The sequence below is a fragment of the Chenopodium album genome, chromosome 14 (genome assembly GCF_948465745.1).
Source record: "Chenopodium album chromosome 14, dcCheAlbu1.1, whole genome shotgun sequence".
Lineage (NCBI taxonomy): Eukaryota > Viridiplantae > Streptophyta > Magnoliopsida > Caryophyllales > Amaranthaceae > Chenopodium > Chenopodium album.
Window position 1 is genome coordinate 47,074,213 of NC_137847.1, and position 72,089 is coordinate 47,146,301.

Genomic DNA, 72,089 nt, shown 5'->3' on the forward strand with positions numbered 1-72,089 from the left:
TCTTTGGACTGTTTTGGTGTTAATATCTTGGTTTAATTAATCAACTAAGCAGAATTTACACGCGCTTATACGAGCATAGATCAATTGAGTGTATCCAAATGTTATTTTAACATATATTGTTGACTGTGTTGCATTGATTATTACTACCCTGCTTTATTTGTAAAGGTCATGTAACATTGGATCTATTATAATAATGTCATGCTGATAATCTTGCTTCCAATAATCTATAACAATAGGAAATAAATGTTTGATTGTTGTTATTATATGCAGAAATGTTGTGTTGTTGTGGTTGTTTCGATGAGCGTATGTGAAGATCGAGTTAAATAGAATTGATTTGGAACCTGTTACACGATGGATGATGGTCAGATCTCTCTGGGTGCTACTATTGAGATTATTGATAAGGGTAGTGGGGTTAGGAGTATTGAGCATATATATGAGATTGAAGATGGTGCAGAACCGACGAGTATTGATAATATTGGGGAAATTTTCCCCTTTGGTGATGAAAATCAGAGTCCAGTGAATTCGGAACGTGAGGGTTATTTATCCCCTATCAATAGTATTGAGACAGTTGAGACTGATGTGGGTAGTAATCAGGTTACATGTGTTGTTGAAGCACCTAAGCTTAGAATGATCTTCAAGAGTTGGCAGGACGTCGAAGCTTATTACAAAGAATATGCAAATAAACAGGACTTTGGTGTTAGTAGGGTACAGGGTGTGCTATTCAAGAAGGAGAGGAAAGAACGCATTTCTACAATTTGGAGGTGTGAGTGCTATGGGAGACCCAATATGAGGGAGCAAAGGGAAGCTAGAAAAAGGGCAAAGGAGAGGGGTATGAGTGGTTCCGGAGGTGTAGTAAGTGGTATGGTGGCAGAGGATGAATTGAGTCGTAGTAAAAGGCGTTCTAAGAAGTGTGAATGTAAAGCTAAGGTTTATGCAAGTGTCGATCGTGCTGGGAAATGGGTGATTAGGACTGTTGAGTTAGAACATTCAGGTCACACACCAAAGCCAGGGCATGCGAAGCTTGTCAAAGAGTACCGAATGCAGGGCTTCACTTGGAGTGCCAAGAGGAAATTGTTCAAATTTTTTGATGAAGGAGTTCCTGTTTCCAAAATTCATGGCTGCCTTGGCATGGAGGTTGATGGGTCTGAAGGTTTATCATTGATGGTTAAGGATTTACAACATGAGGTGTATAAGAACAAACGGTTAAAAATGGTAGGTGGTGATTCAACGGCAATGATGGCATACTTTCAACAAATACAAAAAGGTAGTGAGAATTTTTTCCAATCAAAATGTTTGGATCAAGATGGAAGGTTAAAAGATGTGTTGTGGGTGGATGGTAGAAGCCGGGCCACGTACGAAGAGTTTGGTGATGTTGTATGCTTTGATTCAACCTATCTAACAAATGAGTATGATCTCCCGTTTCTAAATTTTGTGGGTGTTAATCACCATGGCCAGTCCATTCTGCTAGGATGTGCGTTGGTAACCCTTGAGGATTGTGACACATATCGTTGGGTGTTTCAGCAGTGGCTGGAGTGTATGAATTATTTAGCTCCTAAAGTAATCCTCGCAGATCAAGCTGCTTCCATGCGGAGGCCACTCGAGAGGTCATGCCTGAAACACAACACCGATGGTGCATTTGGTACATAATGAGAAAGATTCCTGAAAAACTTGGTAGATGCGGCAGGTAAGGAGAAAGAACTTATTTTGAATTATGTTAGGGTGATTTAAACAATATTTTTAACTGATGCATTTTTGTAATAGGTACCAAGAATTCAAGAGCAAGTTGAAGGCTATTATGTATGAGAGCTTTACAATACATGAGTTTGAAACTCGTTGGCATGCCCTTGTTGCCATGTATAAGCCGGAGAAAAATGAGTGGCTTATAAGCCTATATAAGGAACGACATATGTGGATTCCAGCTTTCATGAAACAATACTTTTGGGCTGGCATGAAGACAACCCAACGCGTTGAGAGTATTAATAGCTTTTTTGATGGATTTGTCAACCAGCATACAAAATTGCATAAATTTCCCTTGAAGTATTCAAAAGCTATGGGTAAGCGGGTTCGAGATGAGTTAGAAGGTGGTGACTGGTTTCGAAGTGGAAAAACTTTTCCAGAAACTATATACCGACACCAAGTTCCAAGAAGTGCAAACAGAGTGTGCTCGTATCATGTATTGTTATCCCTGGGAAGAGAACGTAATATTAGAAAATCTAACACAGTATGTGTTGGAAGACCGGGTTTGGGTAGTGCCGGAAGGCAGAAGTGAAGAAGTTTTTACCGATGGCCGTAGGTTTTATTCTGCTACGTACGACTCGGAAACTAAGGTTGTATGTTGTGAGTTCTCCAAATTTGAAACATGTGGAATTATGTGTAGGCACACGATACAGATTCTTGACTTGAATCATGTTGTGGATATCCCTGAACGGTACATCTTAAATCGATGGCGTAAGGACATAATGAGGAAGCACACACGCGTTAAGGTGTCTTACCATGATCCGAGCAAGACGGTGGAGGTCAAAAGGCATAATCTCCTTATGAGGGAGTTTGAGCTAATATGTGAAAAGGTAGCTATGGTTGATGATCCTACAGTTGAAATGGTGTTGAACAGTCTTCAAAGCCTGAAAACTGTCGTTCGCAATTGTAAAAAGAGAAAGCTGGACCAAAATGTCCTGATTAATCATGTCGATGTTGGTGTTGAAACAATTGACTTGAGTTCGGATTATCCACATACGGAGAGTGGTGTGAATGACGAAGTTTGGAGGTGTAATTAAGGACCCACTCCGTAAGAAGAGAGGTCGTGGAAGGCCTAAGGGTTCAAGGAATAAAGGACGGGCTGAAGTTGGGTTTAAGATGCCTACATCCAAGAAGCAAGGTCTCAAGAAACAAACTCCAAACAAGCAAAAAACTTCAAAGAAGCAAACTTCAAAGAAGCAAACTTCAAAGCAAACTTCGAAAAAGCAAACTTCAAGGAAAACATCTTTTCCCTTAAATAATCAGCAGGAGGAGGCATTAACTACGAGTAGGGGTCGTGGAAGGCCAAAGGGTTCTAAGAATAAAAGAGTTCATGAAGTTGTGTACAAGTTGCGAACTGCCAACAGGGTGTTCAAGAAGGTGATGTATATCCACTTTATAATAATTGTGTACTATAAAGGTAATTGATCACCATGTTTCTTTCTATACGTCTAACTTAAAGTTATGATTTTCATCACTGTTTTGATTCTGTCCAGGGTGCCAATACAAACCGCACTTCGAGCGTTAGAGAAATTAGACATACGCGAAGCATGGATCAAACACGGAAACCCGGTGTAATTTCTTGTGTTCAAATCCAGGTTCGGACTAATGGACAGTAACATTTTTGTTGTAATGTGTGTTGTTACAGTAATGTTTATGGTTTTTGTAGGTTCGGCGTAAACATACACAAACGTGTGACACAACAAGTCTAGAATATGTCATGGCAGAAGAATCAGTGCCTGAATCACCTAAGTGTTCCATGTCATTCTAATGGGCTAATGGCAATACCCCCTTTTTAATCAAGTCTTTGTAATGTGTCAAGTTGTTATTAATCGTTCAAACGCTGATATTATGTAATAAGTTTAGGTCATCTTTCGGGTTTTTGTTAGTTGTCGCTATCGTTCTCGTATGTGTTGTATTCCTACTTTTTAAGTACGTAATTGTTGAGATGTGAGATTGAGTATGTATGTTCCGGACAACCAAGTGAAGTAGAATTTGTCTATTTGTTCATGTTAAAAGCAAATGTTTTTAACACCAAAACCTGTTTTTTGGATTTCATTACAAATTGGCATATCACAAATGGATACACAATAATTACGGACCAGCCCATTACATCACAGTTGTTGGCAAAGCTCAAGACATAGTACCTTATTGCCATGCCATTACATATTAACATATGGGCTAGCCCAACACATATTTAACTTATGGCCAAGGCTAGTACATACTATCATAGTACATACTATCTTCTTGCCAGCTCATTTCATATTAAAATATAGCCCAACCCATTACATATTTCCGGCTAGTCCATCCCATTACAAATAAACGGATGGCCCAAGCACGATACCTAAATATACTTGGGCCCAAGCACATTACATAATTGTGGACTAATCCAGAGACACATTAGTCAAACCATACAACCTAATTGATCCAACTTGCATACCACAAACCATACTAACACTAAATTCAATTGAAGTCCAACCTAAAACATAAAATTCGAATCTAAAATTTTTGTTCAATTGTATTTTTGTTTCAAAACAATGAAGAGACAACATATGGATTCAAACCTTGATCCGGTGCACCTGGCCAAACTCATCCACCACAACAGGTCGAGGGCGATGCCTAAACTTTATATAGGTGAACATTTTCCATTCGTGGCACAGTCCTACCTTCCACTTCACCCTTCAGTACCCTTTATTTAAACCATGGGTTAGGCCTCCACCAATTACCAACTCGTCTCGCCCTTTTAATGATACTCTTGATTTTGTAAAACCGTCGTTTTTCTCTTTTTGACTCAGGTGTAGAAGGGGACACGTTCAAGTCCACAACACCTCCCACACCCCCTTTTGTGGGTGACATGAAGGGCTTCAACAACCGAAGGTTGGGTTACAGATACTTCAGTCTCGTAATCATCTACTCCTTCATCCGACCTTTGTCCTAACTGCTTTAGTTGTTCTTCGAGCATTTCATCAAAATCAATTGAAGTTGGCCTTGACCCTCGGCATGGACCAAAAGCACACCTAGGCAGGAGTGGATCCATTTCCACTAAGCTTAATGGTACCATCAAACGGTCTATAGGACCATTAAAAATTTTTAGACATCACGTATTTTGTTTGATCCGCACGTACACTATTCTCTATTTCCCCTTCCATGTATTTGAAAATTGAAAGATGAAGTAATATTTAACTATGAAAGGACGGTAAGGAGAGTTTCTTTTGTAAAGTTTATTTTGGTTTAATAAAGCCCTTCACAAGGGCGCAAGGGGTTTATATACATGAGTTTGGTCATGGTTAGTTGGGAAATTTAATGTGTTGTGAATTGCACCACTTATTGTAAAAATTGGTTTAGGTCTAGAGAACTAGACGTCAATTCACTGTGTTTGCAGTACTTGCAAAACATATTGTACCGTATATAAAAGTCCATGTCCATAAGTCCTTACCCGACCCCAATACATGATTATAATATCACAATCTCCATTTCTATAACGTTGGGAATAACCTAATTCTCACCATTACCATGTGACAATTGTGGCAAAATACAAGGTCATCCACTTAATGTGAATTTAGTGCACACGTAAACACATGGTAAAAGAAATTCAATAATAACGACCTAAAGCACACACAGTAGTTAATTATTACATTAGGACCAAACACCTTCAACTACATAGAAATACGAATGGTGTAAAACCTAATGGAACATTTCTTAACACATCACATAACGTTCTACCCATACGACACACATACATTGCCTTTTTAATCTTAATCAAAATATTCAGTAAAAACCATCTTCATAACAGACCATCTACCCTAAGATACATAAACTTCTTATTTATAATTCTAGTCTTATTCCCCCAACACCAACACACAGTCCAAAACATTAGTTTTGCCTACATAAGTCACGCTCCTTACAGGTTCCTCCAGGAATTTGGTAATATGTAAAGACGTTGCTCGTTCTTAATGCCAATCCCGCGAATAGTATCTAGTTTAGTCACCACCGAGTTCTTGAACATGCCTATCATGTTATCAGGATCAATGTTCTGTATAGCACCCCAGTACGCATACACACCTTTCAGAGTAGCTGTAGGCAAGGCATTCACTTTTTCTTCAACGTGAGGGCTACCCATATCCTGAACAGTGAACCTTTTAAAGTGAGTATCGACGTTGTGGTCTGGGTCCTACAATGCGAAGTAACAACATCGATAATTTTACTAGAAATAAACTTCCATTTTGATGATCATTTATTTTTGCATAAAAACATGTTCATGTTACACACATCAGGCATGTTGTTTTGCATAATAGTACTCATAACATACTCACAACAATTAGTGTACATACTTATTTAGGAAATTATGGCTTCGTGTACTACGTTCCAAGACTTCCTAACATGAATTCAACTCATTTCAAACATTAATTACTAAATACATTACAATACTTTTAATTTAGAACTTTAAATTTTCTGCTTTATCTTAGTTTAACGAAATTCTTCTTAGTTTTCCTTTTGGTATTACAGTGCATACTTAAGGACTATATTCACGACTACAAATATAAAATGAACAATGCGTTTTTAAATGCTACATAATTTTCATTAAGCTCATTCAAGTGCATTAAGGACACATAGAAATATTTATACCTTTGGTTCAACATAAAGGATATCCCCGTTTTGGAGTCCGGAATCATACACAATCAGGAATGGGGAGACGATTATGTCGAATTTTTTGATGATAATGTCCTCCATTTTCAGATCAACACATGAAGCATAATCCTCATAGACACAGTACATGGTTTCATTATTTACCAGATTGTAAATAACTCCAAGGTCGTTCAGATTATGAGACCTTACCCGCACTGTGCACATTGGCAAGCCTCCAATGTAAGTCAGTGGGAGGCCGTACCCAATTTGTGCAGGTTGCACAGAGTAGTAGAACGAAATTCCGCCTTGGAATGGAACAACACCTTGTTGGAGTGCGTCGAGAATATGGTTAGCTACCGGCTGAGCTTGGTCTCTTTCCTAACCTTGAAGGCCCACCTCCGCTGGTGGATTGTTAAGATCAGGGCCAGCATGTTGAACAACACCAGGCCCTTAAACTGGAAGGTGGATGGGGTTGTTAGCATTGTTGTTTTCAGCTTCAACGCTTGCCGCATGAGCAAGCATAGCTAAACCACGTAAGCTGCGCCGGGGTGGTTTACCCTAACCTCTTAGAGGGTAAGCAAAACGCTTTTTTCTTCCCCTAGCAGGGGGCTTTGGAGGAAGACGGTTATTGCTAACCTCAGGATATTGGTTTCGTTTTAGAGGCATAGTCAAAATAAGAAGATGGAGAGTGAAGAATTTGTTGTTGACTTTTTTTTGGTGAAGAAATGAACAATGTGAAGTGCCTTTTTATATACACGAAACCCTAGTTGTGCTTGACTGGATAAAATTCACGTGGGTGTTACCAAATGTGACGATTTTTTTAAAACTTCCCTAATCTCTAACGACGTTTTTGACTTCGTTATAACACCGTGTATGGTGCATCATTATTCAGTAATTTTGCGATATTTTTGTATTTCAATATAATGGATTAACAAACGGAAAAGTAGCATCACTAACTTAATATTACTATGCAACACCTTTGGAGTTAATTCACTTCTATGTTACTATCATGATTTGTTAAATATGGTTAAATGGAAAGGTTTCTGAATTTACGCCTATGCATACAGTAGCGCTTATTAGATTTGTTCAAGACCAACACAAAAATATTAGCGAACGGGCATAATCATAGAAGTAGTGAATATGAGATTAGTCTACGACCAAGGATTAATTAAAATAATATTAGTTGATGTAGGACGATTTTAAGCCTGGGTGTAACAATATTAACTGCAGTAAGTAAGCAATTTAAATGTTAAACCACATATTTATGAGCAACTAGTCCGTGCTAAGTCGGTACTCCCATAAGTCCAACTACGAAGTGCTACATCGTTAATTCCCTAAGTTCAACTACGAACTTAAAAGGAGTTAATCAATAACGTGTCTGAATTTTGAATATATTATTTCCAAAAATAAAAAAAAGGAACATGAAACTGAAACATTTTTCAAAGCATCTACATAAAATGGATCAACCATGCAATAAGGCAAACCAAAGTAAGACTTAATGAAGTTAAAGGATATTGCATAGTTTGATTCAACACAAATGGGTAGATGTTTCATTACACCGTCGTTGATTTTGCTTAATTATATATATTTATTATTTCAAGTATTTACTCAACAACCAGTAACAGGTGTGTAAACTGTTTGTTTGCGACATGATGGAGGTATATTACATGGAGTGTAAGTGTTCCATGTTTAACCTAATCTTTTAAGACTACTATTAAGCTGCTCTAGTACAGGGAACTTCAAAGGATATGGGTTAGGGTGAATCCAAATCCACACGAGGGTAATATTGTAATTGAGAATGTAATAATATCCTATACCACCCTAGGCGCTTAGCTGCTGCTGCTCTTGGCACATCATAAACTGTTCATTAGCCGCCCAATTTAATTCGAGTACCATAGTCCGACTGTAACTCGTACTACACCTTAATGACGTAACCAAACCTGTAAATTTAGACCCATGTCTATTGGTAATATAAATTACAATTGGACTAAAATTAGTACATCCAAAAATTGTTAATAACAATCATGTACAATGAGTTAGTACAATAACTTACGTCAAGCTATGATCAGAAATTTGTTAATAATATTCATGTACAAACTTTGGAATCCATAAATTGGACAAAACGTGTATAACAATACCTATGTTGAATATAAAATATGCATTACATATTTAATTTGAAAGACCTACATGGTCGAAAAAGTGAATAGAGTTTGCGAATTAGGATTCCAGAATTTGGAAAAATAAAACCACGTAATTACAATTCGAATTAGTTCGGATCTGATGATTTTGGATTAGTTCGGATATGAAATAATAAGAAATTCGAACCGTATTCGATTTTAAATTTTACCACCAAGATTTATTTTTAACAATTTTCCACAATTTCACTTACTGTCTTTTACACCAAAATCAAGCCACTGTGCGGATTGACTTTGAAATGTTAAAAAAAAAACAAGGTTGGCGTGATGGATATCCACTCTAGTAAATGTAAAGTTAGGCCAGTAGTGTACTAATTTAAATTAAGGGTCCAGAAAATGTGAATTAATATGATGATATTGGTGAACCATAAAGTACAGATGTAGTAAGTAAAACTCAACCACTACTGTACCTTCCGTCCTATACCAAAAACAAAAAATACTTAACCCCTTCTAATCAATGAATTTGTGTCACGAACATTGTTATTCAAAACTCACCTCACAGATTAATTTTTTATTTTTATTTTTTATGATAATTTTAGCAACCTAATGTGATAGCCAAGTTATTGATACATCAAAGGAAGTGGTTGTAGGATTTAATAATCTATAAGATTAAGTAATAAAATGGTAGGATATGATCTTAAAATTAAAGGGTATTTGGTTAATAGGTACACACTAGGCATTGGAATAAAATTCGTACATAAGTCGATATATACTGTATATAAGTAAATAAACGTGAATGAGTGTTAATATCGATAATGAGTGATATATTATAATATAAACGGAATTAATGGTATCACTGTTATGATCAATAAATGGAGGTACTCCGTACTCCAGACGAAATAATATATTTAATACTATTCTTTAGTAGACTAAAACACACTTGTATCGATGAATAATTTTATCAGGAAGCACAAAGAAGTTTTTATTTTGGTAATCACAGACTAATACACTCCCTACAATACATGGTACTAAATCAGTGTTCCACTCAACGCGTCATTTTCTTTCGAATATGCTTAAACCTGACATACAGTTGCCTCTTATAAGGGGGTTTATTCTGATGGTACACTAAAAACTTGTCCATACTGATATAGCAATTGTCAAGGAATTAATGGAGCATATTTTCTACTCAACCGCAGTTTAAAGTAACAGATGCTTTTCCATTTCAAGGTTTTAGGGGCATTAATAGTGTTCTTTAGAACACGTGTGAAGATTGGGTTTGCCAATTTGGAAAAAACAAACTTTCAAATAGTGACAATTCAATGTGCCAATACATTTATTAGTACAACAAAAAACGGTTGGGAGTTGTGAGAATTGCGAAATAGCAATAGCCCTTATTTTCGTCTGAGGGTTAATGGTGTTACAATTGTGACTAAGATAGTGAGGTTGCTTAGAAGTAAAGATATATAATTTTAATCACCACTAGTCAGTAGAGATTAAATTCCAAGGTTGAGTAAGTGGTTTTGTTAAACAAAAAAATTAAATTTTCTTAATTGTGTTACTACTCGTATGATTACAGAGGTAAGGTCATGAATTAATTCGAGGACTTTGATCATGGAAGATGCTTGTTATTTTTTTTTTTTGGAATCAAATTACATAAAATGAGGACCCAATTACGCACAACATTCTCGAAATCGTACGATAAGTATACAAACGTTAGCACGTATGTGGAAATTGTCAAGATTGATTTTGATAAATAAAACAAATACTACACGTTGTTATGCTTAATAAAATTAACTCGTATTTTCCTTGTAAGTATTCTATTCGGATGTCCAAGGAACATGATTAACCTTGTTGTTGTAAATATGTTGTCACTTGCAACATCAATCCACAAAGCGTATGAAACAAGCTTTAGTGTACCACTGCCAGCTGTGGTGTAGTGTACCATATCCTTGTCTCAAACATAATTTACATCTCTTCCGGATGTATTACCAAATTTAAATCAATTTCAATTTCAATTTCATTTCATATTGATTATTTCCATTTTTACCCCCACCGTAGTGCAATATAAGGGTACATTGGCAGAGTGGCACTTTACATCAAACACTCTCAATTCACCACGTAGCCAAGAGTCCCAAAAAGATTAGCATCTCAAAAACCCTAATTATGCCGTCCTCGTCTAGGTCATGCGGAAGCAGTGTAATACAAGTTCAATGTGGCCATGGTATTCCAGCAAAACCCTCCATTGTACGAAGGGGGGTTAACTTTGGACGATGTTTCTTTGGTTGTCCATACTGGCAGGTTTATGGATTTAAAATAATTAATTATATTGCTAAATTAATCGTGTTTTTTAGACTACACTAACCTATTTAAATAATGGTTTTTGTTTGTTTGTGACAAACAGGATAAGAACAAGGATTGAGGATTCTTCAGGTGGAATGAGACCGACGAGGAAAATCCAATGGTGGACAAGCTTACTAGAATACAACAAAAATTGGATGAGGCAAATGCGAAGAACCATGAGCTGATGAAGGAATTGAAACAATCAAAGCGGATTTTGTTAAAATATCCCTAGTCGTTGATAAGCTATCGATGGACAACACTTGAATGAGAAGACAAATGACTTTGTTTATCATGGCGATAGTAGCATCTTGGCTTGTAACAAGGTTTTTTTAGCATTGGGAGCAACTAGTTCATGCTTTGTGTAATCACTTTGTATTTTGATTTGGGCTAATTTCATGGCAAATAATAACATGTGGTTTATATGTAATGTTGACATTTTAGCAAATCTAGTAACATTAAAACAACACCAAATTACTTTTATAATTATTTATTACATAATAACTAGTTAAGAACAGATACCGCACTAACATATAAAGTAAAACCTAACATAACAGTCGCTTAACAAGTTTAACCATCGCAATAACATAAAACAAGATACAAGACAAAATTTTGATTAACAAAGGCTTAGTAGTTTCTCAATCCTCCTGATCACGAGACGGCGTTGGTGTCGACGAACTTCAAAACAAGCTTCGCCTAGCCCTAGGATGACCCTTCACAGTCGCAAATGAAAATTAGGACCTAATTAGTTCGTATTGAGACAAATTAGAAATTAAACCACAACCATAATCAAAATTTAATCTAAATAAAATTAATCAAAGTAAACCTTAAAATACACATCCACTTTCACATCATCTGTGTATAACCGCTTATGCTCGCACTTGATCACCTCACCCAGCCATAAATATGCGACACCACCGCACAAACCAGAATCCGGGGAGGAATAGCCGAAACTATAATCACCTGGTAGATCATGCACAACCTTGTATATGTTATCATTACTGTGCCTTGTCTCCAACAAGATAACTATAGTAGGCTTATGCATGTCAAACAACCTTCTAAAATTCTCAATCAGGGAAGGCCTCCTTATGCCTCTTGCATTCCACACACAAACAAGAGAATCAGGAGGCAGGAGGGCGAATGACTTATTTGACACCTTGTTGTTTAACTCCACGTTGCATGGACTCAGATCCACCTTATGATACCCAGCAAAATCCCTAATAGAATTATGAAAACCAACCCACAAATGGAGGGTATGTGGAAATGGGGGAACTTTAAAGATTTGGAAAGTGTCTGTGTATGCACCAACACACAAACAGAGTGATACATAATCTAAATCCCGAATTGGCCCATCAATGTTAATGACGGGTTTAGGATCTAGTACATGCAACGCTGTTTTCAAATTATTATAATTGGAATTGATACCTGGTACAATACCAAACACCACTTAACAAATGCATCAAATTCTGGTATAATGGGGTATGCATCGAAGATGCTCGGCATATGCGCTGGATGTGGTACGTCTTCCGTACCAGCCACTCACATAAACAAGTTATTGAACAAATCATGATTTCGATGTGTGGGGTTAAGTACTAGTTCACAAATAGTCTCTATTTCTAAAATGCCTAATATTTCACCTTCCTCGGAGACAAACATGAACTCGTATGGTGTGAAATCCATCTCCGGAATGAGTCCAAAAGGGGGATCAAAATACAATAGAGCTGGAGTGTGACACTTTGTTATAGCTCGTCTTGGCATGATGAATTCAAGGAATGAGGAGAGGATGTGGGGAGTGAAAAAAGAGAGGGGGCTATGTAGTGGGAACGTAAGGTATTAAGAAAACTCTGCCCTATTTATAGGTGCGAAGTCCACCTAACTTCAGCTTTAATTTAAATGACCGACACGTGGCTGGAACATAATCTAGGGTTTGATAAGATCTTTGGATGTGTCGATGACTACAATGAACGATTTCTCTCAATAAACTGTTACAGTTACATCGAAAAAAACCCTTTTATAAATTAAATGTGTATACAAAAGATGTCTTCACGGTACAATAAAACATTCTAAATCAAATTATGGGGACCAATTAAACTTGAAACAAGGTCAGAGATACACAGTAACAATCAATAAGGCATCGTAATTTATTATGGGACAATCACATGGGTAAGTACGACGTAACACATTAAAAAGTTGTACAATTGCATTAACATGTAAAGAGATTTCCATAGAAATTGTAAACAATTCCAGGAAACACCAAAATTGAACTAAATAAAAACAACTCAATTAATGCTAATAGAAACAAATGAAAGTACCATGAAAACATTGAATCATATGACGTTGTGAGACATTGAATCATATGACGTTGTGAGACATTATAAATACGGAGTATCGTAGGTTTAGTGTTATTTCAAGGGCCAACATACCTAACAACGCCATTGATTACTTCAAAAAGTTATTATTTGAGCATATTCAAACAACGACATAATAGGTCAGACATAAATACAATTATAATATCTTTAACACAATTTCATAAACTATTTAGTTATGTTCACTTCACTTTCATTTGAAATCAGAACAATTCAAAATAGACCAGTTCAGTCCATTTCAAATCAATTAGTTAAAGTTTAGTTCTTAGTAACACTCTCTCATAAAATATTCAGATATGTTTATTTCACTTTCTTTTGAAATCAAAACAATTCAAAACAATTCAGTTCAATGTAGTTCAAATCTGTTAGTTGAGGTTCATTTCTTAGTAACCATCTCTCATAAAATATTCAGTACAATTCAGTTACGCTAGTTACTATTCAAGAGAGCACATTTCAAAAAAAGTTCAGTTCAGACCAGGTCAAATCAGTTAGGTGAAGTTTGGCTGTAAGTAACCCTCTATCATTAGAGATTCAACATTATTCAATTCCGTTCATTTCTGTTCAAAAGATCGATTGCATTTCAATACAATTCAGTTCAGACTAGTTCAATGCCTTTGGGTGCAGTTATGTTCTTATTAACCCTCTATCATAAAATTTGCAATACTCTTCAACTAGTATCCATTTCCTGTTCAAGAGATTGCATTTGAATACATTTTAGTTCAGTACAATTCATTTCACTTAGGGGCATTTAAAATCATTTATTAGTATCCATATCTCATATAATTTAAATTATATTTCAATTCCGTTCATTTCTGTTCAATTTATTGCATCAACAATAAGTTGTTAGCAGTTCAATTATGTTCATCACAGATAAGATCAGATACTCAGAACAGGGCCTAACTTACGTCGTCACCCCCGACCAGAGCAAACCCACGAAACTGGTTTAGATCTACTAACAAATCATAATATTTCATTCGGGCCAATCATTGTTAAAGCCGAATATTAAAATATGTTGTGTTGCCAACTGCGAGCCCCAATTATTTTATCTGGAAAGTACATCATTAAGAAATGACGGGTTTGATGGACTGTAAAACATGTCCAGCCCAAACACTGTTCCTTGGGCCTCTTACATCGATCCAGGTCCAATTTACATGGATACGAACATAGCTCATCAGTACACTATGTCAACATGGAATTGTTCCAGGACTATCAGAATACTATCTCTCTAAGTATGGGTAAAATTTAAGGACTCTAATCGAAACTCTCCCAGTATTTTACAAGAACGATCTCATTACAACGCTAAAATACAATTACTTATTGTAACATTCAAATAAATCAACATCCCAACGACAAAGGAAAACCACAAATTTATGTTGTACAACATTAAACAAACAAAATCTGATTCAAAATTACACGTATATTAGACATTGACTTCATCCTCCTTTCGACGCATACCATAACATCTCCTCTTTCCTCTTCCCTTGTCTAGATTTTGACTTGATCGACGGTCTCGCACCAGGACATGCAAGGATGATAAATCCTACAAATGATCAACGAATTATGTCACTCCTCGCAATTTGAGCCTAACAAATTGCATGAACTTGTAGATGCTGAATCGATCTGAAGTACAAATATGTCAACTGTAGTGTACAGACTATTATCAATACTCACATTCTAGAAAATATTTCCTTGTGGTGGTTCTACATCCCTGGCAACCCTACAATGTTTCTCTCTATATGCAACATCTAGCAACTGCAAAAAAGAGGGTTCATCAGTAATTACTAAACCATCATTTTAACATACTCCAATTTAAAAGAACAACTAAACCATCATTTTAACATACTCCAATTTAAAAGAACACTTTAACCAATTTCAAATAATGTCAAGGCACCACCGAAGAATTAAATTTACTTACTCCAAGGCACCCATAGTCCCCTTCTCGTGTGCGATCGCATTTCGATGCCAATGCTATTTGCTTCATGGTCTAAGCCTTCACCCTAGGGAATACGTCCCATCCCACAGGGTGCCTATCCAGCCGGTTAAGGTAGAAAATCTGTAACAATATATGAAACCATAAGGACATTAATTTATACAATTTACAAAGATACACCTACTAACCTTATGTACATGATTATAAGAATCCATTTACCACTGCAAAAATGGCACAACCATCGCTACCAACAGCGAAACCATTCGCATAAAAACACCTTGCAAAGCTTGAGACACTGTCCATTAATTTTGTCAACACCAACTCACACCAGTCATACTCTACACAGTCCACGGCACAGCTTAAAGCGGGTAACAAATCTGAGGCCAGTCGTGGGGATTGGGTTGGACAGAGTACCATATGCAATGCAACAATTAGAAACAAGGTCTTGAACTCCTCCTCTTCATCATCCCCAAAATGACCCTCCAACCTCTCCATCATTTTGGCAGTAACCGGAATCCCAACAGATATGTATACAGACCCACAACCTCTAGTAGATTTTGCCTTCCAGGAATTCCCATATTTCAATAACACATTTTGTACCTTCCCACGAATCTCCAAAGTCATCATTTTGGAAGTAGGTACCGCTTTTGAACCATTAGGAATGCCTAAAATCCACCGAACTTGGTTCTTAGAAAAGGGAAACACATGCCCATTAGGAGAAATAAAACTTCTATTAAGAGGATCAATTCTAGTCATTATCCAATACGCTAACTTCCTTGGCAAGTGCATTCCCGACACAAAATGTAGAAGTCCCCCAAAACCCATCTGAGTAACCCATCGGGTCCTTTTTTCATCAAATTTTTGACAAATTCTCCCAAACGACTGAATACAGCAACTAATATTAGGTGGCTGCATTATATTAAGATTAACAACCATTACTCTTGTTACATGCTTACAGATCATAACATCCAATCAGGATTGCAATATTTTCAGTGCTTTACGAGTCCAAATCTTACTTACCCTACAGATGAAAATTGAATGCTCATTCAACACTTGCCCAACACCACCCACGCTGAGGCTATCATCCTACCAATTCAAAAAACTATTTTCAGATTAAACTTACTACCCACCCACATACATCAACACCATCATTATAAAAATTAAATAGTCGAGATAATTAAGGGATCAATATTATTCCTTATTAATATTAAACACACAAAAATCAGGAAGGAATTACCTTAAACAACCCAGGATGTAACTCAATTAGCTGATAACAACAACGTCCGCTAGATACCTGTTTCAGTGTCTGCAAATACATCCTAATCAAGGAAGCCTAACATCACATCAACAAATTCATTGAAATCTTGAAATTCCACAACAATAGAAACATAAACAAAATTACATTCACATAAAAAATCAGAAACGAAGGTCACACCAATTGATAATTACCTCTTTAGCCTCGATTTCCATCACTCCCGGCATTCCCTTTGCCATTACACTAACACAAATTAACAAATTAATGAGCAAGGTGCATCAAACTTTAAAGAATTAAATTGGATCTACTTGAAATTCAATTTGCGGGATGATATTTGATTGATCTTGTCACAAATTACTAATCCGTATAAAATCAACCCCCTAAATCCATTCCTTAATAAACTAATTTCCCATTACAATTACCAGTACGGCCTCTTTCGAATCAAAAGCAGCAAGGTTTATATAAAACCCTCAATATCAAATCCTCAAACTATTTCATCTTCATTTGAAACCAGAATAAAGAAGCTAAATTGAAATTACCTATACCAATCATATCACTATTCATGCAATTCCCCAGTACCCATAAACCCATATTGACTGAGTATAGGACTAGTTAAGAAGACTTACATTGCACATAGATCAATTTGCTGAAACGTCGCATGAAAACTTCCTGGTTTAACCGCCCAAAGGGTCGACAAATTCTATTTCGTTTTTCTGTTACTGATGAGATGATGTGCTTTTCTGGTGGACGATCCAGAAAGATCCCAAACTAACGTCTGTTGTTCCTAACGAGCTCCATTTTGTTGAACTACAATCACGACGTTACCCCTACTTGTGACTAGGCAATGGATACGTGTGATATTGTAACACATGTATATCCTACGTGGATAGATGATATGGCGCCTTTACCTCATTCACGTTCATCATTACGATGAACTTGTATTTCAGCGTAAAAAACTAGCAAAAATGATTTCAGCTTAATTTCTTCGTAATGTTCACAGGTAAGGACGTCAATAAACTAATTCAATCGTAAACACCTCGTGATAGATCATTTCATTTTAACAATAAAGTCATTTAAAGTCAATCTTTGATTGGCTAAAGATTAAGCTCCGGTTTAAAAAGGCATAGCTTGACATGAGTTGCCACACCAAAAAATTAAATAGACTTGAGGTCAAATGCGTAGTCTTACATATGGAGTATAACAATAATTTCCTATACCTCCATGACTCTGGGAACCTCATGATCAGGAATTGAGAACATTGAATTATACTTGAAGTATTGTTTTGGGAGCAAAAATAAAAGTAAACATGACTACCAATTAAGCACGTAGTAATTAATTATGTTGCTTAATCAAATTGGGAGACATTAATGGCAAGCTAAGGAGATTCACCTCCTATGGTTGTATTTTTTTAACTTATCTTATTTTATTTGAATTAAATAACCCTTATTATATCTTATCTTATCTTATTGGAACTTACTGTAGACACCTAAAAATGTCTCCCCGAAACCAAACCCGATGATGAACAACGTTTCACCTCCATTATTGGTCGGGTTGAGTATTTAATCCCGGGAGTGCTTAAAATCTTTGTTCAATTAAACTCAGCTCACAAAATAACCAACGGATCAGTCCTAATGTTTGGTCAAAGCATAGTCCAATTTGTATTTTAGCCCAAACTCTTTTTAATTCATTTCATATAATTTATTAATTGAGCCCGATTAATGAATAATAAACCTAAATAGCCCGAAATTATGAAACGACACTTAAAAATACCGAGCTTAATTAGGTTAAAAATGAATTTGGACGCATTTCGGAAAAAACAGTATACCGTGACACGGCGCCACGTGCCGCGCCACGGTGGAAATTGCCGCGTCATGGCATCCTTTGTCGTGTCACGGTACACATACCGTGACACGGTAATTTTCTGTGTTTTCTCCGCGTACACAACTGCACGCGCTTTATCCATCTGAATATATCTAGGGCAAAATGGTGTCCCGCGTCACGGTAATACCGTGTCACGGCAACCAGTGACCGTGTCGCGGCATACATGCCGTGTCACGGTCCCCCAAAGTTAGGGTTTTATCTTAGGGTTCCGTGTGTTCCCTCTACTCATTTCCTCTATAAATACGAGCCTCATTTCTGCAGTTCGGGGTATCAAATAATTTTCTATTCTCTCTTCTATGCTTAGCCTAAACACTAGCCTACCTTATTCTCTCACAATACTTCCCCCAAGCACTCAAAGGAGTCCATACTTTACCCGAGCTTCTATCCTTAAACCAAGGCGTGAAAGGTAGAACTATTTGAGGGTTTGGCCCCAAATCAACCTTATTTAATTTAATTTTAATTATTGTTTTATTGATTTCCTTGAAGTTACTAACGCGTTTATTATTTTATAGTTGCAAGCAAACAAAATCAAAGTAAGGAATTGTGTTCCTTTTATTTCTATTATTTTTCTAACAATTTTTATTATGTTTGTCATATATTAATTGTTGGATTATTGTTAAATTTCTTCCAATATTAATGTTGATTTTACTATATTTATTGATCACTATATTGCATGTTTAAAGGGAATATGTAATTGAAAATCACGACTAATAAGATAATTTGGACAACCAGCTTAGGTTCCTTTTTAATCTTGTTGTTAATTGAAGTGATCACAATATTTTAGAATTATATGTTGCATTAATATTCAACCAATTTAGCATAATAATAGTTTGGAGTGAATTGAATACTTTGTTTGCATGCCTTTGAGATCACATGAATACTTTTCACTATAAGAATTGAGTAGAGGCCAACACGGGCGAATGTGACTCCATGACTCACTTCGTACCATCATCCCCGATCCTCCTTTCGTGGTTACGAACCATATGGGGTTAGTAATCTCATGGATTATGAATGAGGTGTAACCTTCATGGGTCAATCGTTGTTGCCTTTTGTTGTCCCTTTATCGTGGTTGCCTTTTATGATCCGTGAACGGTTTACAAGTTCCTTAAAGACTTGTTGGCGGCGCTCTACTTTCCTTGTCCCTAATCGTATACGTCAATTCCCACTTCCTATGAGTGCCAAGCATATTCCCACATGCTTAACGTAGGCGCACTTCGAACGATGCCTACACTTACCCTTATATATTTTTTAACCCTTGAAAGGTTTTGATGATGATGATTGAACAAACTTCTAAGTAATGAAAGTTATCAGTGTTTTGACGTTTGCAGGATGAGTAAACTGTAGAAGTTGAAGTGAGGCTTGAAACAACACTGCCACAAAATAGGGAATAAGTAACACACTATATACAACTGTCAAGTTGGATATGCGATCTCTAGACATATACAAATTGCCTAAGTAAGATAAGCGTTTTGTAGGTTAAAAACTTATAGATCACTCGTTTAAGTTAACCACTCTATAAAGTGTATCCAAACTTTACACTATACAATATAGATTGCCTCTTTCAGTTAACCGTTCTATAAGTATTATAAAAAAAAAGAAAAAAAAATACCCACAATCCATAATCTATCGAGCGTCCAACAACGAGTCACCATTAAGCCATAAGCGCCCAACAACGACCAATGAGATGTCGATCCGAGCATTCAATTGGTCAAGGTTTTCAATTTTAGATTTGATTAAATTTGGGTTAAAATATAATTCTAGTTTTTCTTGTTTTCGGTTTCAATTCAAAATTCTGATTATAATTTATTTGTTGTTTTTTTTATTACTTAGATCTATTCTACTTTTAGTTATTTTTTGTTTCAATTCAAATTTTTGATTATAATTTAATTGTTGTTTTTTGTGATTCAATTGCATTCAAATCAGTTTCAGCGAAGTGGTAATGCTCTGTTCGAATGCCGCCGTCGATTGAGTAGTATAAGCCGTCGTCGTTAGATCTGGGTCCGTTGAAATGAGGTGTTGCTACTATAGAACATATTATGAAGTCTAAAGATGCATAAAGGTACAGTATATGAAGGGTAATCTCATTTGTGTTCGAATTTAATGTTTAAATCCGTTTTTTTGGTTGTTTTAAAGTGATTAATATGATTTTTATGGTTTTTTTTTCGATCTGTAGTTCATGATTTAATTCTATTTCAAAATTTTGATTTTGATTTTATAATTTTGTTTTACTTCTCAATTACGAGTATTTTAGATCTGTTTTGGTTTTCATGTTATAAACTTATAACTGCTGATTTTCATCTTTTATCAATTGATTTTTATGTTTTATAATTTATGATTTTCATGATTTTATCAATTGATTTTCATGTCATAATTTCGATTTTCATCTCTTACCAATTGATTTTTATGTAATAATTTTCGAATTTTATATTTTATCCATTGATTTATATGATATAATTGGGATTAATTTCTGATTTTAAAACTTTTGAACCCGCTTCAGCAACGCAATAACATCCTTCTCTAATTCCCCCAACAAAGAAAAGGAGAAAGGAAGAAAACCATAACCAATAGCCCTGCAACACGCCTCATATTTGTCCCGATTCCGCTGAGCCGCCGCCGACACAACACGACCAGGAATGAAGTCAGACAACCCCGATTGTGTCAAAGGTGAAGACCCCGTCAAGTCAACACATACATCAAGGCCTCTATCCCAGGAATAAAGCAACACATCTGCTGGTCGAAGAGCCCTGTCGTTCCCTCCAGTTAACCCAACGTTAACCTCCTTTCGAGCAGAAATCCCAGACCGAAAACAAATATCAACCAGGGTGTCACGAACAACATTGTGCCTATGTTTGATACCCACCATCCCAGCACAAGACACTGCATGATCCCCATAAATATCCCCATAAATAATAATAATAACAATAATAATAATAATAATAATAATAATATTTTTATTTAAAAAGTGATGAATAGAGAGCGCCTATCTATGATAGGCGGTCTGGTTTTATGTAGTTATAGAGCGCCTTTCCTAAGATGACAGCTCTCTTTTCCTTGTTTATTCACTTTGTACCTTAAATGTGAAGCGCCTATCTTAGATAGGCGACCTGTATTGTGTTAGATATAGAACGCCTCTTTGAGGCGTTCTGTAGACTTTATAGGGCACCCTCTCAGAAGAACGCCTCTCTGAGGCGTTCTATATGGCTTGTTTTAGGCGTTCTATATTCATGTTTTTGTAGTAGTGCAAAGAGATTCAAGAAAAACTTACTATGGAAAGTAAAATTAGAAGAGGAGTTCCAGAAGGATGTTCCCAGAACAAAGCTGGATGAAACTAGAAGATGTTTCCTGATAGAAGCATACAAGGAGCTTCCTAACGGAAGCATGATAGCAAGCTGATAAGTGAAGCTTGGACAGTGGAGATGCCAGCAAGTTCCACATGAACTTGGTTAAACTGCGAGTTCCAGCATGATGCTCAAAATGAAAGACATCAGATAATACAACCCGAACCTGAACTGTGGTTCCTAAGAGAAATGTGATCCCTCTAGTGAATAATGTAGAGTGCTCGAAATAAGATAAGTTTGTTATTTTATAATTGAAGTAAATATATAATTGATTGTTATGCATGAGCATGGGACTTATTAGAAATCAGATAAATCTTGGCAAGCTAATTAATTACCAAAATTGTCTCATTTTAAGTCAAAAAAAGTACCCATTAATGGACGTGTTACATCATACCCCAATCAATAGTTAGTGGTGTGTCAACTACTAGTCAAAGTTCAGGGTGTTAGGTACAACCAAGATGTAGTTAAGGGTGTTAAGGCCAATTTTGCCTTTGTTTTTTCTTAAGCTATTCCATGCGCTACCTATTATGTTAGTCAAATATAATTTAGCCATTAATATATTTAATAATCAATAAATAAAAAAATATTAAAATATTTTATATGTAAATAACTTTTCTCGATATGTGGTCAATCACAAAAGATATAGGATGTGTTCGACAAAATATAGATGTGTAGGTATTTGTTAACTGGCAACAAGCTGTTAGCGGTGAATATAGATTATTTAGGCAGTGGCGGAGCCAGAAATTTCAAACCGGGGGGACAAATAGATATTGCATAATTTGACAAAAAAAAATAGTAAAAACCGATAATTGTACACATAGTTAAATTGTTAAAGGTTTACAACTTAAAAGCTTCAAAATATTAAGTAAAAAAATCCAATATCGTATACCATTTTTTCCTCCAAAAAATATTTGTTTATGAGTTTAATTTTCTTGAAGATTTTGAACATAAGATAAGATAGATAATTAAATGCACTTGTCATAATTCCAATTACAAATATAAGTTGGGGATTACTATTATTTGAATACATATAATTGTTGGTTTCAAAAAAAAAAAATACATATACTTGTTAAAAAAAAATGGAATGATATTGTCTTGTACAGTACATATAAGCAAAATTCTCTAACATGCAAGCTCTAATAATAACTAATAAAAACTAATAAATATAGCTATCAATAACTTAAAACTAATACAAACTCCAAAAGTGACACGTGTCACATCCTAATGCTGATTTTTCCCTCCAAAACTTTCCTTTCCTTTTGAATTATTTTTTTTTAATATTTGATACAATTATAATAATATCATTCCAAATCTTTTTTTTTATTTTTTTATTTTTTTTTGACACAAACCGGAATCTCAATATATTATTAAGGCATCAAGTTTGCAAAATCGTTACACAAGACCTCTTGTAATTCAAGAGGGTACTCTTCGAGCCAAACATATTACTCACTAAAATTGCAACTTAACTTAGCTAAACAATGCGCTACTTCATTACTCGATCTCCTAACAAAAGAGAAAGATACCCTTCGACAATAAGAGCTTCAAGATATCCTTGACCACCATGCCAAACTCATTTGGAGGAGTAATACCCTTCTTCATGTGAAGAGAAAGCTTTATGTTGTCAGTTTCTAAAACAAAATCTGGAAAGTCCGCTTCAATTGCAAACACAAAGCATTTCCTCATCGCCATTGCCTCGCCAACATCAACCTCGAACTCCCCCTGGGAATCCGCACGGCAGGCCAACACAACATCACCCTCACAATCACGTAGAACACCCCCATACCCAGTCTTCTGCTGGCCAAAAAAGCAGCATCAGTATTGAGCTTATACATGTCGCTGCAAGGAGCCTTCCACACAAACTTTATCAAAAGAACTGGTTGATTCACCACATCCTTCTCAAGCTCATCAGCGTACTCTCCAACAAGGCTAGCAGCTTGTGGATAACTTCAACTTCTGGCTTCCTATTACCTTCGAAAACCTATCCATTGCATCTCAACCAAACACCCCAAGCTAGGCACCAAAACATATCTCACCACCTAGCCTCGGTAATTTTTCCTCTCATAGCAACACACCAATCACTAAACCCACCTTCCCCCCTACCTTAGTATCCAACCTCAAAGCTAAATATTTCTAGATCACTTCGACGTTCGAGCACAAGAGCACCATGTGCATGACAGATTCATCCCCTTCCCCACACATTGGACATCGCTTGTCCACATTTAATTCTTTTGCCACAAGACCACATCTAGTAGGAAGGCTATCCTTTACACACCGCCACACAAAAATTTTTACCTTTGGCGGAATGTGAGCATGCCAAATATTTCTCCACTAGAAATCATTCCTCCCTACTGCAGTAGAAGCCCTTCCTAACTCCACCTTCTCAATCAACAGATTGTATGCAGTTTTTACATTGTAATTCCCATCCTTCGAGTAATGCCACGTCCATCCGTCCCCTTCATCGAACATTGGTATCGAAATACTACCGATATTCATCACTTCTTTCTAATTAAACTGCTCACTAAGCACTCCCATATTCCATTTCTTATCAATCCACATCTCATTGACAAAGTTTAGAATACTTTCTTCTTCTCCCCTCTGCGACATGATACGAAAATTAGGAAGCTTTGGTATCTATGGGTCATTCCAGATATGAATGTTGCACCCCAAACCAATACTCTTCCTCGCCCCTTTTACAATCACATCCTTCACACTCAAAATTGACCCCCACATAAAGCTCAAATTAGAGGCTACATTTGCTTTGAGAAAAGAAGAGTGAGGGAAATACTTACTCTTTAGCACACGAGATATAAGAGAAGTCTCATTTGTCAAGATTCGCCATGCTTGTTTTGCTAGCATAGCTTTGTTAAAGAGCTTCATATTCTGGAAACCCAAGCCGCCATTATTCTTCGCACGATACATCTTATTCCACGCTACCCAGCAAATCTTTCTTTCTTCCCCTTTTTGGCCTCAAAAAAAAATTCCTACACATTCTTTCCACCTCTTTGAGAATTCTAAACGGAATTGAAAAGCATTGCATTGCATAAGTAGGAATAGCCTAAGCCATAGCCTTTATTAGAATTTCCCATCCTGCTTGAGATAAGAATTTTTCCTTTCAACCTTTAAGTTTCTTCCAAACCCAATCCTAATAACTCTGGAAAACAATTTTTTTAGACCCCCCAATATAAGTTGGGAGACCAAAATATTTTTATGTCTTTCGCAGCCTTAAAAGCTAACTTTATCTGAAGCATATTTTTCTTCTCACGATCAATGTTTTGGCTAAAAGACACTTCCGATTTTTCCATATGTAGTTTCTAGCCCGACGCCACTTCATAAGTTGAAAGTATTTCAAGGACTCTATCAGTTTCATCTTCATTCGCCCGGACAAAAAGAAGGCTATCGTCTGCGAAAAACAAGTTAGAAATAAGCTCAACATGCCTCCCAACTTTTACCCCATGAATCAACTTCATTCTTTCCGCATCTCTAAGAAGAGCTGATAAACCTTCCGCACATATAATGAATAGAAAAGGGGATAGAGGATGGCCTTATTGGAGCCCTCTACTATGCTTGAAAACCCGAGACGGTTGCCCATCCACTAACACATCAACAGAAATCGATGAAACACAATTCATAATATTTTTCTCAAAAGTCTCAGGAAAATCAAATTTTGTCATCATTTTTTCCAGGAAATCCCACTCTACTCTGTCATATGCTTTGCTCATGTCCAACTTAAACCCCAAAAAACCTTTCTTCCTAGTCTTCTTTTTTCGCAGACAATGAAAGCATTCATAAGCCACCAAAATGTTGTCTGTAATTAATCTACCCAGCACAAAACCACTCTGAGATTCACTAGTAATAGTAGGTAGTACTTTTTAAAGCCTGTTTGCTAAAACTTTTGACACTATCTTATACAAGACATTACACAGACTAATAGGCCTATAATCAAAAGGAGACTCGCACTTTTTTTTTCGAAATTAAAGCAACATGAGTCTGATTAATAGGACCTATATTACCTACATTATTAAGAATATCAAAGAATTTTTATTCACATCATCGCCAACAATATTCCAAAATTTTGGTAGAAAATTGCAGACATACCATCCGGGCCCGGGGCTTTTGTGGGATGCATTTGGAAAAGCGCTTCACGCACTTCCTCACCATTGAAAGGAGTGACAAGATCAGAAAATTGTTCCTCCGCTATTTTTGTATCGACCTTCTCAATAACTACCTCCGCTTCCCCTTGACCACCTGATGAAAACAAGTCTTCAAAGTAGCTTGCAAGAACCTCCGAAATCTGCTCCTCATCACCACAAACTAGCTTTTCCTCTCAGTTGCTTTCTAATGGAAAAAAGATGTATTTTTATCCCCGTTCCTTAACCAATCCTGCCTACTTCTCTATCTCCAAAATAAATCTTCTCTTCGTTCTAATTCATTCATTCTGTCATCCAAGGCTCTTATCTAGGCTCTAATATTATCAGATTGATCCTCCTTTATGAGACATTCCATACGGGCTCTACATTCTTGCAGCTGTTTTACAAAGTCACCAAATTTGTTACGGCTCCAAGCACTCAAATTAATGAAGGTATGAGCAATTTTTGAGCAAATGTCACCACCATAATGCCACGTATTTGCCACAATATCTTTACACATTTTGTCTCTCAACCACATCTCCTCAAACTTATATTGTTTTTTTTTTTTTGTATTTTTTCTTCTTTGGTTTACCAACCCCTTCACTAATACAAAGAAGCAGAGGCAAATGGTCTGACTTGCGTTTTGAGAGATGTGAAACAAAAGAGCTAAGAAGAGAGCACGCTACTCCTTATTGGCGATAAAATGGTCGAGCCTTTCTTGAACATTCCCATCCCCACCTCTATTGTTTGTCCAAGTATAATCATGCCCCACATACCTAATATCCTCAAACTCACACACTACAACAGCACTTCTTAGAATTTCAGCTTCGGCAATGTTGAACTCCCTTCCCCCTTTTTTCTCATTAGACGTGAGCATAAGATTAAAGTCACCTCCACAAATCCACGGACCACTATGATTATTATGGAGAGTATCGAGCAAGAGACCCGTTTTGAATTTGTTTTCTTCTTCGGGGAAGCCATAGATCCCTGTGAATCTCCACCTTCGTTCCAATATTCGGCCATTTAACCCACGCATTTATATGATTCAAAGAGAAGGATTTTATCTCCACATCAAATGTATCCTTTCATAACAATGCTAACCCACCACTCCGCTTCCTACCCACTCCTTCACAACAAACAGTTAGCAAATTACTATACTTTAGCTTTGTCTTGATTTTCTCCATTTCATGCTTTTTTTAGTCTAGTTTCCGACAAAAAAAATCAATTGGGGTTTTTCCAAAAACACAACATTCTTTAGAGCACTTACCGTCGAGGTATTCCCCAAACCTCTACAATTCCATGAGAGGGTGTAATTCATTGTTCACCGAGAGCCTATGGAGTGGGGCCCGCCACACTTTGATCAATCCAGATAACCTTGCGTCGTTTATTTACTTCATCATCTAGCACCTCTTCATCCACCACCATATCGTCCTCATCTTCCTCTATCTCCCTGCTCTCCCTTTTTTTCCCTGCTAACTTTTTCACTCCCTTCTCAAGTCTTTTATCCTCTTTCAACAGTCACACCTTTTTCAAACTCCTTCCCTTTTCCTCAAGAAGCATAAACTCCTTTTTTTCCCCCACTTCTTCCACCACATCCCCACTTGCCTGATACCCCACCTCACTTTTGTTTTTTTTTTCCATCCTCTACCTCAAATTCCCTCTTCCTCCCATCAACACTCTCAGAATTATTGTCCTTATTTTTTTTATCCTCCCCGTCCTTCTTGACTCCCTCTACTTCCCCTTCTCAGTTCGCAGCACCATCCCTCCCTTCATCCCCTTTTTAACCACCTTCAAGCCTGCCTCCCTCTTTGACTCCCACCTGCTCCTTTCACACTATCTTACTTAAATGGAGAAGCAAAACTTAACTTTCGCGCCACTCCAAATGGTCCCAGCTTTATCACATCAGGATCATTATAGGTAGAGGGTTTTTTTCTAATAGTCGAGGTCCTCAAACTCTCCACCCATGCTTTCTCAAATTCTTTTTCACCCGTATCAAAACCTGAACTTTTTCTTCGGGGAAGCACGAAGCCAAGGTCCATACTGGTAAACCATCTTCTTCTCATCATCCTTAGCTTGCTCCTTCTGCTGACACTCCCTCTCCGTATGATCTAAGCGACCACAAAAGAAGCAGAAATTAGCTAACCGTTTATATTTTATATCAATCCACCGAGATTAATTGTTAACCATGGTAAGAAATAACCCTCTCCGCAGGGGCTTATTGATGTCTACCAACACCTTAATTCGCATACTTTCCCCCCATCCCAAAGGATCGAAGTCATCCATCTCCATAAAGCCTCCAAGAAACTCACCTACGTCATACATTACTGAAACAGAGCGCTTATTGAGAGGTACATCAAGCAACCTCACCCACATTGGCGTATGTTTAAAGGTTATCTCTAATGGTTGTTCATCCCCCCGAACTTCCTATAAGAGTACCAATTTCTCATCAAAGAACCAAGGCCTCTTTTCCAGCACTCGCCTTTTGTCTTCCCCGCAAAAGAATTGAAAAATGAATAAATTCGTTTCCAAAACCCTAATAGCAAACTTCTCCTTTAATTCCATACATTCGTCAAGGTACCTTTCATCGCCTCTAGATTATATGGTTTTACAGTCCACAACTTTCCGACTAGCGTAAGATTAATTGGGTTTTTGTATCTTCAATCACCGTTTTAACATGTTCTCCACCCAACACAGCATTTTCATCCTCTGTTAATTGAAGTATTTTCCATTCATCCAATAACTCGTCCTCCATTCTTGACAAATAGAACACATTCTCAACAGATTAATTGGCTTGTGTTTGCTATGAAATTGCTAGAAATTTTGAGGGAAAAAATCGCACTACGACACCCTAGACCGGGACTACTCACCCTAGCGAGGGACTTAAGTATTTAATATCATTCCAAATCTTTTATATTAACTTTACGACATAAATATTTCTTTTTATTTGGTGTATAAAACTCTTCTATACACATTTACCTAAGTTATTATTCCAACTCCTTTTTAATTATCTGATAAATGGAGTAATATTAGATTTTGATAAAAAAGTAATAGCATTTTTTTACTTTTACACCAAAAAAAACCAAGAAATTGTTTTTTACCATCAAAACTTCTCAAAGTTTTATTCTACCACCAAAAAACTTCTAAAAATTGTGTTTCACCATCTGCCGTCAAGAAAACCGTTCAATCTAACGATGTGAAAAAAATTCTTTGATTTTCGTGCACAAAACATGTTCTTTATAGGTTTTGGAAGGGCATTTTGGTCCATTGAGTCCAATATGAGGTCAAAATTGACAAAAATGATTGAAATGTCTCGTTTTACGTGTTTCATGCAAATCGAGGTATTTTCTACTAGGAAAAATGAGCCATTTGTGAACATTTTTTTTCAATCATGACCTCATTTTAGACCCAAAGGCCAAAATGCCCCACAAAACCATGTTTTTTGCACGAAAATAGAAGAATTTAAAATTTTACGTTAGGTTTACCAGATTTTTTGACACCATGTGGTAAAAAATACTTTTTTATTTTTTATTTGGTGGTAAAATAAAAATTTTAGAAGTTTTGGTTTTTTTTTTTTTTTTTTTTTTTTGGAGGGGGGTGAAAGACTGAAAGTCAAAAAATCCAAAGTAATATCCATGATAAAATTAATTCATATTATTGAAGTCAAAGAAATTACTTTAAAGCATCACTTTTTTTTTGTTAGATATAATTATTTTTTAAAAAATAAAAATAAAAATTAGACTTACCGTGCATGGCATGGAGCCTAAGCTGATGTAGTCTAATTTTATACCCTTATAGGCCTTATCTTTAAAAAAAAAATAATAATAAAATAAAAAATTAAACCCTATTGCATTAACAATTTTTTAATCTAATTTTATACACTTATCTTATAAAAGTATTTAACGCATATTTTTAAACTTCTGCACTAAGTGTATTTACTTATTTCCTCAAAAAAAAAAAATGTATATTTACTTATTAAGAACATACACGTTTTGCCAATCAATATGGTTCATAGAATCATAGTAATATTTTTGTCAGTTATAGACTTATAGCTAGTCAAGTTTATATAGTTCATAACAATGTCGAATACGTTTTTAATTACTAACATAGAGTTTAATAACGTAATTTGAGTTAGATACTGATCATGTCAACTCATAAAGATTCAAATGTGATATGTAGCATTATGTGATTAATGTACAACACCTGCCAAGGCTTCTATAAAGACAATGGCGTATCCAGGATTTTCGAATTGTGGGTTCGAAATTGTAAAAGAAAATTGAAAAATATTAATTAATGATTCAATACGAGCACATAAGTTAAAATTTTGGTTTACAAATGGATTACATATTCTTCTATTGGAGATCCCTTGGACTTAGTGAAAAAAAAGGAGAGGACTTTTGTGACTTCACGACACGTTTCCAAAAATTAAAGACTCTAAACTCATGGTAAAAACCTCACGATCTATATTTACATCATCAATATTCATTGTAGCATTCTAGTGTTTCGTATAGAGTAAATGTAAAATTGTAAATCACTAATACACAAACATCAATCAAGTTTTTATTAAAATCTCTAAATAATCTAATATTTTAATTTCTAAGTTCTATCACAAAAATGACAAAAAATGAAAAGAAAAAAAAAAACAGACATACTCTGTATCAAGTTATCCAAGCCCCCAGATCAAAATAACTTTTCGACAACAACTATTAATATACACAAACAAATACTCCCTACCTCCGTCCCTAATTTACATTCCTACTTCTCTCTATTATATTAATTTTTCTTGAAGTAAGAATGTAATTTAAGGATGGAGGGAGTAGTAACAATCTCTATTTATTAGCCAACGTGCTATAAGGTCCAAGCATGAGCGATTATGATAGGCTATAATTCTAGCAAGGATTGGAAGGGATTTTAAATCAAAAATCCCAATATATAAAAATTTGACACATGAAAAAAAAAAAAAAAAAAAAAAAAAACTGCTAATTAAATACTTCCTCCGTTACGTATTATCTGCAACAAAATGGGTTGCACATGTCCCAAGAAGAAACTTTTAAGGGAGATTAACTAAGGAAAGAACAAATAATTGAGGTCCTCAAAAAACACCAACACCAGTACACCACCACCAGAATCCACCAGACCCACAACCACCCAAAACCACCTAGACCCACAACCACCAAAATCGACCAGACCCACAGCCACCCACAAACCCGAAACCATCCAGACCTGTAACCGACCAGACTTACAACCACCCAGAACCGACCAGTGCAACCACCAAACCCAAAACCCACAACCTCGTAACCTCGGCCCTCCCCTCTCCCACCCAGTCAATCACCAACCACCCACCGTCTCCCCAATAACCAAAACCCGGCCCACAACCATCCACTCACCTTCCCCTCTGCTCGAAGTCCACAACCACCCACCTCCTTCCCCTCTCCTCGAAATCACCACCAACCACCCTAAAATATGAAGAAAAAAAGCTTAATTTGGAAAGTATTACCTCCTCATCGCTAATTTGGGGTTTATTTGGTCAAATTTGACCATGAAAACTCTAGATCTAGAGTTTTCATGGTTATATTTTACCATAAAAACCTCAACTTTAAGCTTTAATGGAAGAGGAAGTGGTGGCGACGACTTTAATAATAATGGAGGAGGAAGTGGTGGCGACGACTTTAATGGAGGAAGTGGCGGCGACCCAATCTTATGGCGGTGGTGGTGTGGTGTTTGTGAAAGAAGAGAGAGAAGATTGGTGGTGAGGGTGACTTGAAAGAGAGGAGAGAGAAAATAGGGTGGTGGTGAAGTGGTGGTTGTTAGAGAAAAGAAAATGGAGGTGAGGGTGGCTTGAGAGAGGAGAGAGAAAATATGATGGTGGGGGTGGTGGATCTGGTTGTGAGGGAGGAGAAAGATTGAGTGTTAATGCTATTATTGAGGGTTAATTAAGTTTGGTTAATAAGTTAATAACATGTAGTTAATGTGTTAATTGGATTGAAGTACGGGTTTTATTAGTAAATTTACTCAAAAAAATTTACTATATAAGGAAACTTTTTTTTTTTAGTTGCACGTAACTTGTAACATCCCAAAATGACAAATGTTGCACATAATACGTAACGGAGGAGGTATTAATTTTGACTGCTTGAGAAATTTTGAGTCTACGGTTTGGGAATTTGGGGGGAAAATGAGAAAATAAATAGGAATTTTGAAAGGAAGAGTAATAATTAGTAAAAATATGGTTGACTACTGTGTCAAAAAAATATGGTTGAGGTTAGGGATTGATCCGTTGATCTCCAATACTAATAATTAGTCAATTTAACTATTGTGATGCGCATCTACTACTTGTTATTTAGGCCCTATTCTTTAATTTTGAGTTTTTGAGCAGAGTAGAGCAAAAGTTAGCACAACAGAGCAGAGCAGAGCCGAGCCGAGCAGATTCCATTATAATTATTATTATTATTATTATTATTATTATTATTATTATCACTATTATTATTATTGCATATTATTATAATCATTAAATAATATTATTAAATATTAATTATTATTATTATAATTATTATTAAATATTAATTAATTATTATTTATTATTATTATTATTTATTATTATTAAATATTTATTATTTATTATTATTATTATTAAATATTAATTATTATTATTATTATTCAATATTAATTATTTATTTTAAGTTGAGCAGGACTCAGCAGAGCAGAGCAGAGCAGAGTAGCTCTAAAGAACGGGGCCTTACTATATAAGTAATACTTTTAACTTTTTTATAAAAAGTCAATGGGTTCAATTAACCCACTAAAACCCAACCTATATACGCCACTGTATAAAGGCGAACCATTATTTCAATATTACAATGATTATTAAAAAAATAAAAGTAACCTTAATATTTTTTTGGGGTACTTATTAAAAATCATTATATTGGTAAGTATTTGGCCAAAACAATTTGCCAGCAGCAGAGCAGCCCACACCTAACACCTAGGCATATTGCACAATCATAAGTTGCCTATTTTTTTAAACGGTGCTGTTTCTATGTGATTAGCGACACCGTGCGGTCGGAATTACCTATATGGGTTACTTATTCAGTGGTTACTTAATCAATCAAGGGTTACATATTATTGGGTTACTCAGTCGATTAACGCGTTTTCGCCAAGGTTTATTTATTCCGGGGTAACTTAGTTGATCAGAGGTTACTTAATCTAAATTTACTCAGTCGGTTAAAGCTTTTTTTGTGCGAGAGTAATTCCTAACCGACTGGATAACCCCTAAATAATTAACCCTTAACCAAAAGAGTAACCCCTGAATAAGTAATCTCAAAATAAGTAACTTCTATAAATAATCCTGGTCACATGGTGTAGTCAGAAACATAAAAAAATGTGTTTTATAAGAGGCATTACTTATTCTTGTACAATTTATTTGTGCCAAGATTATACGCATCATTTGAATTAAATTTCATTCAATTTATATGTCATGATCACGAAGAGGCAAAGCCATGCGGCCCAATCGAGTTAAGTTAGTATAATCTTGTGGGCCGTGGGCCACAAGACCTGGGATAAGCAACCCAATCATTCGATAAATAACTTGGCACCAACATTCTTTGTAATCTGGGCCCCATTTCATATGTGGAAGTATGATTCCCCTAATTAGCTCCCAACCTGCATTCATGTACTTTGGTATCATCCATTGCAATGATAAGTAGTTCTTATTTGGCTCCACTTTCAATTCCTACATTCATCCACAACAAAAACAAATATGTCAAAAGGGATGTACATTGATGATAAAGTTCGGAATCATGAACGTATTTGTTAGATTCAGATTTCATTCGTAGATGTTGTATGATTTTTTGTTGATAAGTTAATTTTCATATTAAAAACATTATGTCATGGTATATATGCATGTTAATTTACTTCATCTACTTCATGATATAGTCGCTTTCAAAATACTAGTAAGTATAGTCAATCTATTTATAATTACCTAGGATAACACCAATTTTTAAGATTATCATTATGACTGTTCTTTGAAAGATAAATACTTATTAAATACTTTCTCGTAGTCTCATATGATCATACGTAAATATGAAGAAGGAAGTAAAAAAAAAAAAAAAAAAAAAAAAATTACCTTTCCTCGGTAGAGACTATCGTAGTAGAGGCACGGGCCGAAATGTTTAAACAAAAGAGTCTTGTCATCAAGAGGAAGTCGAGGAACCATATCATTGCAATACACATACCTACAATATTTGACATTGTAGGCTTTCAAATTCTCCTTCATAAAATCTCCAAATTCCTCATCTCCTACTCTTGGTTGTCCAAATGTATAAACACCCTCCAATCTATCAAGCAATTCTTTCTCTTCATGTAATATTAAAACACTAGCGAATAAAATCGCTAATGCACCACCCAAACTATGTCCCGCTATTACAAATTTTGCGTTCTTGTTCTCTTTAATTATGTTTCTAAGGACTTGTCGAATTTTGTAATATGCAAACTGTGGTTTATCATCGCTTGCTTCGATATTCTTCGGCCATCCAACGCCGTCTTTAGTGTTTTGGAGGCCTAATGCCTTCATGAATCCGCCATGAACTTTTCCTAAGTTCGTTAGCCTAAACCAAGAGATATCAATGTCCGCGCTACAATCATCTGCGTCGAAGGGGTTTGTGCCTCTAAATGCCACTATTATTGTGTCTTTGTCCTTGCTTATGTTGCGAGCCATGAATGCATGTGTAGAGTTGTTTGCTTGAAAATCTACAACAAATGACATTTTAATTAGGGCAAATAATTATTGTTCCCTCCATTAGTTAAATTTCTTTGTATATTTTTATGTACACTCCAAATCAATAGCTTTAGACAATACATATAATATAACAATACATAATATAGAGAACACAATGAAAAATTATACAAGTACTAGTTTATAATTAATGCTTACCATTTCGGAAGTTGTAGGCTCCTAACAGCTCCATCTGTTAAAATATTGGACGAAAAAGGTTGTAAATGTAAGAATATAAAATGAAAAAAAAAAAGTAGTGTATGTAGAAATTGTAAGAACATATGATGACATGCATAACACAATTTTTGAATTGTGATACAGTTGAGACAAGAAGTATGTATTTGTTAAAATTCAAATTAACTTACTGTCTCCGTGTTCGAATAAATGTTACATTTATCAAATGTAGCCATATTAAGTGTTACACTTTTTTTTTTTTAACAAAAACTATATTTTAATATTATATCTTTCTTTTCATGATCCCCACTCAAACTCACTACTACTTTTTTTTATTATTATTTCTTTCTTCTCACATTTATTATTTTTCAATAAACTATTAATCTCATTATTTTTATTTATCTACTTTATTACTTCGTTCAAAATTTCCTCCATACCATTTAATCTTACTTTCATATAAACTTGAATAAAACCGATGCCAACATCCAGGGGCAGAGCTATAAAGGGGGCAGAGCTATAAGGGGGGCTAGCAGGGACATGGCCCCCGTAGCCCATTCTCACGGCCTAATATTTGTTAACTTGGCCCCCTACAGTTTTATTGGTATATGTATTATTAAGTCAATATTAAGAGCACTCACACTAGTGAGCAAAAAAAAATTGCTCATTCTCTCTCTAGCCACTTTCTCTCTCTTCCCAACCAAATTTGCTCATGAGCATTTTTTGTGAGCAAATTTTATCCCACTAGTGATAAAAAAAAAATGCTCATCAATCTCTCTCCTATTTTTTCACATACCCCACCAACATTTCTCTCTCTTACACATCACCATATTATTATTAATTATGTTTTGGTTAAATGAAATTTTAGTGCTACTAATTACAATTATACTATTATTTAAATTAATACAATTATTAAATATTAATTAATAATATTGAAATTTTAATCGCTAAACAATTATAAATTTAAGACAACATAATATTTTAGTGGCGTACGATTACATTTAATACATACTACAAACCAAATAAGTAACGAACTTAGATTTTTAACGTACGAATACATAAGATTATATTAAATTGTAATCATACGACAACTTAATTTTTTACTCATTAATAGAACCATATTTTTGCCAAATGTGTTCCACTAAATTTGCTTTTAATTGAACATGAGTGTCTCTATCACGTAGTGACATTCTTCTCCTGACATACGTGTCGAAATCAACGTTCGGCGGTCGGCCAACATTGAATTTAAAAGGCTCGTTGTTGTTAACTATAGCACTTGTAGTGGGTCTTGTAATTTGCGGGCGATCTTGTTCATAGTACCTTCTTAAAACTTCGGCCCGAGTATAGTTGTGTCGTTCATCTTCGACAATCATGTTGTGCATAATGATACAAGCTTTCATTTTGTCACACAATATGTCTTCGTTAAACGCAAGGGAGGGTTGTTGTAGAATGGCAAACCTAGCCTGTAAAACCCCAAAAGCTCGTTCAACGTCCTTCCGAGCCGCAGCATGTTTATCAGCAAATAATTTATCCTTGTGAAGTTGAGGAAGTGGTATACCTTGAATAAAAGTAGCCCATTTTGGGTAAATGCCGTCTGCTAAGTAATAGCCCAACTTGTATTCATGGTCGTTCACGATAAAATGAATTGGAGGTGCCCGGCCATGAAGAACATCATCAAATACCGGAGAATGGTAAAGGACATTAAGATCATTACAAGATCTAAGGATTCCAAAGAATGCATGCCAAATCCACAAATCTTGATCTGCAACGGCCTCCAAAATGAGGGTTGCATTTTTATTACGGCCTGCGTATTGCGCTTTCCAAGCCATAGGACAATTCTTCCACTCCCAATGCATGCAGTCAATGCTACCTATCATACCGAGAAAACCTCGCATTTCATTTTGATGCAAGATTCTCCTTAAATCTTCGTCGGTGGGACTTCTAAGATATTCAGCTTCAAAATGTGTAATAACCCCTTGACAAAAATGTTGCAATGCTAATCTGGAGGTAGTTTCGCCAATGCGTAGATACTCATCCACGGCATCTGGAGAGGTACCGTACGCCAACATTCTAATCGCAGCGGTGCATTTCTGCAACGGTGATAACCCAAGCCTTCCAGCTGCATTCCTACGCTGCTGGAAGAATTGATCCCCCTCGACCACCTTGTTCATAATCCTACAAAACAAAGGTCGTTGCATTCGAAATCTACGCCGAAAGTGTTTGTCGCTATAAACTTGATTACTCGCAAAGTAATCATTAAATAATTGAACATGCCCATTTTCCCTATCTATTCTATTCGTATCCCCTCTACGCTTTGGAACACATTCAACTTTGGATACGGGTTGGGGTTGTGTTTGGTTAGACAACAAAGTTGGTAGATGGGTTGTGACAAATTCGTCAACTAAATGACCAAATTCTACGTATTGATCAGAATCAGACGAGCTGGAGGTTGAGCTAATGGAAAACATTGTGTTTGCTTGATACTTATGAGTGTTTTGATATTTTTGAGGAGTTGGATTATATTGTGTTTGCGTAGATGGTATCACTAGTATTTATAAGCATGAACTCTCAATGAGAGGTCAAAAATATGAATGAAAATTCCATGAGTGATGAAATATGATTGACAATTCCATGAGTGATTAAAGATACTTTTTGACAGAAAAGAATCTTGACTATTCAAAATACAACAAGACAACTGACATGAAAGACACATGACTACTCAAAATATAGTAAGACGAGGGACATGAATGAGACATGACCACAAGTGATTATGACCAGTCTTTGCTTACAACAATTCAACTTCATTACATAAATTAGAAAAATCTAACCTCAAAATACAACTAATTAAAAATAAACTAATTAGAGACATACAATCATTTTCTACCATAGACTAGTTGAAGTAACTCTTCCTTGTAGGCCTCTTCAGTTGGAGTGAGTGGTGTTGTCCTTCCTAAAAGTGATTGTAGCATATCAAAATTCATCTTCTTCTCTGCTAAATCAACATGTTTTTGCTTCCTCTTTTCCTTTTCTCTATCAAGTTCCAACCGCTGTTGTCGTAAATTCACCTCCCTTTCTCTAACCTTAGTACATGCCTTTATCTGTTCACTAATGCTCAATATTGCACTTTCGGAAGCAACTGCTTTGCCCTTACGCTTAGCCTTTGTTTTTTTGACACCGTCTGGTCGTGGTAAACCTCCGGACATAAATCCATCAGTACGGATTTCATTCTCACTCTCCGCCCTAGACCTTTTCCCACTTCCACTGCTATCTTCCTCATCATTGGCACGACAACCCTTTCTTTCTTCCTTTGGCAGGCCCCATCTTAGTTTAGTCCTCCACTTCGGATCTTTATTAACCATTTCCACTCCATGCGGAAATGCAAAATTCTGTTGTGGATTAGAGGAGATATAAAACAACTTGGAAGCATTTTTAATTTGATCAGTTTCGTTGTAACCACTTCCGCTTTCAAGAAGTTTTCCCTCCTCCTCATAGCAACTAGTCCACTGTAGCAAATCAGCTGCCATTCTTCTCCAATGTGTCTCCAAACTCTTCATAGGTCTCGGCGGGAGAATATGCAGTTTCTCAGCTTGTAGTTTACATAAGCTGCATGAACTTTTCGCCATAGTTCGGATGCCTTTTGGCTCGTACCACGAAGCGCATCATCACTTAGTTCTAGGTAGAACCCAATTAGAGCTTCATCCTCATCAACCGACCAAATACGACTCGCTTTAGCGAGTGGTTGATTTGCCGGAATCCTTGGAGGTGGTGGAGGGTACTGTGGTGTCTCCGGAACAGCTTCTTCTTGGCTGACATCATACTTAGAGTTGCTCCCTTCGGTAACGGGAGGAGTTTGTTGCTCAATATAAGTGTTTTCATTATTAGGAATTTGTGGAGGTGTTGGTTGATGAACAGAATTTTGAGAAGACGGGTTTCCTAATCTTTCTAGGAATAATTGAAAATTGGGACTAGTGATGAAATCATCACCTAAATCAGAAAAATGTTGAGCAAGTTGATTGTAATTAGGGTTGTTTGGATCCATTAAATTGTATAATAAATTAACAACAATAATAAATACTTAAGAGGCACCGAAATTAAAATAAAAATAACGTTAATAACGTTTTAAAAAATATTTGAGTACTAAAAAATTAATTAACAATAAAAAAAAACCTTTTTGAACTTTATATTACAAAATAAAAAATTAATCTTACTAGAATTGGGAGTAAAAATAATAAAGAGTGTTTTTTTTTTATTTTTGAAAGTAAAACAAAATATTATAATTAAAATATCATTAATAATGTTTTTAAAAATATTAGAGTACTAAAAATATTAATTAACAATAATGAACCAAAAAAAAGTAGCCTATTTGAACTTTATATTAGAAAATATAAAATAAATCTCACTAGAATTGGGAGTAAGAATAATATGGAGTAAGAATAATATAGAGTGTTTTTGTGATTTTTGAAATTATACCAAAATATGTCAAAATGGATCTCTATTTGTAGAGAAAAAAAAATTATAACCGTTGATGAATTTTTTTTTTTTAATTATAAATCAGCCAAAATAGTCGTTTTAAATTAATTACCGTTTAAAAAACGGTAATATCCGCTGATTGGATGAAGAAGATGACAGGGACGCGTGTCAGCTCCCCATTCGCTAGACTGATGCGCCCCTGTTTGCAGCTGCATGTATATTTTTTTTTTTGCTTTTCTCCCGTCAAAACGCACCGTTTTGGGGAAAGCTCTTCACTCAGCTTCCCAAAACGCGCCGTTTTGAAGGTGTAAGAAGCAAAAAAAAAGGCGCCACATTGGAGAGTTGCTGGGCCCCACGAAGTTACTGTTCATCCTCAAATTTGCTCATAGGATGAGCTAAATTAGAAATGCTCATGAGCATTTTTCAATATGGTCATTGATGGGGGAACCATTTCTACCAAATTTGCTCACCATTTTTCCTCATGAGCAAAAAAATGCTCACTGATGTAAGTGCTCTAATAACAAACAAATACTCTTGCCTTAGTGGTAAAAAGTATCGCTTGATGCCACACTTGTTCGCATGGTCACAAGATCTTCTCCACTTCTTTGCCTTTTCTTTTATAATCTCACTTTTTTTTTCTTTTTTTTTTTCCACAAATATAATCTCACTTCTTCACTTCTTTGTTTTTCACTTTTATTATTTTCTTTTACAATTCCACTTCTTTATGTTTTTTATTTTTTTATTTTAGAATTTGGCTGTTATTTCTAAAATATAAATGTTCCATATTGCTAGTTTATGTTTATCCTTGTTGTTTATGTTTTTAAAATATAAATGTTGTTCTTGTTTTTGTTTTTTTTTTGGTTCCACCCGATTCACCCTTTGGACTGATTCGGATTCGGGGATTAGTTATGGGTGGTTAGGTTCCAGTCCCCTCCCAATTGTTGTTGTGGGGAATCGAACGCGAGTCTTCCCTATCAAATTGTCCCAATCACAACTACACCAACAACCAATTGATTTTCTTGTTTTTGTTGATTGTTAATGAATCAAGTTTTCTGTAAAATGATGCTATGACATACATTCAATAAACATCTTTATTTTCTAAAATTTAAATGTTGCATATTGCTAGTTTATGTTTCTCCTAATTTTTTTTTAATTGTTAATGATTTAGACTTTTAGAGTCATTTTATAACTTTTACTACGAAGTACTTCGTATTTGTCCCATGATTTGTTATAAGATTAAGGTTAAATGATGAACATTGAATTTCATGTAGAGATTTTTTTATTATCAATGTTAACACGAAAGATATTTTGTCCTTTGCATATAAGTCTCGACCCCGTTAGCTTTTAATTCCTCGCTACGCCCTTGCCAACATCTATCTCATCCCAAAATAAAACAAAATAAAAGAGCATATGCGTGGAAAGGTGTATAATAGTACAATACCTTCCAATGGTCCTCAACAATAGTTTTAATGAAGGCAGAATTTTCATAGGATAACTTAGCAGCCATCCAAGTAAACGAAGCTTCATAATTGACATGGCCCGGTCGTATTTTTGGGTCCAAGTCAACTCTTCTGTCAACAAGTGCCATTATTGATCTATATGTGTCACTTGACTCATTTGGCATTATCACATTTCCTGTCCACAATTTCATTAAATCCTCAGCTAAATTATTATACTAATTAAGTAATGATAGATGAAAATTGAAGAGCATATACACATGTGCTGGAATTTCCCCCGCCCCTCGTTGTACCCGCCCTTTTGGCTCATATGAATCAAAAAAAAAATAAATAAATAAAAAATAAAAAACATATGGAGTATGAAATATGCATGTACGGATGTATCATCATTTTTTTGACATTACATATGTACCATCATATTTTATTTCTGTTGTAAAAAAAAAAAAAAAAATCATATGGTATTTTTAAGAACTAAGTATCAATACTACTATACTAAAGTAATCACAGGTATTATCCCCTAATACACTTGTCAGTGTATCACTTTCTCAGCAAAAAAATTTTATTCGGGGATCAGTTCTGGGTGGTAAGGTTTCAGTCTCCTCCCGATTGTTTTTATTGGGGGTTGAACATGGAACCTCCATATCAAGTTCTGTCTCAATCACCACTGCACCAACAACTAATTTATATACTTCCTCCGTTCTTTTTTTATTGCACCATAAGGGATTTTACGCTTGCCAATGCATTACTTTAGCTATCAATATCTTTAATTATACTTTTGTAAAAATTATAAAAATTTGACATTTGAAAAGTAGAGTTCGATACGAATCTAACTAGACCCCACATGACTATATTTTTCCTAATGTATAAATCACAAATGATGGTCAAAGAAGATTAAATGAATAAAGTAAAAGTCCTAATGGTGCAATAAAATAAAAACGGAGGAAGTATATATCCCTACCTTATAAAAAGTGGGAAAATACTCTTATCAATAGTGTTAGGACATTTTTAACCCTGAAAATATTTAATTACCTATATACCCCCATTAATGTTGTATGAGTAGTTTATGAATAATCAATGTATTTATTTTATTGCTAATTTGTTATTATTGATCAATTTCACAACATGGGTTTTATCGTTAATTTAATTGCTCACTTGTCAGTATAATCAATTTAGGATTGCTTTAATTATTCTAACCTTCAAAAGTATTTTTTTTTTTTTAAACCTAACCTTCATAAGTATGATTATGAGAGGTTTTGATTTTACATTCTTTCCTATATGAACCACAAGGAATTATGGAAGCAAGCATTTGTCCAATATAGTGCAAAAGCAACTGTGTTGAAACTGAAATTGATATATGAGAAATCAGGCTCAAGTGTGGGTTGGTGAATCGGTTATATTTCGGACAGAAAGAGAAAACCGATGTCCATGATTGATATAAGTTTACAAGGGTATTGGTTCATTAAAAAAAGTTCATAAAAGTGAAATCCGAAAGATCATATGAGTAGTTCTTAAAAATAATAATAATAATAATAATAATAATAATAATAAAAAAAAAATTTAAAAAAAAAAAAAAAAACTAGAAGCTAAGACAAAGGTTGGTCAAATACAATAACCAGAAAGTTATTCAAGAGATTGCAGTATTAATGCCATTGAGATAGTTTAGTTAGTTTGGTGACTCTTAAGGTCCAAGCAATAATTGCCCAAGTTTTTACTCATTTGAACTGAAGACTAGCTTGGTAGAAATTTGAATTGGGAATGAACTTGATTGACAATTTCACACAGTCAATCACTCGACATCTACTGTTATTAATCCTTGGACCTTATTTCTCCACTTAACTTAGGGTATGTTCTCATTGACTGAACTGAGTTGAACTGAATTGAACGAGAGTTTTGATTAGTTCAAGATTTCAATCTTTATCCAGGGCTCTTGGAGCCTTCTGATCTTGCTACCGACTTAGGACACACCATGTTCGTTGATTCCGAAAGCATTAAGATATGTGAACTGAACTGAACTAAACTTATTAGAGCTGAACTAAACTGAACTGAAATGAATATTTTATGAGGGAAGGAAATTAGGAGCTGAACTGAATTGAACTTATTAGAGCTGAACTGTACTGAACTGAAAATAATCGTATGAGAACATACCCTTAGTTTTTGAGGTTACTTGGTCCATTTTGTCCACTGCATTTTTTACCGATTCAAGAAAATAACTTCATTATTTTTGTAACTTTAACAAAATAAATTAATGACTTATAATGTTAATTTACTCTGTAAAATAAATTATTTACAAGGCAATCATTGTTAAATGACATTTACTATAATTATTACGATCATAACTTTAACCGATTAAAACTTAAAGTGAGGTGTATTGGTATCTTATATGAATACAAGAAAAATATAGACATGTGATGTCCTGTTAATTGAACCATTTCAATCTGTACTTTAAATATAGCAAACATTTCCATGTCTAGAACTCAATACTTTATACAACTCCTTCACTAATTCTAGAGTAATTTGCTAAAGTTTTGAGCATTGCTAAGATACATGACATTCAACATATTAATCGCATATGTACAAATAGTTATAATAAAATATATGCAAACATGCATAAGGTATTAAAACTAACTGCAATAACTCAACTTGAAACACTACCTATACCGCGCGCATCGCGCGCGTAGGATCCCCTAGTATATATAAAAGGTGGGGGTGTATTTACACAACCATTGACTTCAATCAGCGACGAGCTAATTATTAATTAAGTCATTCAAATTTTATTTGTTTTTTCCCCAATTCACTCTTTGGACTAATTTAAATCTTAGTCTTAGTTCTGGTTGTTAGGTTCTAATCCCCTCTTAATTATTATTGTGGACTTGCAGGGATCGAACACATGGTCCACCAATCTTTACCAACAACCACAATTACCACTACACTAACGGCAAATTGCTATCCAAATCTTAATTAGTGGGAGATCGGAGAGAACTAATACAGATTACAACCGGGTACATGATTATTGTACTCGGCCATTATTCATCATTGATAAGCATTAGCTGAATTATAATATTCACATAAAGCATCCATAAGATATAATATACGGAGTATATATATTAATTATTTATAGTCTAATTAGTATTAATTCTTAACAGCTGGCTAATTAGACTTTATCAACAAATTATTTAATTTTTGCATGTTGCCTTGGATCACATCTGACTAGTACAAATAAATGGGTCAGATCTTTAAGAATTATAAATTATGATTAAGATCCAATTTGATTATTACTCAATTTCTTAATGGATCTAAATTGCACTTAATTGGCACAGTGTATGAACAAAGGAATTTTTCAAAGATTAGCCTACGCTTTTTACATAAATTACATTATGGCTTTGTTGGCCTTATTATGGGATAACAACTATGAGCACTAATTAATATACAAAATTTAATTATATAATTTGCAATGTTGATTGATATTGTTAGCCTTCGCTTTCAAAGATTAGCTAATGTTTACAAATTTTATTTCTAAAATTGGCAAGTAACATAACCTTTAAGGAGCGCACATGTATCAATTTCTTAGTAAGTTAACTACGTTCTTATGTTGTAAAATAGGATTATTGCAACGAGTATTTATTCAAATATTGCAAATCAAAATGAAAGTTTACTAATATTTTGTTTTTATTACAAGCCACATGAAGTTCATAACACAACCGTCATATCATTATTTTGTGATACACCCATGCAATATGCTTCATATAAACTCATGAACTAAAAAGAATTTTAATTGAAATATATATATATATATATATATATATATATATATATATATATATATATATATATATATATATATATATATATATATATATATATATATATATATATATATATATATATATATATATATATATATATATATATATATATATATATATATATATAAGCAAATTGTAAATTTAGATAATAATATAATTGCTAACCTTTGATAAAATTCAACAACAACTTGAGCACACCACCATTATTTGTGATTAGATTCATCCATGCTATGATGAAATAACCAATGTATTTCATTGGTTTCTTCATGATACGAAACAACTTCAACATAACAACAGAAGTAACAACGAGCCATCGATAATTATATTTTCTTAAATCTTGTTCGAATTCTGAAGGGCTTACAATGAAATTTTTTCTATCATTAAAGAAAAGAAGGTGAAAAAGATCATTAAAACTAGCATTTTCTGGATTCAATTCAAGATAATCCTTGCATACTAAGCTATCTGAAGAACAGTAGTAAGACATGCCTAGCTTAGAAGAAATGAGAGAATTTGAAAATGATGCAATGGATGAGCATGTGGTTTCTTTAAGTGGATGTCACAACTTCCATTTATATATTCATTTTTGTTGCTCTATACGCACGAAATAGTCTAGGATTCTAAATTTGGCGCCTTAGCGTCATGATAATATTCCCTTTTACTGTCCACACAAGAACGTAGTTATTTTTCTATCTCTATTCTCTTCGATTTTTTTTTTTTTTTTTTTTTTTTTTTTTTTTTTTTTTTTTTTTTTTTTTTAAATCAACACTTTGATCAATACGGAGCTTTAAAAAGTTGAATTGAGTGAAGTTGAATGTCGAGACACAAAAATAATTTAGTGAATGTAAGAGTAAACTTGTAGAGTCTAATTAAGTCTTATTAAGGGGCGGATTTAGGGGGTTCATTGAACCCACAGATTTGTTTTAAAAAAAAAATTACTCTTTAAGTTAATTTTTTTAGGCAAATTTGTCAAAAAAAAAAAAAAAAACCTTTTAAAAGCACCATTTTGCGAAAAAAAAAATCTTTTAAAAGCTTTTTGGTTAAAAAAAATCACTACGTTCATTTTTTTTGCAAGAGGAAATCTATTTCCTTAATTATCCTCTAATTAACTTAATTAGACTCTAATTTCCTCCCATTTCTTCTAATTAACCATTAACCCACCCAATTACTTAATAATTATATTTAATTTATACATAAAAAAAACCACCACCCCAACCACCAACCAACCACCCTTCCCCTTCTTCCTCCCTTTCCCCCCTCCCTTTGAAGCAACCCCCTCACCCACCGGACCCGCCGCCCAGATCCCCTAACCTTCGGCGACCTACCTACACCGCCGGTGGACCATCCCTTTCCCCCTTATCCCCGTTGGCGACCACCACCTCCCTTCGAATTTTTGGATCTTATATACTCAAACATGCTCAAATCAAGTCCAAATCAATTCCAATTTGTTTCCAAATCACCCTAGCATCACATACATACATAATCAAAGCCAATACAAGCATCAATTGCAAGAAAGATACACAAAATTAAAAACCCCTAAATCAATTTTCTAAGGTTTTTCAAAATCAAAGAGATGGTTGTTGGGATATGATTAGGGGGAAAGGGAAGGTCGCCTGACGGTGGAGGAGGTCGTCAGAGGTGGGGGGGGATCCGGAGAGCTGGTTCGGTGGGGGAGGGTTTGATTCCATGGGAGGAGGAAGGAGGAGTAAGGGGAGGGAGGAAGGGAGAAGGAAGGAGGGGGTGGTGGTTTTTTTTTTTTATATATATATATTAATTAAATCTAATTATTTATTAATTTGGTGGGTTAGAGGTTAATTAGAAAAATTTAGAGTTTAATTAAGTTAATTAGAGGGTAATTAGGGGAATAGGTTTCCTCTCGCAAAAAAAAATTAATGTGGTGGTTTTTTTTAACCAAAAATCTTTTAAAAGGTTTTTTTTTCGCAAAATGGTGCTTTTAAAAGGTTTTTTTTTTTACAAATTTGCCTTTTAAAAAAAATAAATAAAAGATTAAATTTGTGAAAAAAAACATTTAGATGTTGAAGAATGGCGCGATGGTAAGTTTTGGTTTAAATTGCATAATCCTACTCCTCGTTATGGGTCTTGGGTTCGATTCCTACCACTCCAAATTTCATACTTATATTGTAATATTGATTTTTTGCAATAGAACTATAGAAGTAGTAATGTAGTATAGACTTTAAAAAACCAGAATCTCACGCACAAATGAATTCCTCACAAATCTGACACTCCCACAATCTCACAATAACATAAATCACTTATTTATTTTTTAAAAAAATTATAAACTCTATAATACGCCACTGGTCTTATTGTTATTCATAATGTGAGAATAAAAAATTAAATACAAAGGGATATCCAAAAACTAGTAGGGCTGAAAAATAAGACAAAGGGTGTATTCCTCACAAAAGTTTTATTACTTGATTGAGATTACAGTGTCATCTATGAGTTGTAATTGTCCTCAAATATGAGAATTATATTGTCATCTTTGTGTTGCATATTTGAAAATGCAAGTTCTATTGTGGCTTCATTTCAATTAGGGATGTTAGTGGGCGGGTCAAGTAGGAGACTCGCCCCATCCCCGTCCCAGTGGGGTAGGGATGGGTCTCGGTTTGGCGGGTGGTAGGGCGGGGATAGGGATAAAAACCATACCCGTCATGGCTGATGGGGTTTTACCCGCCCCATCCCCGCCCCGTCCCACTTCGTATCCGCCCTATCCCCACCTCATACCCACATCTATATATCTTTAAAAGCAAAATTATATACTTTTATACTATTTTATAAAATAATTACGTGAAATCAAATATTAATTATAAATACTTTGTACTACAATTATATTATAAACAAAAATATGTGTAATATTAAGAATTTTTTTATAATTATTATAATTCGTATTAATTATGTAGGACTGTGTATTTGAGAGACGGAGAATAGGCGGGTCTTGGGTGGGGATTAGGTGGGTATGGATATCTAAGTGGAGGCAGGGCGGGGATGGTTTTGGAGTTGTATCTGCCGGGGCAGGGATGAGGATGAATATTGGACCCGCCGCGGGGACGAGGATGGGGATGGGTATGAGGATGGGGATGAAAATGTTAGGTGGGGATGGGAAGGCCAACATCCGCCCCGCCCCATTGACATCCCTAATTTGAATCAACGATGTTTTTTAAACTTTGGGCATACAATTTGCATTGTTTTCTACTAAATTAATAAAGGATGTTTCTACATAACCATCTTTAAAATGATTATCACTATACTTAATTTTTATTAGCTGATTTTTAATGTATTTTTTTTTTGTTGGTCAAATTCACTAAAAATGATTTTTTTTTAATTAAAAAAAAAAAGAAAATAAAATTCTAAAATTAATCAAAGGAAATTTTGTCAAGAACTACCTATTAATTTTTTTTTTTTAAAGAACTACCACAAAGTTGTAAAAAGTTTAACTAGCACTACCACTCTAATAATTCTAACTAGAATATTCGGTATGTAGGTTCCACTTTTTACATTTACCTCATAAAATCACCATCTAAATTGACTAATTACCCTTCATAAAGTAAAAAGTGAGACCCAAATGCCGGAGATTCTAGCCAAAATTGTTAAAGTGGTAGTGCTACTTAAACTTTATACAATTTTGTGGTAGTTCTTTTAAAAAAAAAAATTAATATGTAGTTGTTTTCAAAATACGTGCTTTAATTGGTAGTTGTTGACAAAATTTCCTTAATTAAAAAGCTTTTCGAAAATTAAGAAAATTAGTTTTATAAAAAATAATTTAAGAAAAAATTAGTTTTAATAAGTTTGAATGTCTATAAACTGGTAAAGAGAACCTAGAGTCTAGAGAGGTAAATTTATTTATAAATTTAGTTTTGAGATGTGAAAAGTGACATGAGTAATTGTGTATATATGCCTGACATTATTATCATCATATCATGCAAGCTAAGTGCGGTTTAGGCCTTGTTTAGTTCACCTTATTTTTACTTATTTTTTTTAAAAAAAAGTTCAGATCAGATCAGAAAAAATAAGTTCAGAAAAATAAGTTCAGATCAGAAAAAATAAGTTCATATCAGATCATCGTTTTATGTGCATTTTTTTATCGCTAAATATCTTTAATTTCGTAATGAAAAAAATTATGAAAATTACATATAATAAAATACACATTATTATGAATCTAAATTTGATATATTTTTTCCATATAGACTATTGTATATTTAAGGTCAAAGTTTGGTCAAATTTGATATTCAGATCAGATAAGTTCAGATAAGCACAAATAAGGTGAACCAAACAAGGTCTTAGTGTATGGTTGATTATGATACCATAATATTCTAGAGCCATATATGGGCTTAAAGGTGTCAATTTAAGCGTATGAGTCAAATTTGGTAAGGCCAACATGTCATGTTGGGTTAATTTCAAATTTAAACTATGCTAAATTATTGTGATGAGTTGAAATCTGAATCGAGTGTTGTTCGGGTCAATTTAGAATAGGATAGATTGGCTTGACTCAAGAGTCGGGTCTCTTGAGAGTGGCAATTAGTTGTTAATAACTTGCGGATTAGTATAAATGATCATCTTTCATGCTTTGTCATTAATAAAAACAATACACTAGGGTTGAGGTACAATTAGGGTATTTCTCCTTACCTTAAAATTTAAAAAATATATTTTCTCCGTTTTTTAATAGTTGCAACAATTTGACTTTTACACTATTCAGGTATTTCACTTTGACTAGATTTGACGGTTTATACTTAAGTAAAAATATAATCATGTGGGATCGTGTTAGATTCGTCTCGACTAATACAATTTTAATATCAAATGTTTATAATTTTTACATGTTGGAAATTAAAGTTATTAACGATTGAAAACATATATCATCAAGCGTGAAAAGAGAAGTGTTGCAACTATAAAAAAAAAATAGAGGGAGCATATATATATATAAAATTATATATATATATATACGCTAGGCCTAAAGTCGTGTTAGTTCTTGGTTTGCTAAATCTCTGCCCTAACATAAACTCGTATTAGCATAGCAAGCAGAGAGATAATTAGTCAAAAGCTAATTACGCTTTTACACGTTTTCTTTTTTGCTTCACGGCTTCACCAAACACTGAAAACCCCTAATTGGCTACTTGTATCTTAGTCCATTGATGTCTTGTTAATTCCTACAAGCTATGTTCAACTTTGGACTAAGATACAAGTAGCCAATTAGACAATGGACTAAGATACAAGTATAGAAAATGAAAGGTTTGTATTTTAATAACTAATTCATCAGAGGGAGTAGTACTTTCTAATCAATTTTATCGATAATTTCATGCATAAAGATTGTCAATGATTAAATTTAACCAATACGGGATAATAAATATTTTATTATTGATAAGTTATAATTATATATAAAAAAAAAATTAAAGATTGATAATTATATTGGAAATAATCGAATAAAATCGTACAAGACTATATTATCACTGTCACGAATCAATGAACCAATTCATCCGTCAACAACTTGTAACAAATCATTTCATTTTTAACAATAAATTCATTTAAAGTCGATTTTTAATTGGCTAAAGCACTAGTTTTAAAAAGCATGCTCAAGCCAAGCTTGACATGACACACCAAAAATATTAAATAGTATGTATGACAACAATGTTCCGATAGCTCCATCAACCTCATGATCGGGAATTGAGAATAATTAATTTTACTTGTAGTTTTTTATTTTTTGGGACCAAAACAAAAATTAAATATGACTTTCAATTAAGCAGTAATTGATTATGTTGCTAATCAAAATGGGAGATGTTTTGGGTAATTTTTACCCAAGCTACGTGGGCTAATCAGGTAGTGACACGTGTCAGAACCAGATTAGTCCAAATTGGACCAATCTCCATTTGACACGTGTTATTTCCAGAATTTGGAAAAAAAGGCGGCCTTCAGGGCCCAAATTTCGAGAAAGCCGTAATTCGGTGCCGCAGCCCATTAGAATTAGGCCAGAGTGACCTAATTAGGGGCACATTTACCGATGACCCTATAAATAGGGAGATTCCCCCCATTTTGGGGACATTTACAACTTATTACAGCATACTTTACATTCTCTCACATAAGAAAAAACACCTGATCTCGGAATCCGAGAAGATCTCACTTTTACCTTTCCGCACCTTTTACTCTCTCCAACGCGTTCTAACTTGATCGTCGGAGGCGGAGCTCCAACCACCCGAAGTCTCCGTTGTTTTGCAGGTCCAGGCCGCCCCAGACCAGTCTTCGAGCTGTAACTCTCCTAAGGGAGAAAAACACCCAAAATATTTGGCGCCGTTTGTGAGGAGAGTACCACTAAGATGGTTCAAGAGTCTGTGCCGCCGCCTGAACCCAACCGGCCTAGAGCCGATGGTGAGGTCTATTCAGACCATGATACAGACAAAGACTGTGAAGTCGAAACCCGAGTGGGCCTTGATGGGTCACTCCTCTTTAAACACATCCGTTCTAGGGACAAGCTGCAAAGAGTCAACAATGACGCTGGTACCAGTAAGATTGCTGGACCACCGCCTGGTAACACCTAGGCTGCAGGAGGTCAGGCTCCAGTAACCCGAGATGAACTCATGAAATTCATGACAAGTTTCAAGGGAAAAATCAAGGACTTGATCAACAAGCGGACGGCTGGCTCTAACAAGGGTCAGTCGGCTAAGAAGACTACTCAAACTGAGAGGAGAAAGTCAGTCAGAGACAAGCAGCCTACTCCACATCCAAAGGAAAAGACTACGCATGCCATTGACTGGACTAAGATCCTTCTGCCACAGACGGGCAAAAGGAAGGTCATCCGAGCTGTTCAGCCGGATGGCAGTAAGAAACCTTCTCCGATGCTCGACATATCATCGAGCACAACCGGAGTTGGCAGCTGTCTGAGTTAGCCTCTACATCGAGCTTTCCAGACAGCTTCAAAAATACATCTACAACTAATTCCCAGTCCTTGCATGAGAGCCATACAGGCGGCCAGTCCATCCATACTGGCCCTCAGATGATTGGGAATGCCCCGTATGTGCCTCAGACGCCATACGGGCAGTACACCCCTCATTTCATGCAGCCGCCCCTCATTGGAGGACAAGCGACATATAATGTCCAACCCTTGGACTGGCAGCTCCGTCTGCTCAAAATTAGTGAACAGACCTCTGCGTTCATCAAGGAGATAAATGAGGCGGCACTGCCGGCCAAGGTTAAGAATGTTTTGGTTGGTGCCTACGATGGTACCTCCAACCCTGAGGACCACCTCATGGCCTACTCCAACCTTATGCACATGCATGGGTTGGAGGAAGCTATGTGGTGCCGATGTTTCCCGTCTACCTTGAAGGACATAGCCCAGCAATGGTTCGGTAACCTGCCAGTCGGGTGCATTGATAGATTCAGGAGGCTTACCTTCTTGTTTGCCTCCAACTTCTCGATGAACATCCCTGTCAAGAAAACAAGTCTTGACTTGAGCACCATAAGGCAAGGAGAGAGGGAAGGAATTCGCTCCTATGTCATACGTTTCAATCTGGTGAGAATCTAGATTCAAGGGCTGTCTGATGAGGTAGCCTACACAGACTTTTTCAAAGGTCCGAAGGATGGGTCAACCTTTAAGTTTGACCTCGTCCGAAGGAGGGTCTTCACGCTCCAAGAGGCGTTGATAAAGGCGGAAAGCTTTATTCAAGCTACCGACCTCTGCTCGTCTAGCCATTAGTCAGACTCTAAGAAGTCTGACAAACAAAAAGAGAGTCGGGTCTCCTCAACCGGCTCAGAAAGCTTATGAGAGCAAAAAGAGGAAAGAAGTTTGGGCGGTTGACGAGCTTGATCAGCCGTCCAAAAAGCAAAAGAAAGAATTCAAACTGTACGTCATGAGGTACGAGTTTAATAAAGACTGCCACTCCATCCTCATGGAGATAAAGGACCGGCTAACCATTGAGAAGCCGAATCCAATGAAGAGTTCCATCCAGTCACAGAACAAAAATAAATATTGCATCTTTCATGAGGAAGTCGGCTATGACACCAACGACTGCTATAGTCTCAAGCGGGATTTGGACCGTCTGGCTGACAAGGGGGTGCTGAAATCCTATGTCTTGAAGTCCAAAGAGACTGTCAAGACGAATCCGGGAATGCTGTCTAAGACTGTCTAGCCTACTAGTAGTTCGGACACCGACAAGGATCCGGTATACACCATAGCAGGTGGATTCGCCAGTGGTGGCCCGACCATCCGGGGCACCAAGGATCATCTGAAGAAGATGATCCACTCACTTGATAATGGACAGGTGTCCACTAATGGTACCTTCCCAAACATCCTCATCACTGAGAAGGATCTAGGCAAAGCCGCCGACCGCATGATGACTCGGTCGTCATTGAATGTAAGGTCGCCAACCAGCTGGTTGGTCGAATCCTTATCGACACTGGTAGCTCCTCTGACCTCATTAGCTACAAGTGTCTGTCCAAGCTGAGCTATAAGCTAGAAAATCTGCGCGACGTCTCCCATCCCCTTGTTGGTTTTGGAGGAGAGGTCGTGCACCCATTCGGACAAATTGACTTACCCTTCCGGCTGGGGCAGAAGAGGAAAGGGAGACATATGATCGTCCGGTTTTTGGTGGTAGAAGAGCTGACCGCCTACAACATCATTCTGGGCCGACCCACTCTGAATTAGTGCAAGGCCGTCATCATCACTGTTATGTTGTTAAAATATGAAAAGGATGATGGCTTTGCTGACTCCCTAAACGAGGATCAGAAGACGGCAAGAGAGTGTTACCTCTCAGACGTCAAACCAACGGCTACTGCAGCCGGTCAGCAGAAGGAGCCAATAGACCTTGACGATGTCAAGGATTCTGACCCAGCCCCACCAGCAGCCGAAAAGAAAAGAAAAGCTGATCAGCTGGTGGAGGTGAAGAAAGTGAAGAAATAGCAATCACTGACCAGGGAACGGTCAGATGAACTCCGTCCCCAGCCGGCTGGTGAGAGCATTGATATTCCTCTAGACGACAGCCGTCCAGAGCGAACTGTTAAGGTGGGAATGTGGTGCTCGTAAGGAAGCCGAATGGTACCTGGCGCATGTGTGTCGATTACACTAAACTTGAATAAGGCATGTCTAAAGCACAGCTACCCGCTTCCAAAGATCGACAGCCTGGTCGACTCTACAGCAGGGCATGCCTTGATGAGTTTTATGGATGCCTACTCAGGTTTCCGTCAGATACCCATGTGGAAAAAAGATCAAGAGAAGACGACTTTTATCACTGATCAGGGGTAATTCTGTTATACCGTGATGTCGTTTGGCTCGACGGTGCAAGATACGCGTTTCTTAACTCTTTTATATGTTTAACTAACGCTAGTTTACAGGTATCGGCGTTATAAGAATGATTTAGGATCGCAGAACGTTCTGAGTCATTATCCATCCCTATCGCTACTTTGACTTTTGTTTCGAAACTTGCGTTTCTCCAAACTCAGTCAAAGTGGGGGCTTCTGTAGACACCCAAATGTGTCTCCCCAAAAACCAAACCCAGTGATGAGTACTTTTCACTTCGCTTGATTATTGAATAAGGTGAAAGTGTGAAAGGTCTTGTGATGCGGTTGTTTTAATGAATATCTTTCTTTCTGTTTTCGAAAATCTTCTCTATTTATGAAAATAGCTAGTCCAATTTAGCTTGGTTCATGACGAGGGTCCAATAATAGTGTAGTTGGGTCGAGCTCACAAAGAGCTTTCCAATGATATATTATAAACCCAATTCCGATGAATAATGAGGAAGTTATGGCTAAAGTGCTAAATTGAGTCTGAAATGGTTTTATGACCCAATGATCTAGTGGAGGGCCCATTAATTATCATTCCTAAAAATATTAGGATTGATTCTAGTTTTCTAGAGTAGTCTAGAAGGTTATTTTGAGTTCTAATAGAGTTAGGATTAATAATTATATCTTTTGAAAAATAATGAATTTGGTTTGAGATAAAACAAGTGTTTTATTTTGATAAAATCTGATTTAAAATTGATAAACACGGAGTTTAATTACTTAATTATATTAGGAAAAGGATTCCATACAAAAGCGTGTTTTATCTTTTAATTAGCGCCAAACGACAAGTCTGTCGCCAAACGACAGAGCCCGTCGCCATGAGTGACACTTGTCGTTTCGCGCTAGGCTTTGTCGCTGGCGACAGGGGTCGGTTTTATTCCGATTCAAAATTCTGATTCTTTTCTATCGTTTTCGGACTATTTTCTTTATAAATAGGGTCGTATTTCCCCGTTTTCATGAATTCAGAATCGCTGAGAATCATCATCAATCATCCCTAAGTTCTAGGGCATTAGCTCGCAAGGGGTCTCGGTGGACAAGGAACTTCTTCCGCAGAAGTTCAATGCCAATGACATCCCTAATTTCAAGCCAATTGACAACTCCTATTTCCACTTATGAGCTTTTGAAACTATAATGAACATTAAGGAGATTGATAGGAAAGTCTTTCACACTTTATTCTCACTATCTCTTGAAATTGTTTGTCAACAATGGTTCTTTTTCCTTGACAAAGAGAAGATTTCCAATTGGGATGGAATAATAAACGCTTTCATTGATAGATATAAGTGCAACATTCAAGTTGAAACAGACTATAGACAACTCGAGATGCTAAGGCAAAAATAAAACGAAGGGTTCACCTCTTTCTTCAACAAGTGGAGGGAAACTTCCGCTAATATGGTTGAAGTTCCTACTGAAAAGGAGTCTGTAAGGATGTTCATCAAGAACCTCCAAGAAAAGTATTCAAAGCACTTGAAATATCAACACAACTTGAATGCTTTTAAGGCCGTCTATGACATAGGTATTATAATCTAAGATGACCTTGCAAAACAAAAAGCTACTAACAATAATAACAACAGTGGCTGGAAAGGAAAGAAGAACGACAATCCTTCTTCTTCCGAAAACACCCACTCTAGTAACAATGTTAATACCTTTGACCTTGACGAGGTCTTAACCATGGATAATCAAGGATCTAAAAAGAAACCAAAAAGGGAATTCACACCCATTGGAATGACCTATGATGCTGCTTTCGATCGTCTCCACAATCGAGGATTAATCAAACCTATTGGCCCTACTGAAGATCCAACGCCAGAAAGGCGATCTTCAAGATGGAATCCCAACTCTTATTGTAAGTACCATTAAGGAAATGGTCATACCACGGATGAATGTTACAGATTTTAAAATCTCATTCAAGATCTCATATAAGCAAACAAGATCCCATTGCCTCTAACTAGCAAGAAGACCGGGTGATGATCAAGCAAAAGACACAAGGTGAGCTTCAATGACAAGATTTCATGACCTTTTTTTTTCTTTTCTTTAATTTATTCCTTCTTTCCCCAATAAGTCTAGCATAGGCACCTTTTATTAGATTTTGTCTTGTAGGATTTTTCTTTTTTGCTTTTAATGAAATGAGCATTTATTCCTTGCATATGATCATTGCATTGCATTTAAATAATAATAAAAAAAAATCCATGTCGAACTAAGCACAAGGTATACTAATGATTTGGGGTACCTCTTGTAGCCTATCATATCACTTTTACCCTTTCAAGTATACATCCTTTGTTGATAAACCACTTTGAGCCTCGTCTAACGATATATCTTTCTTTTTTCAACCTACATCCACCTAACCTTGGGATGAGATGGTGTGCAACTTATGCAAGTTCTAAATACAAAAGCTTGAAGATTTGAACTAGATCTCAAAAAAAAAGATTTTAAAAAAAAATCATTAAAAGTGTGCAAAAGGGCAAGTGTTCCAATGTCGTTGATATGAACATGTCTTTGATATGAGCACGTCTCAGATTGCGTCTCTTATCGAGTGCTTGGTACCGTGCCTGAGAAACATGAATGCCAAGTGAGTGATAGACCGCATGATCGGGATTGCCCACACTTATCAAAAAATGCAAAAGCAAAAAAAAAGAAAGAGAGCAAAAAAAAATAATAATAATAAACAAAAGAAAGAGAGTTCAAAAGGGAAAAACCTCAAGCATACAAATATAAAGATTCAAATGCAAAGTTGCACACCTTGGGGGCTTATCTAGGGTCTTGAGCCTTTATCCCCTTCTTCTTCAACCTTTAGCCTAACCACGTTACAACCCATCAAAAGACCTCTTTGAGTTATACACATACTTGTATGAGGTTTGGCTAAAGCTACGTTCGGCCTGATTCCTAACGGATACGTAGGCAACCTCACATTGGAGTGCAGCCATAATAAAAATGCATTCATTCACATTCATATTTACATTCATACATGATCATATCAAGGGATCTCTAACGTTCATCCCTATCCACTTAGAGCTAGACTTGGGGGCTTGATCCTTGCATCATTAACCTACCTAGCCTAAGAGTCACCATTATTTGACTCTTTTCAATATATTTCCACACCATTAGCCTTTGCGGCCTAACTTTAGCGTCACTTTCACACACATCACAGATACATGACCAAATAGACCTTTCCATAGGAACCCTTTGTCATAAGATCTTAACATAACGCTGAAGCATGCCTTGCCATATCAAAATCACTCATAAACATCATTGCATCACAAAGTATGAAGTGCTTAGCCTTCGCGCCTAGGTTACCCAAATACTTTCATCATCGAGTCAACAATTGAGATAGCCTAGGATGAACTAATCCTTGCACTATGAGATACAACATTAACGCATACATTGAGTAAGCTCATTCAACATGCACTGCAAACACTCAAACACTTGCTTTGATTCTTTTTCGCGTCTTTCTTTTTTCGGGAGAAAGTCGGTACCCTAAAAAAAATGACGGAAAATTTTACATTTTCGCTTTTTTGCATTTTCGAGTCGCACAATCACATTACAATGCACACACGAGCCATGTACATTGAGTCATGTCGTGTCAAAACACATTGAGTCAACCTCAAGTCAGTCAATCACATTGAGTCAAAGCAATCACAATGAGTTAAGTACACCAAAACTTAGGCCAACTCTAAAAACATAAGCAAAGTCCTACAGTCTAAAATATAAATGCAGGTACTTGATTGACGATCGGCCTACCGACGGCCATATTGATTGATTGGGTTCCTTGGTACGCTAGTTAGCCCCTATAAGCAAATTGACATGATTAGTAGTCGGCTCGATTACAATCGCAATCATTGATCGGCCTGACAACGATCATCTCACTTAGCTTAAGCGCCTAAACATTGGCTCATTACAAGCACTGAGGCATTGGTCACCTATGAAACATTTTTCCAAGATTAGATTATTATCTCAAACTGACAATAGTTCTAAGAGTGGACTGTCGTGCATTTTCTTCAACGGTAATTTTTTCCAAAAATTGGATTGTCATCTCAAAATGACAATATTTCCAAGAGTGGATTGTCGAGCATCATTCTTCAACGACAAAATTTCCAAGATTGGATTGTCCCCTTTGGCAATGTTTCCAAGCGTGGATTGTCGTGCTCCTTCTCTATTTGGCAAGTTTTTCCAAGTTCGGATTGTCATACATTCATCAAATCTTCGACAATTTTTCCAAGATTTGATTGTCATCTCAAAATTGGCAATGTTTCCAAGCATGGATTGTCGTGCTCCTCCTCAGTTTGGCAAATTTTTCAAAAGTTCAGATTGTCATCAAATCCTTGGCAATATTTCCGAGATTATATTGTCATGCACCAAGTTCCTTATGGAAAAATTTCCTAAAGGATTGTCGTAGGTCTCTATTCATATTAACATTTCGGCAAAGGTTACCCAACGTGGATTGTCATTCATTTCAATAAGTGACAAATTTTCCCGAAGTGGATTGTCGATCGACTCTTTTTTGCAAATGTTCCAAGACGCGAATTGTCAACTGTGGTAATATTTTCCCAAAAGGATTGTCGCATGATATTGGCAAATTTCCAAGATGGATTGCTTTCAAGAGTTATATTCCTAAGACATGGATTGTCGATCGTAGCAAGGTTCTTATGACAGATTGTTACGAATCATTGGAAACTTTTCCCAAAATTGGATTTTGGCAAAATTTCCGAGATACGGATTATCGCTTCATCGTGGCAACATTTCCTAGGATGGATTGTTACGTGGAATTAACAAATTTCCTTAAATCGGATTGTCGTACATCATTCAAGAGTTGTGTTGGCAACTATTCCTAACGAAGAGAGGATTGTCATCACCCCCAAAACATCAACATAGTAAGAATTCAAGCAAAGCATCAACGGATAGAGGATCACAAGGCAACGAGATCTTCGATGACTTTCACTATGATGAGAAGGTTGTCAATTAAATGATTGAGTCAAGGCACAGACGAGATTTTGAAGATGGCTACAAGCAGTCATCTTCGACGATATTCCCTAGGATATGGAAGATTGTCTCAGCGGATTTGAGGATGGCTACAAGCAATCATCTTCGACGATGATCCCTAGGATGTGGAGAATTGTCACAAGCAATCGAGGATAGCTACAAGCAGCGGTCTTTGACGATGGCGTTCACGAGGCACTGTGGAGGTCGTCACAACAAATGCAGAGATGTGTGCTCAACAGTGCAAGATACGCGTTTCTTAACTCTTTTATCTGTTTGAATAACGCTATTTTATAGGTATCGGCGTTATAAGAATGATTTAGGATCGCAAAACGTTTTGAATCATTCTCCGTCCCAATCATTACTTTGACTTTTGTTTACGAAACTTGCGTTTCTCCAAACTCAATCAAAGTGGGGGGCTTCTGTAGACACCTAAATATGTCTCCCCAAAAACCAAACCCAGTGATGAGTAATTTTCACATCTCTTGATTATCGAATAAGGTGAAAGTGTGAAAGGTCTTGTGATGCGGTTATTTTAATGAAATCTTTCTTTTTGTTTTCGAAAATCTTTACTATTTATGAAAATAGCTAGTCCAATTTAGCTTGGTTCATGACGAGGGTCCAATAATAGTGTAGTTGGGTCGAGCTCACAAAGAGCTTTTCAATGATATATTATAAGCCCAATTCCGATGAATAATAAGGAAGTTATGGCCAAAGTACTAAATTGGGTCTGAAATGGTTTTATGACCAAATGATCTAGTGGAGGGCCCATTAATTATCATTCCTAAAATTATTATGATTGATTCTAGTTTTCTAGAGTAGTTTAGAAGGTTATTTTGAGTTCTAATAGAGTTAGGATTAATAATTATATCTTTTGAAAAATAATGAATTTGGTTTGAGATAAAACAAGTGTCTTATTTTGATAAAATCTAATTTAAAATTGATAAACACGGAGTTTAATTTCTTAATTATATTAGGAAAAGGATTCCGTACAAAAGCATGTTTAATCTTTTAATTATCGCTAAACGACAATTCTGTCGCCAAACGAAAGAGCCTGTCGCAATGCGTGACGCTTGTCGTTTCGCGCTGGCCTCTGTGGCTAGCGACAAGGGTCAGTTTTATTCCGATTCAAAATTCTAATTCTTTTCTATCGTTTCCGGACTATTTTCTTTATAAATAAGGTCATATTTCCTTGTTTTCATGAATTCAGAATCATTCACAATCATCATCAATCATCCTTAATTCTCTCTAGCAAAAGTTTATTCTTCTCCCTCTTTCTAAACCTCCCCTTTTCAAAATACAAAATTCCTCATTCACGAGGTTTAGACACACCTAACCAGGTTCGAAATTGTCTTCACCCTAGATGTGAAAGGTTGATAATTTCTGAGAGTTTGGTCCCTGTAGGGAATATTTCAAGCATCCCACACTTGAGCCCCACTGTGATCATACACTTAAGCATGATGACGTCCAAAGGGAAGGAAGCTAGAGCAAAAGAGTCGCCAACAAATTTTAGGAACTTGTAAACCGTTCACAGGGTGAAGGTTACACCCTTTCACGGTCCATGAGATTGCTAACTCCATAGTGGTCTGGAACCATGATTGGATATTCGGGGATGAAGTTACAAATCCAACCTAAAAGAGATTGAACCTGCCCTAATAATAGGCCTCTACTTTATTTTTCTCATATTCATGTGCGCTTTCTGACTAATATACAATCAATAAGTTAACTCTAAACATGTTTAATATATGTTGGTTGAATATTAATGCACCAACAAAACTATTATTAGCGATGACTTGAATTATAATCATATTAGCCCTAATAAGATTATTAATTATCTTATTAAACGTGATTACAAATACAAATTCCCTTTCACTACTAGAAAAGGGTCATTTTCGACGGAAAATTTTTGTCGCAACCACACCAAAATCCGTCGGAAAACCCGTTTCCGACGGAATTCCGTCGTAACCGGTTGTCGGAAAAGCGTTGTAGGAAATTTGTCTTCTTCCAACAGAAATTCCGTCGGAAATACTTTTCCGACAGAATTTCCGACGGAATTTTCCGTCAAAGGAGGTTTTCCAGCACCAAAAAAATCCATCGGAAACTGTTTTTAAGAAATTAAAAAAAAGCCGCGCCACCACGGCACGGCGTATCAACCACCTCCAACCCCTAACTTACTTCTACCCCAAACATACGACCACCTCTACTACCCACCAACAGACCACCACCACCAGCCATCACCGCCAAACCACCGCCCCGCAACAAAAAATAAATCAACCCGAAAAAAAACCCCACCCACCCAAAATCTGCCCACCTCCCTTCCTTCATCCCTAATTTAAACCCCACCCACACTATTTGACCCAAATCTTCCCACCACGACACCAACCCGTAAAACAAACCCCACCCACCAAAACCCAGATCTGCATGCCCACCACGACACCACAACCCAGAAAAAATCATCAAAAATATCCAAACCCACAACATCGCCAACCCAACCCCCAAAATCGGAACTCCAACAACCACCACCACCATAAATTTTTAAAAAAAAATCCCAAAAAACAATGAACAATATAAAATCAAAATTAAGAAAAAAAAGAGATACATACCTTAATTTGACCAAACAAAACCTCGAAATTGGGTTTATAAGGCCAAATTCGACCATGAAAACTCTAGATCTAAAGTTTTCACGGTCGAATTTGACCTAAAAACCTTCGTTGTTTGTGCCATTACATTTGATGTCGATATTGTTGGTGTTGTTGCGGCGGTGGTGGTAGGTGGGGTTTGTTTTTCGAGTGGGGTTTGTTTTGCCATAAAAGAAAGATCGAAGGAGGAAATAGAAAGGGAGACAAAGGTAAAAGAAAAAGAAGGAGAAGGGGGACAGAAGGAGAAGGACGAGAAGTAAGAAAAGAGGAGAGATAGAGGAGAGAGAAAGAGGAACGTGAAGTAAGGAGAAGAGAGAAGAGGAACGAGAGGTTGAAAGAGGAGATACAAGGAGAAGGCGGAAAAGAGAAGTGGGGCATTAAGGGTTTTAAATTATTTAAGAAGTTTATTTTTAAAAAAAATATGTTCCGACGAAAAATTCCGTCAGAAATTTGCGACGAAATTAAAATCCGTCGGAAAATGTAATTTCCAACCGAAATTCCGTCGGAAAGTCCATATATTTACGACGGAATACAAATCCGTCGGAATTTACGAGTTTTCCGACGGAATTACATATCCGTCGGAACCAGTCCGTCGGAGGTAGGCCTATTTCTAGTAGTGTTTAATCCTGGAAGAGAGGGCGTGATCAAGCAATAACAATAATATATATATATATATATATATATATATATATATATATATATATATATATATATATATATATATATATATATATATATATATATATATATAAAGCAATAATAAATAATAACAATCATCATCATCATAATATTCTCAATCTCATGAAAGCATAATAATAATAGCAAGATCCTAGGCATGATACTAACAAGATTAATAACAAACCCTAGCATGTCACTAAACAATAAAGATCAAATCTTTAGCCCTAACATGATACTAACATAATAGAAGAAATAGGAAGCAATCATACATGATATTAGAAATCTTAGTTATTACCCTAAACATGATATTAGGAATCATAAAGACATCCTAACATGATACTAGGAATCAAAACAATCAAAGCATGATTTCTATATCAAAATAATAACAAAGTAAATTACTTACTTGGATGCCTCGTATCTTTTTCTAATAACAAAATACACACGTTAGTAAATTCAAGGAAAATATTAAATCAAACAATTAATTTAAATAACTGAAATAGGGATTTGGGACCAAACCCTCAGAAATTATCAACCTTTCACGTCTAGGGCGAAGGCAACTTTGAACTTGGCTAGGTGTGTCTATAACTAATGTATGCGGTATGGTGTTTGTGAAAAAGCTAGTTTAGAAAGCTAGAGAGAGAAAGAATAAGCTATTGCTTAAGAGAGAGAAGAGAGAGAGTTAGAGAATTTTGGGTGATTTGAAAACAGAGTTCTAGGGCCCTATTTATAAGAAAACAATTCGAAAACCAATAGAAAGAGTAAGAATTCGAATCGGAATAAAATTAATTCTGTCCTATGGCGACAGACTCTGTCGTCTGGCGACAGACACTGTCGTCTGGCGACAAGGCTCTCGTTTGGCGTTGGGATAGTTTTTTGCAGATTTTGTTTTTATCATATCTTTTGATCCAGAAGTCCAAATAAGTCATATAATATTTCGTTGGAAAGATCTTGAAGTCTAATTTCCAAACCAATTGGAATTAGATTAAAATATTTTGTAGATAAAAGAATATAGCCGAAATAGTGGAAGAGTGTCAGTTTTGGATAGAGTTTTGCATTTCTTTTATATCTTTTTCGTTATAGCTTGGAATTAATATTATTATATATCATTGGAAAAATAATTTCAAGATCTATCCAACAATATATGATTTGGATAAATATTATGAGGCACGAAAATAATATCTGAACGAATTCCATTTCGCACAGAACAAGGACTCTCCAAAAGAGAAGTTTTATTCAATTTCGAATTCTTTGATCTTATCTTTTTTTAAAAAGGATAATTAAGATCTTTTACAAACTTATAGAAACTTCTAATAAATCCTAGTTAGTATAGGAGTAGAATTAAACCTTTGGACCCTTCACATGATCATTGGGCCGTAGGTAAAATCCGGTTTGGGCCCAGTTTAGTATTTTGGCCATAACTTCCTCATTATTCATCAGAATTGGGCTTATAATATATCGTTAGAAAGGTCTTTTCAAATCCCATCCAACTACACCATTATTGGACCCTTATCATGGACCAAACTAAAATATATTGGACGTTTTTCATAAATAGAGTAAGAAAAGAAATGTTTTCGAAAACAGAAAGAAGTATTTTATTAAAACGACCGCATCACAAGACTTTTCACATTTTACCTTGTTCGATAATCATTGACGTGAAAAGTATTCATCACTGGGTTTGGTTTTGGGGAGATACATTTGGGTGTCTACAGAAGCCCCCACTTTGACTGAGTTTGGAGAAACGCAAGTTTCGAAAACGAAAGTCAAAGTAGCGATAGGGACGGAGAATGATTCAGAACGTTCTGCGATCCTAAATCTTTCTTGTAACGCTCATACCTGCAAACTAGCGTTAGTTAAACGGATAAAAGAGTTAAGAAACGCGTATCTTGCACCGTTGAGCACACATCTGCTTAGAACTTGGAAACTCCAGACGGCAGGCGGCTGCTTAGAACTTGGAATGTAGACAACTTGAAAAAGTACTACTTTTGAGACTTGTAAATTTTTGTAAATGAAAAGCTTATCAATGAAAAAATTGCTTTTTGTTTTCAATTCTGTTATTTCATACATGTGCAATGATTAAGATGCCGATTGTGCAATGCATAGACGGTCAGTTGTCACAATTCTAAAATTATACTAGGTTAAAAACTTAGTGGCTAAACCAAAGTGCTCTACCAACTCATGCAAGCGACAAACATTGAACGACCAAATTAGTCAACTCATAGCCGTCTGACCAAAATAATCTAAAGAACGACTAAGTTCACAAAGCCGGATGTCTAACGACATCAGTCGGTTTCCAACTGAAGTTCTAACTTAGATTGTTTTCCGAAATAATACAAGTCTACCCAATGGGGTAAAAAGACATCGAGTATAGTTGGATTGCAGATACCCCAGGCAGAGGACATCAATTCCCACCGCCTGGGCTAACGGCTGCCCGCTTGAGTATTTGGACGGCTGTGTACTTGGTTTGGTGCAATCACTACTGTGATTAATTGATTTATCTCATACTCTTTAAAGTATCAAAAGTTCCCAAGCTAATCAATCGGTAAGGTACTAAAAGTCTAAAACCAAGCACACAGTCGCCAAGGGCAAGTACAGCCAGGTTGCTATCTGCCGCATGCTCTTAAAGAGTTGGGAAAAAATTTCAAGTATATATGTGCAAAATTTAAGTGCAAAATTTGAATCAAAACCGACTCAGTCGGTACTTTCATAAATAAAACTCGGCCACAAGAGCCGAGAAGAAATGTTGAACCGGATCACCATCCGGATAGAAACAAACTTAAAATTGTTGAAAGAAACAATCAAATACTCGGCACGCAAGGCGGAAAAGCAGACGGCTTTAAGCCAAGCTAAAGACTAAGAAGCTCAATTTTGGGGCGTAGCCGGGACCTCTTCTTTCGTCTGTTTAGGCGGTGGTTGAGTAGAGTTCACTGTTGCATCGTTTTTCAGCTCTATTTCACCTCCGCCTGAGGTCTGAGCCAGCTCTTCTTCCTCCCGGTTGGCCCATTCATGGAATGTCCTAGGGTATGGTTTGCCTTCGGCCTTGGCATTAATAACCTTGTCAGCATACTGATAAGCCAAGGCCCAGAGACCATACTCCTGTCCCGGGCATAGGGTGTCCCAAGCAAGCTTCATGCGATCCGCACAGTCGGACTAGTTCTCTTCAACAAGCCACTCCTGCTCGGCCTCCAATGTGACTTTGAAGTTCGCTTGAGCATGGGCCATCTCATTCTTCATACGGTTGACGTCTGCTCGGAGATTAGTGTTCTCCTTGTCAGCCACATCAAGAGCCTTGAGGTTCGATTGAGCAGTCTTGAGGGCAGCCTCAGAGTCATTAGCCCTCTTCTTGGTCGATTCCAGCTTAGACGTCAGCTGCTTGATGCTATCCGCCTGTTTCAATTCCACGGCTTTAGATTCAAGTTCATTTATAGTACATTGATATTGAGCAATGTCGTGAGAATCCCTAGCTGATTTATTTGCTTGCTTTACCTCTTCCCTCTTTCGATTATATGGCCGCTTGAGCCCATCAACCCTCAGCAAAGCCTGCAGACACAACCGGAATGTTAAGAACCCCAAACGGGGAAATGCTTAATGATTCAATTTAAAGGGACATACCTCAGATAAGAGGCCATGATCCAATCAGTATTGAACGTCTCAATACCCGGGATGGTGATAGGTTTTAGTCGTATCACCCAATCAAAAGTAATTCCTAAATCCTCTAACTAATGCAGATAGGGAAGTAGGGTCGAATCCACAGGGAAACTGGTCTTTCTATTCCTAATTAATTAAAGCAATCCAAATTATTAAGTAACAAATTATTATTGTGGTGAAAGGAATCTAAACTACGGAGAGTAAAAGTAGGGAAGAATAAGAATAGAGAAAATCAATGAATAAAAGACCTAGGGCATAGGTTCACCAATAAATAACATTCCAGGGTAAAACATAATGATCAATCACCAATGCATCAATTAATCAGATCATAAAGGGCTTTCGCTACGTATTACAATCACAGAATTAATCCACCGATATTAAATCTCATCTCTCGAATCTCGACCTAACCATTTATAAATTAACCTGCCTATTGAAACTAAGTCGAAATATCAATTATCATCTCTCGAATCTCGAATTAATATTGCTAAACTCATACATAAAAGATCTGCGCAAATCTAGTTGCATAGCATTAAATCAATTAATAGGAAATTAATCAAGCATTGATAATTAACAACAATAAATTACCCCTTCATATTATTTATGGATCCTCATAAACCCTAGAAAGAAAACTACTCACGCATAATTAAATCTAAACTAAACAAAGCAATTAAAGGAGACATGATGAATAAAAGAAATAAAATTACTGAAATTAATAAAGAAGAAATCGTTACCGAAATTAACGTAAAAAATGAGTTGAATCAAGAACAAAGTATAAAGTTGTAGAGAGAGAAAATAAAGTAAGTAGAGAGAGAAAGTCTAAGAGAAGAGGTTAAAAAAAGATCCTAAACTTGCTTAACGAAATCGTATTTATATTAAGCAAGTTAATCCTAAACTAAAACAAACTAAACAACGCTCTAAATCTCCATCATGGACACGCGCCCGGTCGGCGCCACACCGCCCGATCGGGCCCGCCTTTTTGCTATCATGAGACTTCTCTCGCGCCCAACCAGGCGCGAACTCGGGCGAAGCAATTCTTCGTTCTTCTTCCGCCCCGCCCGGCCGGGCGCGCCTTTGGGCGGGACCATACTTGGCCGGGAAAGGCCACTTGGGCTATCTTGGACTTCGATTGGGCTCCGATTATTCGGCCGAATCCAGATTTCCTCTTCGGGCCTTGAATACTCGGTCCAAATGCCTCGGTATCTCATATGTCGAGCCCTTAATCATCGGTTTGATCACTCTAACTGGCCCTGGGCTACGAAAACTGGTCGTGCTCCTCCAATGCTCGTAGTCGCTCTATAAAGTTTCGAGAAAATGCTCCAAAAGTGCAAATCCCTAAAAAACTCAACCAAAACTACGAAAACACTAGAAAACACAAATTAGTAATAAAAGTGGCTCTAAAGAGCCAAAAACACTACCAATTATAACCAAGGGACGGGGGTAAAATACTATATAAAATAGACATATCAAACTCCCCCAAGCCAAACCTTTGCTTATCCCTAACCAAAGATCTCATCAATGAATAAATAAATACATGCCTCACCCCAAATAGTCAAAATCAAGAACAACCTATTCAAGGTAAATCCGACAAGCATGCATCAACATCAACCAATCTCATCCATCCAATCACTCATCCTCCCTAACAATTGGCAAATAGAGCAAACCACAAGAGCATATAAAATTCATGACTAGCGCTTACATATTCAACTCTCATTTATGTGGCGAGTAAAAGATGTACTCGATCACTCTCCATCCCAACCCCTTTATGTGAACAATGCCCTCCCAAACTCACAACACTCGTATGTTTAAGAAAACATGCACTCAGCCTAATAGTCGACTCGGAATATGTCAAGTCATTCTTTGCATTGATAAACAACTAATTTCACATTTACACAACTCTATGCACAAAAGTCGTAAGGTCTTTAAAGCTTGTAATGTAAAGCTAGGGTAAAAGGTAGGATAAATTTGGGAAAATGTAAGAGTAAAGCCATGCTTAAGGGAGCCAAATCCTTATAAATAAAACCAAGGTCAAAAATAAATAATGACCAAAAATCTCCAACTCAACTCTACAAAAATTCACCAAACAAACCAACCAATAATAACAACATTTTCAACTCTTACAACTTCACTCAAACAAATATGATATTATAGAACGTGAGTGAACTAACAAACCTTGAACTCTTTTTTTCTTTTGAAACTTATTTTTTCTTTCTTATTTTTTTCCGTTTTTTTTCTTTCTCTTGAGCAACCTTTAATTAGGACACTTGAACATTGAAACTATTTTTTTTCTTTTGCTCTTTTTTTTTTCTTTTTATCTCACACTGGAAATTTTTTTCAACTCTTGAACACCTATTTTAATTTTTTTTCCAATCATAACATAAGAACCCAAATTGTGCAAATAAATAAGCACACTACAACTCCCTCACCTCCCTAACTATTAGCTCCCTCAAGCCAAGCTTGGGACTAGTAATCAATGGGGCTTAAATAGGCTTGTAATATGGCTAAATAACAATGAAAAGTCAAGGTAACAATATGGGTAGCAAGAAGAGAACAAATGTATCTAATATCATCTGAAAGCCACCTAAAAGAATAAACGCCATCGTCCTACTCAATGTGCATAATAATGAGTCATACAAACATTACTCAAAGTTAAAAACCAATACTCAACTTCATTGACATACCAGGAACTAACATACATTCCTCACCAAATCAACTAGTCAAGCACTGTATTCACAAGTAGTTGGGCAAAACTGAGCATGTTAAGGCATCCAAGCAATCAAACTTCAAATCATGGCTAATCTATCCACAATGCTCATCATCATATACCAAGAATCAAAACAATTTTCAAGTATGGGGCACAGGGAAGCATGATTTACAATTCATTGGAACGTATTTTTGGATTTTTGATTTTTCAATTTTTTTTGTATTTTTTCATTTTTATCAAAGCAATAAAACTAAACTAAAAAGCAATAAATCTAAACTAAAACACACCAAAAAATAAAAGAAAGATAAGAAGAAAGATACCAAATCCGAAAATCTCCCCCAAGCCAAGATCAGACAATGTCCTCATTGGCTCGGGAACTAGCCCAACATAGCATGGCTAATCCTCATCATCCTCATCCATGGAGAGATTGTCGATATAAATACCACGGGTAAAAACCCCCCCTGCCGGTCCCCCAAAAGGTATGTCCTGGCCGTACCTATGAAAAGATGAATAGTCAATATAAATACCACGGGTGGTAGGATCTCTATCGTATCCCTGGGGTGGGGGCTGAAACCAATCAGGGTAAATTGCATCGTCGGGAATATTACCCCGACGAGCATAATCATCATACATGGGATACAGGGCTCTACCCTGGTTCCTCTCAAGGTACCCTAATCGTGAATCGAGGGAGCCAACCATCTTCCTAAGGTTACCCTATGAATGCTCTATACGTCCTATGGCCTGACTGTAGGGAATATTTCAAGCATTACGATAACCCCAAACTTGAACCCCACTGTGATCATACACTAAAGTACGGTGGCGTTCCAAAGGGAAAGACAAAGAGCAAAAAGAGTCGCCAACAAGTTTTAGGAACTTGTAAACCCAAAAGACAATCCAAAGGACCGTCAACTACTCCATAAGGTCTTGAACCAAACAGGGTCCGGGGATGAGGGTACGAATCCAATCTACAAAAGAAAGGACCCGCCCTATAAAATAGGCCTCTACTTTGTTCTGCTCGTATTCATGTGCGCTTTTCGAATAACATACAAACATTATATTGAACCTACCCTGCTTATCTATGTTGGTTGAATATTAATGCACAAATAAAACTATTATTGGCGATCACTTGAGTTAAAATCACATTAGCCTAAACCAAATTAATAATTATCTTATTAAGCGTGATTTCAAGTACAAATTCCCTTTAACAATCATAAAAGGTGTGATCAAGCAATAACAATATATAATCAAGCAACATAATAATAAATCAATAATAAATAATAACGATGATAATAGCATAAAAAGGCATAACAAAGCTCAATAATAATAGCAAGATCCTAGGCATGACACTAACAAGATTAATAACAAACCCTAGCATGTCACTAAATAATAAAGATCAAAGCTTCAAACCTAACATGGTACTAACATGATATTAGAAAGAGTAAAGGCATCCTAAACATGATACTAGAAAGCAATAAATAACATCCTAACATGATACTAGGAATATTAAACAATAATAAACATGCTTTCTACATTGAAAGAGAGTAATAAGATTACATACTTTGAAGCCTCGTACCTCTTTCTAATAACAAAATACACGAGTTAGTAAACTTCAATGAAAATAATAAACAATAATTAAATAATTAAAGAATTAAATTGAAATCAAATTAAATAAAGTTTAGACTAGTTTTGGACCAAACCCTCAGAAATTATCAACCTTTCACGTCTAGGGCGAAGGCAACTTCGAACTTGGCTAAGAGACTCTAAGTCTTGTGAATGCGGAATATTGTTTGCAAAAAGGTTGGTTTAGAAAGAGAGAAAGAAAAAAGAATTAAGTAATTCTTGAGAGGGAATAGAGAGAATTAGGGAAGAATTGATGATTGTGAATGATTTTTGAAAAAAGGAATTCGGACCCTATTTATAAGAAAAATAGTCCGGAAAAACATAGAATTTGATAAGGAATAAAACTACACGCCGTCGCCAGGAATCGACTCTGTCGCGACGCGACAATGTCTGTCGCGAGGCGACAGGGTCTGTCGCGTGGCGACAGACTTGTCGTTTGGCGACAACCTGTATTAGCGCGTTTTCTTCACGCGGAATCCGATCTTTAATCAACTTGATCTACGGAATCCATACAGAAGATAAAATATGTATTTTTAAGATAACAAAACAATATTTTACTCCAAATAAAAGTCTATTTTGAAATAATTAATTATTAAATCTAATAATATTAGAATTAAAAAGAACTTTCTAGAAACTTCCAGAAAAACAATAATTAATCCTAATAATTTTAGGAATAATAATTAACATGGGGCCCTCCTCTAGATCATTGGGTCGTACTTAAATAATTAACCAGGCCCAGTTTAGCTATTTTGGCCATAACTTCCTCATTATTCATCGGAATTGGGCTTATAATATATCGTTGGAAAGGTCTTGTAAAGCCCCATCCAATTACACCATTATTGGACCCTTATCATGGACCAAACTAAACTGGTTTGTCTATTTTCAAATAAATAAAGTCATTTTCAAAAACAGAGAGAAAAGAATTTAATAAAAACTAAACCGCAACACTTGACTTTCAACCACTTTCACCTCATTCGATAATGGTTCAACGTGAAAGCCATTCATCACTGGGTTTGGTTTTGGGGAGACACAATTGGGTGTCTACACTGACCTATACTCTGTAGGTCCCAAACTATCTCAGAGTCAGTCCTAGGAGGAGGTGGAGGCATGTGCGGCATATGTGATGGTGATAGTACCACCACGGGCTCATGCTGGGGTGGTGGAACTGGCTATGCTTGCCCCTGGGCGTGGGCAACTAGCATGTCATATGTGTAAGAGTCTTGCCCAGGGGGAAAGGCGGTCAAGTCGGGGTTAGGCAGGGAAAAGATAGGCAAGGGTTGCTCAGCTCCTAACCTAACACACCAATGGGGGACTTGTTGGCCATCCAATCTCACCCAACCCAAGTCCTCAATGTGCCTAATGTTCATAAAAGTGTCCGCCCCACAGTTAGTAAGACCGTGAGACCTACTCTCAACGAACCCGGCTTTCTTGATTGTTATCCTAGTAATTAGGCCTCCTAACCTAATAGGGGTACTAGCCGTGTTACTAGCCGTGGCATGTCTACTAAGGTGGTGAATAGTATACCTACCCATGTTCAGTTTACCATACCAAAACACAAAATGTCCAATTACAGCTAGTTCGTTAGTTTGGGCGTTATGTGGTTCATTCCTACCTAGAAAGCAAATACCCGAAAATCTTTGCCATAATTTAGGAACGGGGTGATGGATAGGTCTGGCACTAGCATGTTGGGAGTTAGGGGCTGGCAAACAAGTCAAAACACAGTAAACATTATCCATTTTATATTCAGCATGCCAATGGTGAGGTAATTCAAATTCCAAATCAAATAATTTACAGAATTCAACATAAGTTAAACTATAATTCCTATTGTTCAACCTAAAAAACAAATTCGGCCCATTTTTACTATTTACAACATTTAAAGAGGAAAGAAATTCACATGTCAATTCACGATACATAGGATAGTGCATATCAACAAATTTTCTCATTCCTATATCGTTCATGAATCGTCTAACATAATCAAATAAGCCTAAAGACTCGAGGGTAGGGCGGTGTAACCACCGTGAAGGGATTACCTCACGCTCATGGAGCTTTTCGAGCCGTTCCTTTTTCTCCGGGGTTGCAATTCAGATGGTTGGCCATTGTGGTAGTTGCAATTCCGGATCATACTGCTGGCTCGAACTAGAGCTCCTCCCAAGAATCGATCTTGCCCTCTTTGATGC

The 72,089-nt window shown here is 36.2% G+C and overlaps 3 protein-coding genes across 3 annotated transcripts; 2 read left to right on the forward strand and 1 right to left on the reverse strand.

Annotated features, from left to right (window-relative positions):
- The first annotated feature begins 351 nt into the window (after window positions 1–351).
- LOC145578191 (protein FAR1-RELATED SEQUENCE 8-like) lies at window positions 352–1,647 on the forward strand. The gene has a single exon (XM_081635554.1). The coding sequence runs from the start codon at window positions 352–354 to the stop codon at window positions 1,645–1,647; it is 1,296 nt and encodes a 431-aa protein (XP_081491680.1).
- On the forward strand, window positions 1,647–2,774 carry LOC145578192 (protein FAR1-RELATED SEQUENCE 6-like). Its single transcript, XM_081635555.1, has 3 exons — window positions 1,647–1,684; window positions 1,762–2,265; window positions 2,378–2,774. The coding sequence occupies exons 1-3, from the start codon at window positions 1,647–1,649 to the stop codon at window positions 2,772–2,774; spliced, it is 939 nt and encodes a 312-aa protein (XP_081491681.1).
- A 30,408-nt stretch (window positions 2,775–33,182) lies between these two features.
- Window positions 33,183–44,880, reverse strand: LOC145578193 (triacylglycerol lipase OBL1-like). The gene is made up of 5 exons (XM_081635556.1): window positions 44,554–44,880; window positions 40,570–40,763; window positions 34,647–34,680; window positions 33,840–34,462; window positions 33,183–33,446 (listed from the first exon to the last, which is right to left on the reverse strand). The coding sequence occupies exons 1-5, from the start codon at window positions 44,870–44,872 to the stop codon at window positions 33,183–33,185; spliced, it is 1,434 nt and encodes a 477-aa protein (XP_081491682.1). The 5' UTR covers window positions 44,873–44,880.
- Between the last annotated feature and the right edge of the window lie 27,209 nt (window positions 44,881–72,089).

Excerpts from the sequence above, each read along its gene's own strand:
- LOC145578191 (XM_081635554.1), top strand. The coding sequence starts at position 352 with ATGGATGATGGTCAGATCTCTCTGGGTGCTACTATTGAGATTATTGAT.
- LOC145578193 (XM_081635556.1), bottom strand. The coding sequence starts at position 44,872 with ATGTCTTACTACTGTTCTTCAGATAGCTTAGTATGCAAGGATTATCTT. Across the intron at positions 34,681-40,569 it reads TTGTTGAGGACCATTGGAAG|ATGGAGCTGTTAGGAGCCTA; the intron begins GTATTGTACTAT and ends ATATTTTAACAG. Across the intron at positions 33,447-33,839 it reads ATAGTCTCTACCGAGGAAAG|GAATTGAAAGTGGAGCCAAA; the intron begins GTAATTTTTTTT and ends GGATGAATGTAG.
- LOC145578192 (XM_081635555.1), top strand. The coding sequence starts at position 1,647 with ATGAGAAAGATTCCTGAAAAACTTGGTAGATGCGGCAG. Across the intron at positions 1,685-1,761 it reads AAACTTGGTAGATGCGGCAG|GTACCAAGAATTCAAGAGCA; the intron begins GTAAGGAGAAAG and ends TTTTTGTAATAG. Across the intron at positions 2,266-2,377 it reads GGTAGTGCCGGAAGGCAGAA|GCACACGATACAGATTCTTG; the intron begins GTGAAGAAGTTT and ends AATTATGTGTAG.